The 60,948-nt window shown below is 36.7% G+C and overlaps 6 protein-coding genes and 2 long non-coding RNA genes across 10 annotated transcripts; 2 read left to right on the forward strand and 6 right to left on the reverse strand.

Moving 5' to 3' along the window:
- Positions 1-27,077: 27,077 nt before the first annotated feature.
- LOC106376889 (ribosome production factor 2 homolog) lies at positions 27,078-29,095 on the reverse strand. Its single transcript, XM_013817017.3, has 6 exons — positions 28,895-29,095; positions 28,562-28,765; positions 27,946-28,191; positions 27,614-27,856; positions 27,453-27,518; positions 27,078-27,372 (listed from the first exon to the last, which is right to left on the reverse strand). Exons 1-6 carry the CDS (start codon positions 28,961-28,963, stop codon positions 27,250-27,252), a joined length of 951 nt encoding a protein of 316 aa, XP_013672471.2. The 5' UTR covers positions 28,964-29,095; the 3' UTR covers positions 27,078-27,249.
- A 169-nt stretch (positions 29,096-29,264) lies between these two features.
- Positions 29,265-31,005, forward strand: LOC125580711. The gene is made up of 2 exons (XR_007318450.1): positions 29,265-30,657; positions 30,724-31,005. It is a non-coding gene; the product is annotated as an uncharacterized LOC125580711 (long non-coding RNA).
- A 524-nt stretch (positions 31,006-31,529) lies between these two features.
- On the reverse strand, positions 31,530-34,362 carry LOC106374848 (short-chain dehydrogenase reductase ATA1). The gene is made up of 2 exons (XM_013814785.3): positions 33,940-34,362; positions 31,530-32,072 (listed from the first exon to the last, which is right to left on the reverse strand). Exons 1-2 carry the CDS (start codon positions 34,331-34,333, stop codon positions 31,651-31,653), a joined length of 816 nt encoding a protein of 271 aa, XP_013670239.2. The 5' UTR covers positions 34,334-34,362; the 3' UTR covers positions 31,530-31,650.
- Positions 34,363-34,741: 379 nt separating this feature from the next.
- On the reverse strand, positions 34,742-36,368 carry LOC106376888 (dual specificity protein phosphatase 1). Of its 3 annotated transcripts, none has more exons than XM_048745708.1 (6): positions 36,186-36,368; positions 35,849-35,990; positions 35,653-35,788; positions 35,445-35,565; positions 35,211-35,356; positions 34,742-34,982 (listed from the first exon to the last, which is right to left on the reverse strand). In XM_048745708.1, the coding sequence occupies exons 1-6, from the start codon at positions 36,287-36,289 to the stop codon at positions 34,948-34,950; spliced, it is 684 nt and encodes a 227-aa protein (XP_048601665.1). In that variant the 5' UTR covers positions 36,290-36,368; the 3' UTR covers positions 34,742-34,947. The 3 variants fall into 3 exon arrangements, with proteins under 3 accessions (XP_048601665.1, XP_048601664.1, XP_013672470.2); XM_048745707.1 differs by having other exon boundaries at positions 34,742-35,091; XM_013817016.3 differs by having other exon boundaries at positions 34,742-35,136.
- A 2,674-nt stretch (positions 36,369-39,042) lies between these two features.
- Positions 39,043-40,299, forward strand: LOC106374847. Its single transcript, XR_001275116.3, has 4 exons — positions 39,043-39,422; positions 39,522-39,628; positions 39,747-40,003; positions 40,079-40,299. It is a non-coding gene; the product is annotated as an uncharacterized LOC106374847 (long non-coding RNA).
- Positions 40,300-44,448: 4,149 nt separating this feature from the next.
- LOC125579966 lies at positions 44,449-44,904 on the reverse strand. The gene has a single exon (XM_048743888.1). It carries the CDS (start codon positions 44,902-44,904, stop codon positions 44,449-44,451), a length of 456 nt encoding a protein of 151 aa, XP_048599845.1.
- A 2,858-nt stretch (positions 44,905-47,762) lies between these two features.
- LOC125580712 (plant UBX domain-containing protein 12-like) lies at positions 47,763-48,480 on the reverse strand. The gene has a single exon (XM_048745709.1). The coding sequence runs from the start codon at positions 48,334-48,336 to the stop codon at positions 47,905-47,907; it is 432 nt and encodes a 143-aa protein (XP_048601666.1). The 5' UTR covers positions 48,337-48,480; the 3' UTR covers positions 47,763-47,904.
- Positions 48,481-56,837: 8,357 nt separating this feature from the next.
- LOC125580713 (endo-1,3;1,4-beta-D-glucanase-like) lies at positions 56,838-58,670 on the reverse strand. The gene is made up of 7 exons (XM_048745710.1): positions 58,422-58,670; positions 58,245-58,266; positions 57,880-58,006; positions 57,677-57,767; positions 57,444-57,533; positions 57,257-57,357; positions 56,838-57,189 (listed from the first exon to the last, which is right to left on the reverse strand). The coding sequence occupies exons 1-7, from the start codon at positions 58,567-58,569 to the stop codon at positions 57,049-57,051; spliced, it is 720 nt and encodes a 239-aa protein (XP_048601667.1). The 5' UTR covers positions 58,570-58,670; the 3' UTR covers positions 56,838-57,048.
- Between the last annotated feature and the right edge of the window lie 2,278 nt (positions 58,671-60,948).

Below are 60,948 nucleotides of genomic sequence, written 5' to 3' on the forward strand. Positions count from 1 at the left end.
CGGTCGCTACGTAGCGACCGAGCGGGACGATCGCTCGGTCGCTACGTAGCGACCGAGCTTCGGCTCGAGCTAGGTCGCTACGTAGCGACCGAGCTTGGCCGAGCTCGGTCGCTACGTAGCGACCGAACGGGATGATCGCTCGGTCGCTACGTAGCGACCGAGCGGGACGAGCGCTTGGTCGCTACGTAGCGACCGAGCTTTGGCTCGAGCTCGGTCGCTTCGTAGCGACCGAGCTTTGGCTCGGACTTGGTTGCTACGCAGCGACCGGACAGCGTGTATGCGTGGTAATTACGCAACGGTCGAGCTTGGTTAGTTTGGTTTGAATCTTCAAGGATACTTCTTCGTAAAAACTTCATGTTTGGTTATATTTTACGAAAGTTACATCTTCCTTTTTACTATCCGAGGATTTTCGGGTGGTAATTCCGTCGTAACCGTTTTGGACCCCAACAGTTAGCCCCCCAGCCTGTTAGGATCATGCATCGTAGGATCCTAGCGTGCGGTTAGGCATGTTCGGCAAGTTAGGCGTGATGGATGGAATTAATATCCGAAAGTCCGAGCTTAAACAGTAAATCCTCATGCTTATAAGAAGGGAGGTAACTTGTTTCATAATTTTTTCACTTTCTTGTCTTTCTCTAAGATCTTTCTTAAGAAAAAAAATTTCTTTCTTTCTCTCCACCTTTTTCCTCTATTTTCTTAGGAGAAGTTTAAAGATGTCGAGCAAGAAAAAGATTGCGAAAAAAGGGTCTTCATCCGCGAGTGCTTACGAAGAGCTCATTGTTCCGAAGATGGAGTTCGTGCCTCACTCGGTACATCCTGCCGAGAACGAGGCATGGTGGGTTGCTCATTATGGCTCGTTGACCCCTCCCAAGGAGAAGTCGTTCCCGGTCCTGACCCATCGTGGAGTCGAGAAAGGGGATGCAAGCAGGAGTACCGACGAGTTTCTCGCGATCATGCGATCGTTCTACCATATCCCGGATGCTGTGGAGTTCCGGGTTCCTCGCCGTGGGGAATGTGCTAACAGCCCCCCAGAGGGTTACTTCACTTGCTACGAGGCGTTCGTAGTGCGTTGTCGCCTATGGTTCCCAATACCCGAAATTCTCGTCCGAGTGTTGGACCGTTTCGAAGTTGCGATAAGCCAGTTGACTCCCCTTGCCATTCAGCATCTTATTGGGATCCTGATCCTAAGCTACGAGCATGGCCTTTCCCTTTCCGTCGATCATTATGAAGCGCTTTTGAGGCTTCAACTTGTCACAGATACGGATAAGCATAGGTTGGTCCCTCGGAAATTTATGTCAGTGGTTAAGAAGTTCATTTCGAACTTCAACTCGTGGAAGAAGTTCTTTTTCTTTGTTCGTATAGACGCTGCGTCCGTCGAAGAGAGTTGCATTCCACTGTTCCGGAGGTTGCCGAATGATCGTCCCTTCATCAACCCTCTTGCTCCGTTCCCTGAGGACATCATTGCGGTGAGGGATCTTCTCAGGAACGGTCCCTTCTTCTGGACTTCTTTTACGCCGAAGAGGGTTCGGAAGGCACTGAGATTCGTGCAACCCGGTCCTGCTTTGGCTGCGGACACGGGAAGCGACTCCGAATCTGACGACCAGAATCCCGTCGAAGCTCCAACAGCTGTGCCGGAGTCGAGCTCTCGGAAGGGAAAAGATGTCGATCTTGGCGACATAGAATTTTCGATGGATGACTCTATGCTTCCAGGATGGGATCCGAACCTTGCTTACGGCGATGGGAGTGGTTCGAGCGAGGTCCCTATTCCGGATTTCGATGATTTCTTTGCTGATCTGCCACCGGGTTTCGATGCTCCTCCTCCTACGAAAGAATCGGCGAGGCCGAGAGTCGTTGCGGAAGGATCTCGCATCATCAATGGGGTTAGTTTTTTGAGAATTTTTTGGTGATTGTCCTATGTATATATATATTTATAACATGTCAATCGATTTTGCAGGGCCTGAGCTTGCTGGGCTCGGCCATTGAGGCGGGCCATAGAGAAGCCATGGTCTACCGCTTCAAAGCGGAGAAAGCGGAGCGGGATCTCGCTCGCGTGCAAGGCGAGATGTTGGAGCGAGAGGCGCAACTTACTCGTGATCATGCGCGGGCCATCCGCAAAGCGGAAAGGAAAGGCAAGAGGGAAATCGTCGAGGTGATGAAGACTCGTGCCTCTCAATTCCAGGTTGAGTATGGGAACCTCAAGAATGCCTTTACCTTGGTGGGTGACTTTCGTGAGTGCCGCGGTTCGGTCGGAAGTCTTTGGAGGACGCGAGCCGATGACTATGCGTTTGAGGAGGAAATGAGCTTGATGAAGAGTGGGATGAATGAACGTGCCCACGCTGAGGCGCTTATCCCTCCGATCGACGAGCGGATTCAAGGGTTCTGGGATTCCATCCTGGTTTCCCCTGATACCGAGGAGGTTTCGACTGGGTTTCCCGATGATGGCGAGGAAGTGGATCGTCCCGCGGATGCGTTCGGTGCTTCGTTGTCCGGGGACTTTGACTTTGGATTATGAGAGGTGGAATAGTTATCGAAAGAGAGATGCTCGTCTTTCTGTTCATGTTTATGGCCGATTGTGGCCAAGAGATTTGTACGGGCCTGTTTTGGCCTTTTTATCGTTTATCGGGATTGGCCGTTGGTGGCTTTGAATCCCCTTACAGCTTTACGCGGTTATTTATATGATGAATGTTTTCGTTTTCGAGTTTTCCTGAGTGGGTTTGAAGTAAATATGAGTTGTCGTCTCATATTTAATTCCGACGAGACGTTCAATCTGTTGGTTCGTTCGTGATTTTCGTAAAAATTATTTATCTTTACGATTTTCGAGAACATTGAGATACGAACGGAGAGACATGGTTTAGGATCTCGTATCTTTTAGATATCATGCCTTGAGATGTTTGAGACCAGAGCGTTGGGTTTAGGGCAAGACCTAGGTTTACTTTCGGTTAAGGTTTATGCGGTGACTAGCCGGCTATCGTTTTTCCTGTTGCGATTTCTTCCTGATTCGCACCGATTTAAAGTCCGCGATATGTTCTCGGCTTATATGACTTGTATGGTACGAATCGAGCATCTTCTCAGAATTAACTGGAAGTGCTAAACCAAAATTTCGGATTTTTGTTGTAGCGCGCTTTTGTCCTTGTGCTGGACGTTTTTAAAGATCAAAAGAGTGATCGAATTGCGTTTGTTTAAGACGGCTGGCGTGTTCGTCGGGGCCAATCGACGAACGGGGTGTAAGGTTTTGGTGGTCGCGTTTGGACAATTTGTTCGTATTATCTTCGAATTTTAACTTTGCGACGTCTCGCAGTTGTTTCGAGGATTATACGTGTATCTTTGTGCGTTTGAAGGATGATGATTTTTTTACGATTTTTGGGCCGGATGAGGCTGCAGACAAGAGTCTTAATGTTTCCAGGCGTGTCCTGAAAAATTTTTGTGTTTAACTGAAGCGTAAACGTTTTCCGATAAAAAGGACAACGTATATTGTAGTAAAAGTTTTTGAAGTTTCTTAAAAACTCGATTACAATAATGGCGATTTTTTAAGTGGGAGTATACGAGTATACGCACCCACTCCCCCCCCCTTTTTAGAGAGGGGGATAGCTGAACTCGTCTTTTGACGAGCTGCCTACGTACCCCTTTCGAGGATCAAGCCATCTCGTAGTTCTGTTTCATGCCGCGAGTGTTCTTACTCGGCGGTAGATGTCGCGATGTCCGCCTTGACCTTGTCGATCGTGGCTGGGTCAACGCTATTTTCCGGATGTTCCGGTTGAGTTGTAGCGTGGGCTTCAGACTTGTGTCGAGCTTCGACGTCTGATGCGTTTGCGTTGGTAGATGTTTTTATTTCGTTTTTTCCCGGGGTGCTTTTGGCCGAAGATTGGTCTATCTTCGTGCGCTTGCCGTTTACAGCTGCAGAAGTCGTGATTTGCCTTAACTTGTGCTCTGCGAGGAAGCATAGCCGCGACTGTTTTTGGCACCCCCAGATGGCCGCGACTCCGCTTGGGGTTGGGAATTTGAGACCCAGGTGGAAGGTTGACGGAACTGCCTGCATGGCGTTGAGCCATGGGGTTCCCATGATCACGTTGTAGATAGCGGGATGATCGACCACCGCGAACTCGACGATTTTCGTGATCTCCTTGGCCATGACTGGCAATTGGATCGATCCAAGAGTCATCGATACTTCGCCTGAAAAACCCGTGAGTGGTTTTGGCGTCGGAATTACTTCTCCGAGTTTGATGCTCATCCGTTTGAGAGTGTCGCGGAAGATTACGTTGACCGTGCTTCCCGTGTCGACGAGTACCCTTCCGACTTCTAAGTCTCGTATAACGAGATCTATGACGAGCGGGTCGCAGTGAGGTTGATCGATGCCGCCGGCCTCTTCCTTTGTGAAGGTGATCGAGCAATTTTGGCCATCTCGGGGAGGAGACCATGTAGACCAATTTGCGCTCGACTCCGCCTTCCGTTGGTAAGCCTTGATGGCCGACACAGTGTCGCCGCAGTATTGTGATCCTCCGATGATCATATTGACTCTGCGGCGATTGTTATCGTTCCCTTTGTCGTCTGGCCTCCTGCCGCGTTTATCCCCAGGCTGGTTTTGTTGAGGGGATTTTTCAGCGGACGGATTTCTGTCCGTCTTTGGAGGGCGATCAGAATCGAGGATCAGATCCTTGACGCTAGTTACTTCCGAGAGCTCTCCAGCGAGTAGCTTCGCGGCCAGTCTTGCTCCCAAGACTTTGCAGTTGGTTGTGGAATGTCCTCGGGATTGGTGGAACTCGCAGAAGGTGTTTTCGTCATACCCTTGATTGCGAGTCCATGTGTTGCCCGTGGTCCGACCCTGATCCGAGTTGATCGCATAGTTATGCGCCCCCTGGAGATCTTCCCCCTCGTGATGGACGTACTTGCCGTTACGAGAGTTCTTCTTTTTCCCTTTCGGGTCCACGTCTTTCGAGGATGGTCTTACCGCCTTATGTTTTTGCGATAAGACTTTAGTTTCCTCCTCTACTATGATGTAGTCCGTTGCTTTGTGGAGGGCGTCCTGGATCGTTCGTGGTTTGTCGAGAGTTATCCACTTTCTGAATTTCGACTTGTACCAGAGCGTCTTTCTCAGCGCGTCGATGGCCACTTTGTCGCTTATCCCACTGACCCTTGACATTATCAGCTTGAACCGACTGATAAACTCGCGGAGGGGTTCGTCTTCCCTCTGGGAGAGACTCCAGAGGTCAACATCGGAAGTTTCTCTGTCTATGAATACAGAGTATTGCTTGAGAAATTCCGATGCGAGCTGTCGGAAACTCCCGATGGTGTTACGACGAAGGCGTGCGAACCATTCAAGTGCTGCTCCTTCCAGGTTTTCAACGAACAGGCGGCAGTAGCCGGCATCCTTTTCGCCGTCCTTCAGTCTAGCTCTTCCCATCGCGATGTGGAAAGCCTGAAGGTGCGCTTTTGGATCGGCCGTACCATCGTACTTCGGTACTTTGATTTTTCCCGGATCGGACACCCTCATGTCCGAAATGCGATTGGTAAAAGGGGTCTTCCGGGCTCCTTCCAACAGTCGATCGATTTCGGGGGCAGCACTAGTAGCATGATGGATCTGAGACTTTACGGCCCTCACTTCTGCCGCAGTCTTGGTGATGTAGTCGCGAAGATCGCGGATATCCGATGTCTCGTCAGTAGATTTCTGAGCCTGTCGGCGTTTACTGCGAGTGAGCTCGGTTTGTCTTTCAGCCAGCTCCTCCTGTTCGTTCCAATAGGCGATTTCTTCCTCTTCCGTCATTGGTTTTTCGAAAGGGGAGCCTTCCCGAGCAGATCGGCTTCTGGTCCTTCTCGGATGTCTGTCGACGTCCTCGTCGGTGTCGTTGGAAACATCGCTAGGATCCAGGTCAATGTGTTCGGCTTTGTTATCCTCTGAGTCCTTTGCAGGGGGCGGAAGACTTTCAGGGTTCCTCTTTTCGATGGGAGATTTCTCGCTAGGGTTTTGACCGGAAGGTCGTTCCCGCGCGACTCCTGATCTGTCAAGTGGGGTAGCGAAGTCGAGTCTTTTCCCGCGGATTTTGGTGGTTCCGCGGGGGCGGATTGCTTGGGTCCTTGCCGTTAAGGTTTCAACCTGTTGGGTCAAGGTATTCACGAGCTTATCCTGTTCTTCCGACCTTTTCTCATAGGTGGCGAACATCTTTTTAAACTCCTCGAGCGTCGCGGCGTTGGCCGCGGATACGTCCGCTACTGGAGTGTGGAGATCGGTGCCGCTGCCTCCGTTAAGAGGAGTTTGCACGTTATCTGCGTCGTTAGTTGACATGTCTGATCGAGAGTGATGTCGCTTTTGCGGGTTAGATTGATCCGTACCCCCCCTCCTTCTAGCGCCAAACTGTGGGAACCGAAATTCGCACTGTCGATTTCCGTTTAAATAAGGAAACTAGGAAAACCCTAATTTCCCAGAGGACCCGGATATCTGCTAATTACCACACGTCAAGCAATCAGAACACGAGAATAACAATGATAAGAATAAGAAATCGAAAAAGAGAGCAAAGTAGATCTTATTCCGAATCTGCGTATGAGCGTTTACAACAAGGTATAAGCCTGGGCTCGAGAGCTGTCGGCGAGATTCCTAGTTCTAGCAACCCTAAGACGGCTAAACCTAATTGAGTCGCAGCTCGAAATAACAAAAACGGAAAATTGCCTAAATTGCTCTAAGTTCTAAGTTTGCTCTGGAAAAAATCCTCCCCCCATGCTCCTCGCCTAGGACTCCTTATATACTAGCTCCAAGGTCGGTTTTAGTCTTCTACCCTTAAGCCGTCATAGCATAAAAATGGAGATATTCCATTTTTCCCGATCTTCCAATTATCTTCAAAACTTCCGTATTTATCCGCGGAAACTTGACATTTATCCTTCCTTGTGGACCAAGCGTAAACCGTGCTGCGGTTTACGGGCTTTTGGTTAAGAAATCGTAGGATGGGCCTCGAGTCGTGTTTTAGATCCCTTTGGGCCGTCTTCCGACTCGACACGTTTACTACGAATTCTTTTTGATAAAGAATGAACTTTCCGCGGTTTCTAATCCGCGAAGTTCGATTGATGGATTTGAATAGCGGAAAACATGGACTGAGCTTGCTACGGTCTTCGGGAGATAGCATTCGAAGGTTTGACGAGAATGCATGGATTGATGTCGTATCGATGTTCGGAAGGGTTTGATCGCTACACAGCGACTGAACTTCGGCTCGAGCCCGGTTGCTGAGCTCGGTCGCTACGTAGCGACCGAGCGGGACGATCGCTCGGTCGCTACGTAGCGATCGAGCGGGACGAGCGCTCGGTCGATGCGTAGCAACCGAGCTTCGGCTCGAGCTCGGTCGCTACGTAGCGACCGAGCGGGGCGATCGCTCGGTCGCTACGTAGCGACCGAGCGGGGCGATCGCTCGGTCGCTACGTAGCGACCAAGCGTGGCCGAGCTCGGTCGCTACGTAACGACCGAGTGGGACGAGCGCTCGGTCGCTACGTAGCAACCGAGCTTTGGCTCGAGCTCGGTCGCTTCGTAGCGACCGAGCTTTGGCTCGGACTTGGTTGCTACGCAGCGACCGGACAGCGTGTATGCGTGGTAATTACGCAACAGTCGAGCTTGGTTAGTTTGGTTTGAATCTTCAAGGCTACTTCTTCGTAAAAACTTCGTGTTTGGTTATATTTTACGAAAGTTACATCTTCCTTTTTACTATCTCTTTCGGAAATACGATCTCCGAGGATTTTCGGGTGGTAATTCCGTCGTAGCCGTTTTTGACCCCAACAAGTTTCATCTCCACGCCACAAGTTTCATATCATTTAAATCGAATTTGAATCTCTAGGTATTTTAGTTACTTGCGTCACCATTGATTTTAAAACCCCACTTGTTTCCTAGCTAAATATTGAACTCATAATACTAAAGAGTAAACTGGTCCTCTGGATTGAATCTCAAATATTACAATTACCACTGTTAAATTGACAGTAGCAAGGACCTATTCTGAGCCCATCAGTCGCCGAGCTTTGTTATTGCCTTGTCGTGTATGCCTAGGCGGTCTAAGCTCTATCGACTGTCCTCTTTTCAATCAAGCTCTATCAGTGTTTTGGTGTCCTTCTTGCCCTCCGTAAGTTTGACTTCCTTTGAGTCGTTTGACTCGTGGGCTCATCCTTTTTCCTTTCCGTTGGCACCGGAAAGGGTTTCTCACGGTCACTATTTCTGATCTGTGCTTCAGTTCTCAGAGACAGGCTTATGGCGTGGAAATGACGTTTTCAGGTTGTTCTCTGGTTACACGGTTTCTCGGTCATTCGTTAGGATATCACATCCATGTACCGACGTTGGTCTCTTAACTATGTTGGTAGCGGTTTCCTTTTCAGTTGTGCAGGTTTTAAGAGTCTCAAGGATTCCAAAGCAGCTTTCGTCTCAAACCCGTCTTTATTAGTAGCTCAGTGCTCGGAGCGGCATCGTGTACAGGTCGTGTCCGGGCAAAATAAATGCTCGGTCTGGTTGATGCGGGTGTGTGTGGCCTCTCCCTTGCTGTGTGTTCGTGGGCGTAGGTGCTTTGAAGTCCTAGGCAAGCTGTTCTCGGATGGGCCTTTATCTTTTAGAGCAAATCAACGGGGAGCCAAAATTACCGGATTCCGGTTTTCAGTTGAACTTAGTTCATTCTTTTGCAGCAAGCGGTTGGTACTAACTTGGCTGAGCCTCCGGATATCGATTTTGGGTTGTTGTGTTTGCCCCTATTTAGGCTAGATAGAGTTTGTGTTTAGGTTTAGGTTTTTGTTTTCGTTCATCTGCTTCTTGTTTCTTTTGTAATTCTGTCAAAAATATGAAAACCTGGTAATAATATCTTTATATTTTTATCCAGAAAAAAAAACAAAAAAAAAATAATTTTTTGATATTGTTAGCATATAAAAAAACGTGCATAAGTAGAAGAGTCCATTGGGATAGGTTTTAAAAAGACATGTTACACTGCAAAATCATCTCATTTTCCTGACGTTGAAACTATTCGTTGATGAAGCCACGAGTGGTTTTGTGAGTTACTCAGACTCTTTATGCTTTTAGGAAGTAGACCTTTCTTCCTCTTTACGCTCTCTCTTCACTCCCTTGGATTATCTGGCAATGGAATCTTTCAAATCTGCACACAAAGATTGAAACAATCAGTTTGGGAATCACATTATGTCTTTTCATGGCTTTTTCTTCTTCTTTACCTCTTGCTCAGGAATTAAAATCCGCCCTGTCTTCCCTCGTACATCATCTTGATCAACATTCTTCAACTGTAGGACGAATACAGTCGTGTCTGAAAATGTTAGAATTTGTATTAAAGTTTGATATCTATGAATAATAATTTTTATTTGTTTAGTAAAAAAAAATTATTTGCGTATAACTTATAAAATTCATTAATTATTTGTGAGATATTAAAAATTAAGTTCATTATTAAAATAATATTATCTTGGAAATTTTAAATTTAATATTATTTCTATACAATTTAGAATTGAGGCAGGTTTATTTTTTAGGGTTAATTGAGAATTGTTATAAATCATTGAGTGGATTGCCATTAATTAGGCCCGGACCGAGACCGGCCCAATATCTAGAGGATGGAGAAATGGCCGAAGCCTAGAGAGAGGAGAGAAAGAGAGCCGACTTCAGGAGAGAGAGAGGCGGCCAAAAAGCTTGGAGAAAATGAAACAATTTCCTTTTCCTAGTAGATGTAATCTTTCCATTATTATTTATATTAGTTTTTCTAATCCTAGTGAGTTTAGGTTTTGGATATTTTCCATTTATCTTCATCTTGTAATCCTTATATAAAGGAACCCCCTTGATCATTAATAACACAGAAATATTCAGTCTCTAAACTCTCTATTTACAACACGTTATCAGCACGATAGACTCCAAAACTCTGAGACAAAACCTAACCCAAAATCCGTCACACAAAAACCCTAAATCAGGCATAACTTAAAATCGATCTATCTCTCAAACCCTGAGGAACCAGACGACGAGCCACATATCATCTTGAAGCTCTTGACGAGACGAATCCATCAACGTAAACCGTTCATCGATACGATCTCAGACGCGCCCACACTCGCAGAAACAATACGCGGCGCCGTCTTGGTATTTTGGAACCCTAATCCCGAAGAACCCTAAATTGTTCTTGCTTGCATTCCGGCTTGCAAACTCCGATCAAGCTCAACTCCGATTCAGCTTCAGACGTTCCCTGTCCGTGATCAACGTCATCAGCCTCAGCTCAGCTTGCGTCCAGCTCAGACCAAATCCCCGACCAGACGCAACCGTCCGCGAGAAGAAACAAGCTCGCGATAGCCCTCGGCAACGCGACCCGATAGGAGCCATCCCGCGTTCGTTCGTCTCAGCTCATCTCTGATCTTTGGAGGTCCGGTTTCTACAATCTGTAAAACAAAGGTAATCCTAATTATGAGAACATGAATCGAACCTGGTTGTTTTGTAAAGATTGAAACCCTAAAAGATAATCTCTAAAACTAAAAGCCATAGGTTAAATAGATCAATCCCCTATGAGTAAATCGAAGCTCTATAAGTTCGATCTAAACCTAAAAATGAGATTGATCCATTGATCAATTAAAATCAGAACCTTAAAGGTTTTTGAATCTCAAATCAAATCTCCTTGATCAAAGATCAAAGTTTTCGAAATCCCCTAAAACCCTAATTTTGGAAAATCGGTTTTTATTTTGATTTGAAACTTGAGTATTTGATTGATCGCCTAGAGCTATGATTAGGATTGTTTTAAAACTTGAATCTGAATCTTGTTTAAACTAAAACTCTAATCTCGAATTTTAAAATTCCTAATGGCCTTGAAACCCCTAATCTTGATTGATATTTCGAAAGGCCTTGAAACCTTAAATCTCTCATTACTTAAAGCTTGAAAGATTGATTTAAAGAATTTACATATTGAATGAGAGTTAGATTATTTAATTCTAAAACCTAATAGATATGCAACTAAGAAATAAGATTGAATGCATCTAGATCCCGTTTTGTATATGGCTGTGTGGCCTGATACATTGTTCATACTTGCGGCCTTGTGCCCTTGATTAAAAGTCGTGTGGCTTAGTGCATATCAAAGTGATCATGTGGCCTAGTATCCGGATGGTTATATAAACCGGATTGCATCATGATCCGACCCTTAAGATCGTTGTATCTTATAATGGCCGTGAGGTATAAGCATCACAATGCAAAGCCGTATGGCCTAAGCATTATAGAGAGACTTATGAAATCATGTGCACTGATTATTTAAATTGGTTGCAAGAATTCTAAATCAATGAATTGATTGATAATATGATTTCAGATGCCGAGATTTGAACCCATGGATTATGCCATTCTAAATCTCTCTGAAGATAATTATCTAGAATGGGCAATGAACACTTCAGTTACCCTGAAATCAAGAGGATTCGGAAGGAGTATCATTCAGGGTGATTATGTAACTAGAAGTGAAAAGTTAAGAGCCATTACAATAATGAGCCATCATCTCACTAAGGAACTGAGAAATCAGTATATACATATAAAGAATCCTCGTGACCTTTGGACAGAATTAAAGTCCAGATACACTATTGTGTTATTACCAAATGTCAGACACGATTGGATGAGTCTCAGATACCAAGACTTTAGGTCTGTGGCCGAGTACCATTTTTCTTTGACCAAAATTGTGTATCAACTGAGATTATGTGGAGAAGAGGTAACAGATAATGATTGTCTATTCAAGACATACTCCACATTCCATCCAGAAGATTTGTTGTCAAAACATATCTACACAGAAAGAGGTTCTACCACTTACAATGACCTGAGCTCTTGCCTAACGGTGATTGAGAGGAGCAGTGAGATGAGATATCCTGATACAAATAAAACTGATATGGATCAGGATGAATCCAAGGGAGCCGTGTCCAATATAACTCAAGGAGTGGCCGGCATGTCTATTGACTTAGGGGATCTCGACATTTTATTTTTAAGTCTTTGATTTTGTGATTTACTTTTAAACATATTTGATGGCATTCACGATTTTTATATATATATATAAAAGAGTTTGTTTTGATTATGTCTTGTCTGATCTTACTTGAACATATGAATGATTCTATTTTTGCCTAAAGGGCATAATACCAAGTAAGAAATCATAAAAGGGGTATAGTAAGCCTAGTAAAGAAACTATGGCTAAGGCATTTCCTATAAGGCATTATACACACCCAATAATATGTGACCCATTGAGTTATGATAATATGGTTTCTAAATAGAAACAATGGGAAAACAAAAGGAAACAAGTTCCTTCAGATTTTGAAAGAAAAATCGCCTAAGATCTTATAAGAAAATAGTCAAAACTATACCTTATGATCTCTACTGATTTTAAACTATGCTATAAGATCAGTATGATAAGAGGCAAGAGAAGTGGTGACTATACTGATATATCCCACACAATTTTACACTATATGGCATGATATGATTAGCCATCCTAAAGTCTAAACTTGATGCAAAGATTGAAAAGGCACAGAGTTATCCCGTAAAAGATCTCACGTTGTGAAACATGTACACAAAGGGAAACTCATTAGGCTTAATTGTCCCAAGCACCACGACCTTATAGTATGGTCATGAGGGGGAGAGAGGATAAACCCATGATCAATACTACAAGTTCGTGTACCACTATGGTCTAAGACCATGTTATATGGCTCGGTCATTACTCAGCCATAAAGGACCATTCCTCGGCCGTAGAGGCCATGATAGAAATGGCCAAACCAAAGAGGCCATTACCCGGCTGAAGAGACCATGAGAATAAACGGCTCGACCGTGACTTGGCCGTGACTTGGCCGCATAGTGCAGGCTTGGCCGCACACAATCCTTTACCTATAAAGTTTCGGCCAAGTAAGTCATTACCTATAAAAGGTTCGGCCATGTAAGCCATTATCTATAAGACTAAGATTCTAAAGTCTATAAGCTTGGGGACATTATGAATTTACATGTGTAGAATGATAATATGCATCAGGCCATATAAGTGAGCATAGATATTCTCATTTCTGATTGAATACGGGTCATAAAACCAGACATACACCATCTTAAGAGATTTTGAATAAACCACCACATACATACATGTGCTGTCTAAAGATGGAACCTCAGAAGAGGATTGGGAATATATAAGAATAGGATTTTCTCCACGAAATCAAAAGGATCGAGAGCCAAAACATGGGTGATCAAATAGTGGCAAGGTACGGATTGCATGAAACAAATGAATCCGAATATTAAAGGAGAAAGATTATAAGCTGGTATAAAGAGCAAAGAAAGAATTATAAAAGAATGATAAGAATGGTTTTAACCATCATTGTCTTGGCAAAGATCCTCGGACTAGAGATTATAATTTAAGACGTCCAAAGAAAGATTATATAAAGCTAGCTAATTGAGAAGCTAATAGAAATGCCAGACACTGACCCGAGAAATGACTAACCAGCTTAGCACCAAATGAATGTCCTAGAAGAGACATAATCAAGTTGCTATAGAGTCTATACAAGATACACCAAATGTTCCATAAGATAAAGGAATCTCGGATAGAAAAATGGTGCATAGAATACAGATCCGAGATTATAAGAGAAGCCATACCAGACATTGAGAAAAAGCTGCGCAGCTACACATCTAAGGTACCAAACCATGTAGTCTTGGGACGCCAAGCTACTAGGTAACAAAGGTCCTGGATAATGAAATCTCAAAGTGATCAGATCATGTCTGGAACATAATAGAACCACATGAAAGTGTCGACACACACACACATTTGTATAAAGATACATAAGAGAATAGCACTTGAACATAAAAAGATAAGCGAGGATCATGAACCCACGAAAGAATACTCATAAAAGATCATAAAGAATAATAATTAGATAAACGTAGAGGTTCAAAGTATCTAAAAGAGAGATGGCCATATTGGCCATATACATATACAAAAACACCATCTGATAAACCAGTGAAATAGATGGATCTTGTGAGATAAAGAAACCGTGAGAAAAAGGCACATGATCACGAGGTCTAGAGTGTTCATGTTTTCCTACTAACAGCATTAGATTATAGCTTGTTACACAAGGTACTCACAGAGATCAAAGGAACAGATTATAAGGAGATAAACTCATATGTGGTGGATGCTGCTACAGATTTTCGAAATTGAAAATGGTCTGGTCATAATGATGCAGTAAGCAGCATATGGATCACTCGATAAGATGAAAGAACAACTTCGTTCTTAAGCTGATTCATGGACTGAAACATAAAGCAGCTGCATACAGTATGTAAAAGAAATTGATCACGCATGATCATTGATCTTGGAGTTGTATAAAAGACAATCCAATACAGTCCATATATTTGAAATTCCTTGTGATTATACTAAACCTAAAAGAGGTTAGTAGGCATAGAATAAATCTATGTGGGTGTCCGACCAAAAGCGTCCGGCCCCGGCCCTTCAAACTAAAGATGTCCGACTCTGTCCGTCAAAAGGCATCCGGCTCTTCAGCAAAGAACGTCTGGCTCTTCAACTAGATGCGTCCAGCTTTTAAGACTAAAAGGCGTCTGGCCCTTCTTCTTGATCACGGGCTAGTAGAGACAAAAGATCAACCGGATACAAATGTATTGTAGTCCATAAGCTTGTGAAAGACGAGATCTATGACCTAATAATATATATTTCAGTGTGTGATATAATCCACAGCAACAGAGGTCATGAGACACCATCAAGAGATGGATAAAGGACTACAATGTCCGAGGTAGATATGGTACTGCTTAAAAAGATCGATGTCCACATGTGAGCTACATGAGAGTGTTCGGCCACAAAGCCATAATGAGAGATTATAAAACTCACAGCAATGATCATTGATCTTGAACACTCATGACACAAGTAATGGACATGTATAGACAAGGTCTATGATCTGAACATGGATCGGTCAGATTGATACATGGTCGAATGGTAACCATAAATTGCCGAAGTAAAGAGTTTGGCAGTAGACGATCACGTCTAGACTATGGACACATGCAAACATGATTTGCAAAGACCCAATAGTGATCCCCGAGAACAATATGGTTCACATTGTTTAGCACACATACTTTACCGGGACACTCAATGTCAAAGGACATGAGAAACGACCTAAGAAGTCGAAGTGGTCTAATTACGTTTCAGTAATGAAACTGGCCGATTACTCCCATCCTATACATACAGGAAAGATCACGCACCAGATGCGTAGAATGTAGAAACCTACACTGAGGTTCACATCAGGGGTAGTAGTGCGTGTTGTACTCTTTTTCCTTCATCATGGTTTTGTCCCACTGGGTTTTCCTGATAAGGTTTTAATGAGGCAACATGAAGCGTACTACAAATCCTGTATGGTTATGGCATCCAAGGGGGAGTGTTATAAATCATTGAGTGGATTGCCATTAACCTGGCCCGGACCGAGACCGGCCCAATACCTAGAGGATGGAGAAATGGCCGAAGCCTAGAGAAAGGAGAGAGAGAGAGCCGACTTCAGGAGAGAGAGAGGCGGCCACAAAGCTTGGAGAAAAGAAAACCATTTCCTTTTCCTAGTAGATGTAATCTTTCCATTATTATTTATATTAATTTTTCTAATCCTAGTGAGTTTAGGTTTTGGATACTTTCCATTTATCTTCATCTTGTAATCCTTATATAAAGGAACCCCCTTGATCATTAATAACACAGAAATATTCAGTCTCTAAACTCTCTATTTACAACAAGAATGAATAATATAGTGATTTTGATTTTAAATCTAATTTTTTTATAGCTATGAATATCAAAATTTATTATTTTATTTTATTAATATAGCTTTATAAATATATGGGTGTATATATACACTCCCAAAAAATATATGTATCTAATTTTGAAAAAGTCGCTTCTATATTTCTATATATAATTTTACTCTTTCTAATTAATCCATTTCTAATTTCACACCACTTAATTCTTTTAAAAGTAAGAATCTGAGAGATGTTAATCAAAAAGAATCTGAGAGATGTTAGATTATAGTTAACATATGCGCGTGTTGTCGTTGACTTCGAAATTTTATTTTTATTTAACAAAATTCGGTGTATATTTAAAATTTTGGTCAATAGAGATATACAGGTCAATTTGCTTTCAAGTGACCACCGATCGTGTACAAGGGTACGGTGCATGTATTGCTGGGTTCGCGTATCAACCCGCGGCGTTGATTCAAAAACTCGACCCACGTAATCCGCGAAAAACTTTTATATCCGCCAAAACCCGTGGATAAATAATAATTATTTTAATTATATAATAATTATTTTAAAAATATTTTAAAAATATATTTATACTAAAATTATATAAATATTTATGCTATTTTATATATTTTTACGAAAAGATTTTATTTTAAATAAAAAAACTTCTTTTTTACTTACGGGTTGGCGGGTATCCACGACTCAAATTCGACTGACTCACACTCGTCCGCTTAAAATATTTTCAATCCACACCCGCATCCATGATTCAAAATTTTCAAATTGTTTGACCCGCATCCGTCCCGCAGCGGATCAAACAGAATGGGACCCGCGGGCAGTGATTAAAATTCCCAACTCTACGTGCATGCATACCGAAATTTGTAATACAAATAGATTGTCGTTCTAAGCGTATAGAGAGGAATTTAGCAATGTCTCAAACAACTTAATAAATAAATATATTAGGGATTTTTTTTTAACATTAAAATATAAGGGATTTGAGAAGGTTTTGTTTTGGTAAAAGATTTGAGAAGATTTGTCCCAACTCCCAGTATTAGTTCATTACTATATATTATATGATAGTAACAGAAAATGTATATTATTAATTTTTTTTGTAAAAAACTATGTATATTAATTAATGACGAACATCTTAACTCCTTCATTGTCGTTAGGGATTATTTTTTTATTTAAAAGAATAAGTTAAACTAGATGACTTTCTACGATATCGTGGGATAATATCATATAAATATTTGGTACTTAAATTTTGTATATGTTTAAAATTTATGATAATTTTGATAAGTTAAATTTGTTGATAAAAAATCGATAGAGAACTTGTCATTGGTTGATAACGGAAGAACAACATTAAATTTTATTACATTATATTAATCATCTTAACATATGCATTTCATAATTATAAAAAATATTAAGAAAGAAAAACTACACTATATGAGTTGTGATATATTTGTAGTATCTATGTCAAAATTCAGAAAATAATAAGTTTGAAAAGATTATACTATATTAAATATTGGATCAAGTAAAATATATAGAATTCTATCCTTCTCATTGTTTTTACTTATTTAATAAAATTCAAATAATATTATAGATTTATATTGATGACTCATTAATCAAAATCTTATGAACATGACAAATAATCAAAATTATCTAAAATCATGGAAAACATGACATATAAGCAAATTTACTTCAATCAAAATCATATGAACATGACAAATAAACAAAATTATCTAAATTTATGGAGAAGATGACAAATAATCAAATTTACTTCTTAAATAATAGTATAGAGAACTAAGCATATCTGTTTGTTTGTGTGCACAAAATTATTTGATGAGCCTTATTCTCAAAAGAGTTTTTCAATATTATAAAATCAAAACCAATAGATAAGGAAGAGAAAAGGAAGAGAAGAAGAGAGAATTGGTGAACCAAAACAGAAAAACAAAATTAAATTTTTAGAGAGAATGTAGAGTGAAATAGGAAGAGAAATAATGGGACTTTGGTTATTTTCTTATTTGTTTTGTTTTTTTTTTGTTGGTTATAGGGTGCAATTTCCCAGTGAAAAAAATAAGAATATCATTTGAAAAACTTAAGAAAACCATAAACATTTAGAACTCTTCTACTGGTTCAGTTTTTATTTGAAAATAAAATAAAAATAAAACTATATATTGGAATACTAATATTTTTGAGAATATTAGAAAGTTATTTCATGGATTGATATGCTCTTGATCAGCATAATTGCATTGCTCTATATCTTTTTGCTGTACTTTTTCGTTTGGTTTCAATGGTACAAAACATATAAAACTGAAAAAGAGTCCATAGGGGTAGGTTTAAATTACAGATAAGGTATAAGCATAATGTGGAAGGTAGAGACAGCTAACTGAATAAAAGCTTAGTTAAATTCTAAACTCAAATATGGATCAGTCAATATCATTTAAAAGTTGGTAGGTAAAAAAAAAGTATACCAAATAATCATCATTTTTGTTATAAATCAATTCATGGATGTCCATAACCGGTCCGGTACATAACCGGCCTATACGCTTAGAGAGAAATACGGCCCAACCCTAAAGAGAGAGAGGCGGCCGCGAGACTTAGAGAGAGAGAGAGAGACGGCTACATGGTTTAGGAGAAAAGGAAACTCAATTTTCTTTTCCTTGTATGATTAGGATTTCTCTTTTCCTTTATGTTTATGATTTGTAATATTTCATTTTATCTATCTTGTAATCCCCTATATAAAGGGAACACTTTATGATTAATAAATTACAGAAACTTACAGCTCTAAATCCTAAGTTTCACAACACGTTATCAGCCCGAAACTCTTAAACACCCTGAGCCTAAAACCAAATCGACAAAACCCCAAAAACCCTAACCCTAACCCTAATCCGACGAACCCATCAAACCCTAAACTCGATCGCGTCTTGCATCCAGTCTCAGCCTCAGCTTGCGTCCGTCTCAGCCTCAGCTCGTGATCCCGACTGAAAGCGTACCGTTCGAGACCCAATAGCGATCAGCTCGCGTGACTTCAGGCTCAACCCGTTCGTGCTTCCGTTCGCGACAACTCTCAGCTCGCGACTCGATCAGCACAGAGCCAGCTCGCATCCGATCCAGCTCGCGATCCGATAGGAGCTAGTTCATGTCCAGGTCGAGGTTCATTCTTGGTGGTCCGGTTTCTACAATCAGCAAACCTAAAGGTATTTCAAACTCTAAGAATATGAGAATCGAATTTGGATTGATTGTAAAGAATAAAACCCTAAAACCTAATCTCTAAGATGAAAGTCATAGGATAATAGATCTACCCCTAAAGAGTAAATCGAAGCTCGAATAAGTTCGATCCCTAAATCCTAAAATCGAGATTGATCTATTGATCAATTAAAATCGAAACCCTTGAAGGTTTTGAATCTCAAATCAAATTCCTTTGATCTAAGATCAAATTTTCGAAAATCCCTAAACCCTAATTCGAAAACTGATTAATTAAATCTGCTTGAATGATTGAAATTTAATTTAATCACCCTGAAATTATAATTGCTTGTTAATTGAAATCGAAACCCTAAAACCCTAAATTTTGAAAATCGATTTTGTTTGAATGATTTGATCACCCAGAACTATGGTTAAGATTGTTTAAACTTGAATCTGAATAAATTGAGATTGTTTGACTTGTTTAAACTGAAACCCTAGTCTAGATTATTTTTGAAATCGAACCTGAATTGTGGCCGTGTGGCCTTGTTGCATTCTAGGTTAATAATTCTAGACCTGATCATACTTGTGGCTGTGTGGCCTTATTGCATTCATATTCGAATCTGATCACAATTGTTTGATTACAAATTGCACTTAGAACTTTAGGAATGATATTAAATCAAAATCAAGCAGCCATGTGGTTTGTTATTTGCTTGGCCGAATTTTGTTTGTAATGATTGCATCATATAGAAATCATATAGAAACATTGAATGTTAGGATTGCAATTACATGACAAACTATATGCATAATATCGAACTGATTGCATACTTGGCCGTGCGGCTTTCTGATTGGCCGTGAGGCATAGATCTAGGCCGTTAGGCTTGATTGATTGATTGTTTAAACTTAAAACCGTATTCGTTTAAACCCTATTCCTAAAAGATCTAAAGATATTAATCTATGATTTCAGATGTCAAAAATCAACAACCTGGATTTTGCTGCCCTAAATCTCTCTGGAGATAATTACCTTCAATGGGCGCTTGATGCCAAGATCATCTTGAAATCCAAGGGTCTCGGTGAATGTATCACCGAGAACAGTAATCCTAATGAGAAGGATCGTTACAGAGCCATCATGATCATTAGTCATCATCTAGCTGAGAGTCTCAAGGATCAATATCTAATCATTGAGAATCCACTAGATCTTTGGACTGAATTGAAATCGAGATATGATCACCAGAGAACGGTGATCTTACCAAAAGCTCGGTTTGATTGGAGAGATCTTAGGATCCAAGATTATAAGTCTGTGGACGAGTATAACTCTGCACTGTTTAAGATCATTTCTAAAATGAAACTGTGTGGTGAAAGTATTACGGATCAGGATATGCTTGAGAAAACTTTTTCCACTTTCCACACAAGCAATGTATTGTTACAACAACAGTACCGTGAGAAAGGTTTCAAAACCTATGCTGATCTTATTTCTTGTCTCTTGCTCGCTGATTACTAATGAGAAACAGTCAGATGAGATCTCTTGGATCGGCTCCACTACCTGAAGCACACACGACAGAGGACAATAAAGAATCCCATCACGTCCAAGGAAATGGCCATAATGGTCGTGGTCGAGGAAAATGGAACGGACGTGGACGTGGCCGAAGTTCCTTTGGCCGCGGAGGAGGGAATCATAATGGACGAGATCATGGGCGTGACCGTGGCTCATTTGGAAGAGGTCATGGACGCAGCCGTGGATCTTCGTTCAAACCTCAACACTCGACCAACTCAAGTAAATCAGTGTGCCATAGATGTGGTATGGGCAATTATTAGGCTAAGACTTGTAGGACTCCCAAACATCTAGGTGACATTTATCAAGAGAGTTTGAAAGGGAAGAATCTTGAAGCCCACATGACCTATCAAGGCAATGAAAAAGACTTCGATCATGAGAAGGACGATCTTATGGATTATGAAACTTCAGATTGTCTTAAAGACTGAAGTATGATTTCGACATTATAATCTAAAATTCTGTGTTCTGTGTTTTGGTGTTTTTAATTTCTATGTTGTCTTTTATTTTGAATTTGTTTTAAAGACCTATAATAAAATAAAAGTTTCCTTTATATATGAAGTCTCTAAGTAGCATCCTTTTGAATCTTGTTTTAGAAATGAACGAGAACAAGGATGTACTCGTTGTGGACAGTGGATCAAGCCACACGATCTTAAAAGATAAGAGGTACTTCATAAACCTAACTCTGAAAAACACCACCATCTCCACCATTGCGGGTATTGCTAGTCTCATAGAGGGGCACGGCCATGCCAATATCTTGTTGCCTATGGGTACACATCTTGAGATATCAGATGCCTTGTATTCACCCAACTCTAAGAGAAGTCTATTAAGCTTTAAAGACATTCAATTGAATGGCTATCATATTGAAACCAAGGGCGAAGAAGACAAAGAGTTCCTCCAGATCATTGATCTCGCCCAAGGTCATAAGAAAGTCTTAGAATCCATACCCGCACTATCTACTGGTCTTTACCATACTAAAGTCAGTATGAACGAGGCCAATGCCACTTTTAACAAAGAGGCAATCGACAACTTCACTTTATGGCACGACCGGCTTGGCCATCCCGGTTCGTCCATGATGCGTAAACTGATCCTGAACTCAAACGGTCATTCCCTTAAAGAGAAACGAATCATCCCTAAGAACTTAACTTGTTTTGCTTATTCCCAAGGGAAACTCATTTCTAGGCCATCATCAGTTCAAGTCACTAAGGAGATTATAAACTTTCTGGAAAGGATTCAAGGAGACATCTGTGGACCAATTCACCTACCTTAAGGGACATTTTGATATTTCATGGTCATCATTGATGCGTCCACTAGATGGTTGTATGTCTGTCTCCTATCATCCCGAAACCAAGCATTTGCTAGGTTGCTTGCTCAGATAATTCGATTACGAGCCCATTTTCCAGATTTTCCTTTAAAGACTATACGTCTAGACAATGCTGGTGAGTTCACTTCCCAAGCGTTTAATGATTATTGTATGTCCATGGGGGTAAGTGTGGAACACTCCGTGGCACATGTACATACACAGAACGGCTTGGCCGAATCATTTATAAAACGCATACAGCTCATAGCTCGACCATTACTCATGAGGTCGAGACTTCCGGTCTCAGCGTGGGGACATGCCGTCCTACACGCGGCCGATCTCATACGCATCAGGCCATCTAGTGAACACAAATATTCCCCATCACAATTACTCACGGGTCACGTGCCAGACATTTTCCATCTTAAGACTTTTGGCTGTGCCGTTTATGTTCCAATAGCTCCACCACAGAGAACAAAGATGAGACCTCAAAGGAGGATGGGAATATATGTTGGATTTGATTCCCCCACGATTTTAAAGTATCTTGAGCCAACTACGGGTGATTTGTTTAAGGCCAGATACGCGGATTGTCATTTCAATGAATCCGAACTTCCAACATTAGGGAGAGATAGCAGTAAAATGGTAAAAGAAATCTCATGGAATCAAACATCCATATCTTGGCAAGATCCATGAACTCAAGAATGTGATCTAGAAGTTCAAAAGATCATTCATTTACAAAAGCTAGCTAATTAATTGCCAGATTCCTTTGCTGACCCGAAAAGTGTGATTAAGTCATACATACCAGCTGCTAGTGCACCAATAAGAATTGATGTTCAACAAGGACACAATCAAGTTGCTACAGAGTCTAGACAACATGTGAAACGTGGTAGACCAACAGGTTCCAAAGATAAGAACCCTCAGAAAACAAAGAAAGGTGCAGAAAATGAAACCGAGGTTCATAAGACACCAGACATGGCCGCGGCCGATCCAGCCCGTGATGTGGCCGCGTCCAACCCTACGGCTTTAGACATGGCCAGACCTGATGCCACTGATGTGGCCGGCCCTGATGTGCCAAACAATGATTCTTGGGACACCAAGATTCATGGTACTGATGGTGCAGATAATAATGAGATCTCAATAAACTATGTCTTGTCTGGAAAACAATGGAACAGAAAACATGTCGACATGGATGATATATTTGCTTATGAAGTAGCACTTGAACTTATGGATGATGAGGATCATGAACCCACGTCTATATATGAATGCATGCAACGACCAGATTGGCTTAAATGGAAAGAAGCCATAAACGTGGAGTTAGAATCATTGAGAAAAAGAGGTGTATTTGGCCAAATAATCCGGACACCTCATGATATCAAACCAGTTGGATACAAATGGGTCTTTGTGAGGAAAAGAAATGAGAATGGTGAAGTCGTGAGGTATAAAGCCCGACTTGTTGCACAAGGATTCTCACAGAGACCAGGAATAGACTATGAGGAGACATACTCCCCTGTGGTGGATGCTACGACCTTCAGATTTTTAATAAGTCTGGCCGTGAGAGAAGGTCTAGATTTACGGTTAATGGATGTTGTAACCGCCTACCTATATGGTCCACTGGATAATGAAATTTACATGAAAGTCCCAAAAGGTATCGAATTGAAAAACAAAGAGAGTTCTCGAGTCAATGTCAAAAAAAAAAGAGAGTTCTCGAGAACAACATTGTATTAAGTTGAATAAATCTCTTTATGGACTGAAACAATTCGGACAGATGTGGTACAATAGACTAAGTGAGTACCTAGTGAAAGAGGGATATAGAAATGACCCTATCAGTCCATGTATTTTCATTAAGAAATTCGAAAATAAAGGATTCGTGATCATAGCAGTGTATGTTGATGATCTGAATATCATGAGAACCTCTTGAGAGATTTCCCAAACGGTTGAATACCTTAAGAAAAAATTCGAGATGAAAGATCTCGGGGAAACAAAATTATGTTTGAGATTACAACTTGAGTACAGAAATGATGGTATCCTTGTGCATCAAATGGCATATACAGAAAAGGTACTCAAGAGGTTTAATATGGCTGATTGCCATCCTCTGACCAGTCCCATGGTCGTGAGATCTCTCGGTTTGGACACTGATCCATTTCGTTAGGCCTGGGCATTCGGATCTTTGGGTCGGGTTCGGGTCGGTTCCTTTCGGGTCCGGGTCTTTTGGGTCTAGAAAATTTATACCCAATAGGTACTTGAGAGGATTTCGGTTTGGGTTCGGGTCGGTTCCTACCGGGTCCGGGTCGGTTCGGGTCTAACAATAAAAAACCTGGAAAAAGAACCTGTTATTTTCGGATCACATCCGGTTCCGGTTCGGATACAGGTTTTTCGGGTTTTTCGGTTCGGTTCCATGAGTTTCAGGTATTTTTCAGTAGTTCTCGTAACATTTAACCTGAAACCCGAAATCTTTACCCATGTAAACCTGTTTACGAAGCATTGAAAACCAAATATCCATAATTTCATATCAAACTTATATGTTTTTGCAAACAATTCAACCACACAAAAGTACTAAATAACATAAATCTTATGAAGTTTCAATCCAAAAACAAAAGAAAATAGAAAACAACAACTTCATCACGTCTTCTCCAAATTTCTTTGCTTCCAGCCGACCATAACTCGTCTCCATTTCACATGCCTATTAACATAATTACAAATTTACAATCAAGCCGATAATCAAAACAAGCCAAAAAAAGTACTAGTCGAAATCACTAACTTCATATTTCATAACTTCATACTATCAAGATCAACTCAAAGTCATTAACTTCATACAAACAAGTAGAAAACACTAGCTTCATAGTTCATACTAACACAAGTTCATATTCAGACCAAGTCACTAAGGCACTAACCTCATTTGTTCTTTGGAAGTTTGTATTCAGGGACCTTGGCCTTGGATGTTAAACGCTGGTTCAAATTCTACAATACATATAAGTGAAGGTTATCAGTCATTCAAAAATAAGTAACATAAGCTTTAAACTTAAAGCCGAAGGGTTAAAATTACCTCTCATAAGTGCATCTTCTTCTTCTATCTCCCTAAGTAGTTGTTCTTTCCTTACAACTCCTTTTCCCTTAATTTTAATCTCACATTTCAACTATTGTTCAGTGCACATTAGCACTTCAATCATGTAATGGGTTAAGCAACTTCTACTTGGATCTACTTCAATTATATGATTCAAAATCAAGTTGAACAATGAACAAAAGTCAAATCACAAAACAACAAAACAAAACTCAAAAATCAAAAGAATCAAACAAACGTAACTTAGTCATCAAGTGAATCATCGAGCAAGACAAAAACGAAACGAAACCATTATCAAAAATAAAAAAGTGGAGACTACCACAGAATTTAGAAACTTGGGTTTAGATTAAGAAATTACAACAAAATTATTTTGAGAAGTCTCAGAAAGTGGAGAATAAGAAATTAGATGAGTATGATTTAGGTCTTCCAGTTTGATTGATAAGTTTTTTGTCGGTTTTGTTCAAGATTGAAGGCTGTTTGGGGGAGTGGAAACGACTGCAGGAGCCGAGGAGATACCGAGGTTTGAGACAAAACATTAAGTGACGTGTTGTAACTTGAAGTCTTCAAGCACGCCTGTTTGTGTTTTTTCGGTTCCATTAATACCCGTTCGGGTATTGGGTCTTACCCGGATCCGAACCTGTACCCACGGGTCTATGAATAAAATATCCAACAGGTTAATTTACACATACTTGTACCTGCACCTGGACCTGTGATTTCGGGTCGGTTCCAGTCCGGGTTTTCGAGTCCAGGTTAAAATGCCAAGGCCTACATTTCGTCCCAAAATGGACGATGAAGATGTCCTAGGTCACGAAATGTCATATCTCAGTGTCATAGGAGCTTTAATGTACTTGGCAACTCACACACGGCCTGATATAACATTTGCCGTGAACCTACTATCTAGGTTTAGCTCCTGTTCGACCCAAAGGCACTGGAACGGGATAAAACATGTTCTTCGTTACCTGCAAGGAACGAAAGACTTGGGTCTATATTATACTAACCATAACAAAGATGGTTTAGTTGGCTTTGCTGATGCAGGATATCTATCAGATCCACATCATGTTCGATCACAGACAGGATATGTCTTTACACATGGAGGTACAACCATTTCATGGTGTTCAATGAAACAAACCATCACGGCCACATCATCTAATCACTCAGAAATCTTGGCCATTCATGAGGCCAGCCGCGAGTGTGTTTGGTTGAGGTCGATGACCCAACATGCATGTCCGAGCTGATTGCGGGATGTCTTAGGACAAAGAGCCAACCGTGATGTATGAGAACAATGCTGCATGCATTGCTCAGCTCAAGGACGGCTACATCAAAGGAGACAGGACGAAGCACATATTACCTAAGTTCTTTTTCACGCACGAGCTTCAGAAAGCCGGCGAAGTCCTGGTCGTCCAAGTAAGGTCCAGCGACAATTTAGCTGACCTATTCACTATGTCACTCCCGACTTGCACGTTCAGGAAACTCACGCATCAGATTGGGATGCGTAAGCTGAAAGACCTCCACTGAGGTTCACATCAGGGGGAGTAGTACGTGTTGTACTCTTTTTCCTTCATCATGGTTTTGTCCCACTGAGTTTTCCTGATAAGGTTTTAATGAGACAACATTAAGCGTATTACAATCTCTGTATGGTTATGGCATCCAATGGGGAGTGTTATAAATCAATTGATGGATGTCCATAATCGGTCCAGTCCATAACCGGCCCATACCCTTAGAGAGAGACGGTCCAACCCTAGAGAGAGAGAGGCGGCCGCGAGACTTAGAGAGAGAGAGAGGCGGCTACATGGTTTAGGAGAAAAAGAAACTCAATTTTTTTTTCCTTGTATGATTAGAATTTCTCTTTTCTTTTATGTTTATGATTTGTAATATTTCCTTTTATCTATCTTGTAATCCTTTATATAAATGAAACACTTTATGATTAATAAAACACGGAAACATACCGTTCTAAACCCTAAGTTTCATTGCAATTTTAACATTTTGGGCTATTCTCCTACTCTGTTATAACTTAAAAACTAATTCTTTTTGCCTAAATGTGGAGTGATAATTACAAGAAATAAGAATATTAACCCTAAAAGTGAGGAAGGGACGTGTTCTTATCCGCCATTGTTTTTACTTCAATTATTTTACAACTTTTTTTTTTGAAACTAATTATTGTACAACTTTCACGTATGAAAATAATGCAATTTCATCTTTTTTAATTCAAATTTTAAACGACAGTTAAACATCAAATATGATGCTTTATCGAGATACGAGACAAAAATGTGTCTTCGTATCTTAATACTCTTTCTCTAAGATTCTTTTTGCTGCAGGAAAATTAACAAAACAAAACTATCTCGATAAATATTAGCGTATAAAAAACATTCATGAGTAGAAAGAGTCCACTGGGATGAGCCCTTTAAAAAAAACGACAAGTTACATTGCAAAAACATCTCATCTTCTTGACGTCGAAACTGTCGTTTGATGAAGCCCACAAGCGGTTTAGTGAGTTACTCGGACTTTTTATGCTTTTTGGAAGCAGACCCTTCTTCCTTATTCTTCTTCTTCAGCTTACCCTCTCTTCGCTCTCTCTTCACTCCCTTCGATTTATCCGGCAATGGAGTTTTTCCAACCTGCAAACAAATAGATTGAAACAATCAGTTTGTGTATCTGCAATGCACATTATGTGTTTTCATGTGCTTTCTTTCTTTACCTCTTGCTCAGGAATAAAAATCCTCCCTCTCTTCCCTAGTACATCATCTTGATCCACATTCTTCACCTGTACAAGAAACAAAGATTGTTTCACTTGGTTGTTCGTTTCTACCAAATTTTAAGGGAACGTGACAGCAAAAGCTACGGCAATGTTAATTGTACCTTCTTCTTGGGCTTATCTTTAGATGATTTCATAGCTTCTTTCCTTAGGCCTTCGTTGGGAAGACGATTACGACGGATAACCAGGTCCATGGAAGGACCTACTTCAACAAGCTCTATTCTAGGCACGATGGTCCCTGACTTTTTTAGCTTAATCGCGCAGTGAGTAAGGAAAACCTTAGTTGGTGATACCGCTGAGCATATGTAAGCACGGTCTAATCCAGTAAGGTTTAGATTATCAACGACCTGCAGACAAAACAATTCAACTTCTTTCAGGTTATGTGATAAGCAACAGCATATATGTATTTAAGATTGGGAAAAAAAAAATAGTTCACCTCGCCACGGAAGAGATCAGTGAGGACTTCTTTAAGCTGCTTCAGCTCTGGTACATTCTCAAAACCTTCTCCGGTAAAGCAAATGAAAGGCTTTGATCCTTCATGAGGTGCTATCTTCTTGTCGTAGGAAAACGATAGCAGAGATTTAAAGTTCTCAATCCCAACTTCTATAAGATCATAGACATGGTGATCGTACATTCTTCCGAGCACAAGATTGTCAGGTCGTTTCTTTGTGTGAGAGCCATACTGCAACATAGCATAGCATCCACCAAACCAATGGTAAGACTCACCAAATCAAACTAAGTTTGCAATTCATACGTAGACAAGATGACCCTCTAAGGTAATTACAGAATCAAAATCTAACGCAGAGACATGTCAATTGCAATTGCCGCAGCACAATAACAGAACAAGCTTATCTTGTGCTAATTTACACCATAAGAAACGTTCATAAAGACTAACAAGACAGCAGCAGGATGCCTTAAAATGAACCAAGAAGACAGGATAGAACATCTTAATAACAACTTTATGTACAATAATCAAGAAACAATATTAAATGTTGAATATAATTCAATAGTTACCGCCACAAAACCAATCTGAAAGAGCTGAAACAGCTTACCGCGAAAATACTACAATCAGTTTTTTGAGAGAAGAACTCCAAAGAGGTTTCACCACCACTCTCAAAGGGTCTAATGTTCTCATTCCTCCTCGAGTACTTGATGGCACCTCCCTTCTTCAAACGGTACAGCTCCATCAGCACAGAGCTAAGTGTAGCGCTCGTCTTCGTCCCATGAAGTATCAGTGTCCTCTTCCCATTTTCTACCTGCACAACCAACCACATACAAAGTTTATAACTTTCAATCGATTCTTCACAAATTCTCATAGATACCAATACAAGAACCAAAACCCATGATTCAATTCTCTTTGTGTAATGAGATTGAACAAGACTTACCAGCTTCGGAGCTCGCTTTTCGAGTACACGTTTGGCTTTGTGGGTCTTCGGAGTTCGTATTTCCATCATGACTGGTAATTTTCCGGCGACTTGCAACAAAGCGACGGCACCGAGAAGTAGAGAGGAAGGAAGACGAGGAAAAGGTTTATCGATGAGAGAGAGAGACTAGGGTTTTAAGTTCAAGCAACTTATATAGAATTTTAATCTAGCCCCTATGTTATTATGTTTATTTCAATTCACTCCAATTACTTTGTGTTTATATGATGAGACCCAAAAGTTTCATTAGGTCGACGATGGGTTCAAATAAAGAATTGACGGCCCAGGAGACTTTTAGGCAATTAAAATTTGGACATAGCTTATGAAAACACTACAGATTTCTTTTTTTAACACACGGATTTACAAAAAAAAAACACTCATGAGAGTCTAGGCGTAGACATATAAACGGAAAACTAAAAACCTAAAACCGAATTGGAACCAACCAAACCTGAATCTGGACCGATGTTCACAAACCGATTCTCACATTTTTGGAACCGTAAATCAAAACCAAAACTATAAAATATTTTTTTTTGTACAAACTATCACTAGTAAAAATTTTCCGCATAGCCACGGTAGTGCCAGTGTAAAATCGTGGCTTATTTGAAAAAGTCATTGTTTAGCCACGATTAGCCACGGTTAGCCACAATTTTTTAAAAAGCCACGATTATTCTTTTCTAGCCACGAATCAGTCACTAAATAATCATGGTTATTTTAGTAGCCACGATTTAGCTACGAAATAACAGTGGCTAATCGTTAGCCACGACTCAGCCACTTTATTTTTGTGGCTATTTAGTTTTTATATACCCTAAACCCTAAACTTCAAAATTAAATTATATATCCTAGATACTAAAACCAAAATACAAATATAACATTTTTTCAAACTTTAAATATAAATGTTAAATTTAAATTCTAAATATAAATTTCTTTAAAATCCATTATAAATCTTAAACCTAAACCCTTATAATCTTAAACTTCACATACAAAAACCATAAATCTAATGTTTTCAAACCACAAACCTTATATCATACATTAAATCACAAATATTTAAATCTAATTAAACCCAAAATTTATATATTTCAAACTCTAAAAATATTTATACTTTCAATTATTTAATCTTAACATTTACATTTAATCCTAACAAGTATACTCAAATCCTATTTCTCAAACTATAAACTCTATATTGTAAACATATATCATTAAACCATGAAGCATTATATCTTAAATTCAAAATATTGAAATTTAAATTGAAAATCTTATCAATTTTCTTTAGGTTATGCACTATAATCATTAGCTAACAACTAAATAATAAAAAGAAAAGAAATACTGAAATCTAATGCTAATTCCTAAACTAACTTCTCATTGGTCAAAAGAAGAAAGGAACGGATTACCCCCTGTTAGATCACAACCATTCATAAAGATCTATCGAACGGCCACAACTACACACGCTTTTTATTTTTATTTTTAATTTATTTTCTTCTTCCTTCTCTTCTCTCGTCTCTGATTGTTTTCTAGATCTAAGTTTCGTTTTCACACAGATCTCTCTACCGCTCACACATCTCTCCATCTCTGCTCACAGAAGAGACATCAATGCCTCTACTCACATATCTATGTTTGTCTCTTATCAGTTGTGTATGTATTTGATTTTGTTTTGATAGATGACAGAGACGGAGGTGGACTGCGACGGTAACGAAGATGGAGAGACATAGAGGGCTGAGGAAGAAGCGGAGGTGATACTGAATCTTTTTCGTATTTGCGTTTTTTAGATTTCGATTAATGTGTTTATTTTGTTTCAGATTTTTAAACTAGGAAGAAGAAGAAGAAGGAGAGAAGACAAAGGAAGAAGAAGAAAAGCCAAGATGAAGCTTCGCTGGCTCCTTCCAGAGCCAATATTGAAGAAGATGAAGGTGGTGAGGTGGTGCGTGTATCACCGGCGACACGGGGGTGGGCTATCACCGGAGGAATGTTGCGCGTGGTTCATGGCCTGGTGCGCGTGGTGCTGTGCGAGGATATACATATATAATAAACATGTAATTTATAAGATTTTATATTTTATTAATAAATTATTTTATTTTTTATTCTTGTTTTTTTTTTTCTTTTTAAATTTTAATAAAGCCACAGTGAGATAGTGGCTAACCGTGGCTATTTGTTGTTATGTTAGCCACGAAAAGCAGCATGGTAAAACCGTGGCTCGTAGCCACGTTTAGCCACAGTTTTTTCTAGCCACGAGGCTATAGCCACGGTAAATTTCCAATCCATAAGCGTGACTTATTTTCTTTGTAGCCACGTTTTTCTCTTCTATAGCCACTGTATTGTAGTGGCTATGCGGTGAATTTTTACTAGTGTATAAAATATCTAAATTGCCTTAACATATATAAAAAGATTAACATATTTTATTAATTTCGTATATTTTTGGATCCTAGGTCGGATTTCTGTCCGTATTCCAAACGCGAAATTCTTAAGTCCCGTTAGGATATTTTTTATAAGACTTCAGATCGAATTTTGGTTTTCTCCGTTTGAGTCAAGGTAGGGACTTCGTTTTGGAATAAAAACGCCCAAGCCTAATCATAACAATCTAGATTATTACTTGGCTCTCATGTCATGAATGCCAATTAGAGACAAAAGTATATCATATAAACTCCTTAGAAAACATTTATTTTATGACAAGAAAACATTTCAGATATACTCAAAAGAAAACAACTGAAAAGAAAGCAGCTTTGAAATTAGTCGTAGATGTATCTCATGGTAGTAGTGCCAGATGTGTACCCACCATCAATAACCAGGTTATGTCCGGTAATGAATCTTGACGATTCTTCACTTGCAAGAAACAAAGCTGCTTGAGCCACATCCTCCACAGTACCAGCTCTTCCGGTCAGTAAACTTCCTTTCTCAGCCACAGTCTTTGTGACTTCAGCCGCATCGATTCTGTCATTGTGAAGATACGTACGATACGCGTTGACCAAGATCTCAGTAGGAACTCCATGCGGAGAGATGCTGTTCACACGGATACCGTGAGAGCCAAGTTCACATGCCGTTGTCTTCACGAGCCCGTTAATGGCTCCTTTTGAAAGCGTATACGCGTGACCTCCAAGTCCTCCCATTACTCCTGATGAACTTGATGTGCATATGATCGACCCTCCTCCTCCTTTTGCGTTTTCAGATGCATCAAAACTAAATTTAGCTGTCTGGTGATAAAAAGAATTGGGCTGCACAATATTGTTTAACCGATCCGAATGATACCGATGTTTTTTTTTTTTTTTTTTTTTTTTTTTTTTTAGTTCCAATTACGTCTCATTATTATTATTGAAAATTCAAAATTTTGGAAAATCTCCTAGACTATATTTGCAAAGTGATTTTGCCACATGTCCCTTCCACAATCAATTTCACAAAACAAATATGACATGACTACTGAAATTGATGACATTGCTTCTAGAAAAATATGACATGGATAATTTCCTTTAATGTTGATTTATATTTTTGGAAAACTTATTAGAATATGGTAATAATTCATATATTACATTTAATATTGATATTTCTTTTTGGTGAACTTTTTTTTTTTAAATATGGTAATAGCTCATACATCAATTATAAAACAAATATATTTATATATAACATTTCAAATTTCGAAATATTATTATTTTTGTATAATTATATAATTTGTATTACTAAAGCTTTCAAAAATTTATACAATTTTTTAAAAAAAAAAATATCTAATCGTAAGATCATTAGTTTCTTATATATCTACAAATTTTATAAATATTGTTTAGGTTACATTTTTGATAATTATACAATTTTATATAATTTTTATTAGTTTTATACAAATTGATTTAATATATATCAAATCTATATTAAATATTAGTAAGAAAATAGTAAAATCTATAATATTTAATAAAATGTATTTTTAAATATAAGTTAAATTTAAAAAAATTCTTACTGCACATGGTGCAGGAAAACACCTAGTAAATTTGTAAATATAATAGAATAGGTTTTTATCCTGTTTATAAATATTCAAATTGGTGAATTACATCTCTATAATATTATAAATTATTAAACAAATTTTCTTTTTATTGAAAAAATAATAAAAAGGACAGTTATTTTTATAGTTTAGCTAGAAGAGGAGATTATATACAAAATTTAACCGGTTCTTTCATTTACTTGGGTCACTAGATATATGCCGGGAGTTTCAGGTTTAATAGAAAACAATAAACATAATTTATAAAACAAAAATAACAATACAAAACAGTAACATCCGGATAACTTGTTTACTAACCGTGTAATCACTATGTGATATTTTTTTTTTTGTTTTAGCCTTACTTAGGTATTGGAATTGACTTCTCTATAGGTTGTTCATTTTTAAATTGTTCAATCTCAAACACATTTGATATTGAATATTTTTGGACAAACAACTAAAAAGCCATTTATTAACATAAGTAACCAAATCAATTTTTAAGTATTCTTTTAAATTGGTCAAATATTTTCTAAGAAGACAAGTCTAATAAGGGTCTAACTGGTGTTGCATGAATGAAATGGAATAATACATTTCTTACCGGGAATTGTTTTTCTTTTTCATTTCTTCTTATTCCTTTTATTCTAGAGGAATATAGGAGAAATTTGTTCCTCACTAAAATTGATAAGGAATAATCTTCATTTTCATTCCCCTAATTTTATTCCTCTGCATTTTGTTCTCTAACCATTCCTAATATTCCTATAATGGTCAGGGTCGGCCCTGAGAATTTGGGGGCCCTATACCATTTAGTAAAGATTTTAAAATTTTTGGGGGCCTAAAATTTTTTTTTTTAAATTTGAGGGCCTATTTACATATAAAATTTTTCAAAAAGTTTGAGGGCCTAAGGCGAATGTTTCATTAGGCTTTGCTCAGGACCGGTCCTAATAATGGTCTAAGTTAGACCCTAAATCAAAACTGAAAATGATTAATGATATTCAGTTTCTACTTAGCTCTTAAGACTTGCTAAATTGCCAAATCTGATTGGACACCAAACTAAAACACTCACCTTTGATCATCGCCTTAGCTGCATGTTTGATGCCAAGCAAGACACCATTCACATTGACTGAAACAACTTTGTTTACCATCTTAATGTCCATCTCCATGATGCTACCTTCGTTCACAGCCATTCCCGCATTATTGAACATTACGTCCAGCCTCCCTTTACGTCTCATGGCCAGCTCCACTGCCGCCTCCACATCAGCCTCCTTTGATACATCGCAATGCACGTAGCACCCACCAATGGATTCGGCCATACGGACGCCTTCTTCATCCAGTATATCCGCGACAATGACATATGCACCATTCTCTGTAAACAGCCTCGCCGTGGCAGCTCCGATCCCTCTTGCTCCTCCGGTTATTATGGCTACCTTCTTATTTAGTCTTTTGTTTGAGTTCGCCATTCTAGGCTTTTTGAGATGTTTGCAGGTCGACTTTGTTCTTATACCACTTTATTTTAAGTTTCTTGTTTTAGACATGCTCTTTAACTTTCCATTCAACTACTTTTATTTCTTTCACTTGTTAGTTCACTCATCTTCTTTGCGTTAAGTCATGTTTGATGAATATTTAAACAAAAACAAAGAGTGAGGAGAACTATTTCGTATGGATTTTGGTTGGTTATATAACGCAACGTTATAATTTATAATATACTCTCTCGAACTTCTGTATTTCCTACTCATTGTACAGTATAGTTTTGTAAGATTAAGAGGTGAGTGTGAATCTCTCTCCAGTTTTCTATATATACGATCTCTTTTCTTAGACAAAGTACATTACGCAGCAGCACTTATACATATCAGTAAATATATATATGATAATATGAAGATGTATATGATTGTGTTATCTTCTGCTTTTAGTTCGCCGTATAGCTATGCTTCCATGAAACAGTGAAACTTCACAGAATCGTTTACATTTTTTTAGTCAAAGTTGTTAAAGGAGAAACAAAAAAAACAAAAACATATGATATGCTTCGTTTGAGATTTACAAGTTTCCTCCAAAAGGTATGATCTTGGTGGGGTCTTCAAACTTGACAGTGGGCAAGTGGTTCTTGCTTCCCTGTTTTAGAGAGAGAGAGGAAGGTGCAAGTAAGAGTTAATTAACATGAACCAGTCTTGTTCCTCCACAACACTTTGCTTTCCGTCCCACGAGTTATGGTATTCATTTACTATTGCCCCAGACAGACAAAGTAAAGAACCTCTAATTTAGAGGTCTAGAGAACCTCGAATTTAGATTCACCAAAGACAGTAATTTTGCATGTGAGATAGAAATACAGAGAAGCGATACCTTGTAAAGACTTTTCAAGGTCCTGCAATTGCCTGATGAAACCGGTGTTAGGATTTGCCACGGGTCTAATGCTCTGAACATGCTGCAATGCTTGGGTTAAAGTCATTCCGTGTTTCTTCATGAGGTAAGCAACAATTACAGTGACACTGCAAGTAAGTATAAAAAGGGGCAAAACATTCAGGGAACAAGGTCAATTAAGTAAAGAACATAAACGGGTGAAAGAATATAAGAAACCTGCGTGACTTTCCAACGAAGCAATGGACAAGAACGCTACCACCTTGCTTTTTGGCTTCATCAATGAAATCAATACACTCATCGAAGTATATTTCCAAATTTGTGTCTTCCTTATCCACAACTATCACATATACAAAGCAAGAGATTCCAGATCTCAAAAGGGCAAGAAAGACATATATTCTGTATAACAAGGTGAAACCTTTAATACCTGGAACAACCTTGTAGACAAAATCGCCAGGGTGGGCAGGTCTCAAGGAGCTAGCTACGGTTAAGATATGTGTAACGTTGCAAGACTTCAATACGTTCTTGTTGGAAGCTGCTGCAAAGGATCCGAGATAGAGACCCTAGAAAAAAGATTAATGAATCAATTGGTCTAGGGATGGATGATTGTTGCGAGGTGGAACCTCTTGGATTAGGGAAGGGACATTGTCTTGTCTATAGACACGAGCAACTTTGATAAGACGAACAAGCTCTTGTATCCGATTCTTCACATAGGTTTCCTTATCCATTGCTGGCGAGGATGATGATCCTTTGTCCCTAGAACTCCTGGAAAGGGAAATGGAATTGAATCATCTTTTAGTTTTAAACTAGCTCAGCGAAATTCGTAATTGGGAGAATTGAATCTAAAATCAAATAGTTGAATCTATGTGTGATCCTTTGAGAAAAACGATTACAACTATGGAGATCGTATCGTATTAACATGAAAAGATGGATTCGATAACATAATTGATGAGACCTTACATTGTAGAAAGAAGGGGGGGGTGGATTAGCCAAAGAGGAGAAGAAAACAAATCTGAGAAAAATGGTGACTGAGAGATTACTAATGGGGAAGTTTGCAACTGCATGGTTCTCTCCAGATTTTTGGACAAGGAGCGGGACGATGCGTCTCAGACGGGATAAAGTGTAAATTATTTGTTCTTCAAGGACTAGTTATATGTAATTTGTTTTTTTTTTATCAAATAATGATTTTTGACTTGAGATATTTTTGTTTACAATACTCACTTCGTTTTAATAAATGACGTTTAAATATTTTTATGTTTCAAAATTATATGACGTTGTTAATTTTTAATGTAACATTTCATAAAAAAATTATTCTATTATTTTTTTTTATATTCTGCAATTTATTCCTTTATTGGTTAAATTCTATTTATATAGATATTTAGTAATGTTTTGTTTAAAATGAATAAAATTAAATATTTTTTAATTTGTATGCACAGAGCCACAAACTTTAAAACCAACTAACACTACAAGAAAACACGAAGATAACACGAGATGGGTTCGACGTAAGCATATACTAGATTTTTACCCCCGCGGAATAATTTTTTGGTAATTTTTTATATAATTGCATTTTCTCTTCTTTTAAAGTAAGCATAGCATAAAATCCATAATCCAAAGTTTATACCAAACTCAAACAAAAAAATCTGATCCGTGCCCATTCCGAAATATAAGAAATTCCAGAATAGGTCTTGTAGCGTGGTAAACCATATATCTAAATTCGAAATGTTATTAGCCGTAGCCGAACCCTAACGGGCAATCCGAAAAACCAAAAAAAAATCCAAAAAATCCAAAAAACCGATCCGAAAGTCCAAATTAATCAAAAATGTAAATATTTGAAACATAAATATGTACTTCAAATATTCAATTCTATATTTATTTTGAAACTATATCTAAAAATAAGTATTTAAATCTTCAATAAGTACCTTAAATATTCAATCCTATATAAATAAGTTTATTTCTTATGTTTTGCTTTTAAATTTTGGATATATTCGAATCAAACCCATATAACCTGAATCAGAACAATATATGGTTACTTTATGGATTTTAGATGTGATACAATTTAGAAGCAAAACCAAAATGTTATATCTGAATCTGATTTGTACTTACAAATTTCCTAACCTGATTTGTACTTACAAATTTATCAGAATGACACCTAAGATGTGATATAAATTAGAACTGAAATTCTAAATACCCAATCCGTATCGCAACGGGTACATGAATGCTCAAACCTAACTTAAAGTATGTTTTATGTTTTGTTCATTGAGTTTTATATTTGATAAATATTATATGTATTGGAATAACCCGTGAAACTATATTCATAAAAAAATATCAATAATAACATGTTCCAACATATTAAACAATAATGACTATTACTATTTATTTTATCATATATAGTTTTAACACTTTATCTATAAGATATATTATTATGTATTTGGTGAGGTTTTAAAAAAAATGTGTTTTACTATTAAATTAAAGTACAGTTGTATATATGAATTAGTAAGTATATATAATTCTTTTTATATTAATAAATAAAATATAATTGATTATTTACTTAAAAGTAGTGTTAATATAAATTGAACTCATTATTCAAAATAATAGATTAGTTATTTAGTTCATTAATTTTAGGTTAGAGTATATATTTAATAATAATTAAGTTAAGTAAAAATAAAAATAATAGAAAATCTAGTTAAATGTAATGGTCCAACATAGAATCTATAATATAATGGGACAGTTGCCTCATTTCTGAGTCGCCACGTCAGCAGCTCCCACGGAGAAATTTTGCGTTTTGTATTTAAGATTCTGATTACGTTTTGCGTGGAAGTTTTAGGGGGTGGTATTCAATCTAGTAATTTAATAGAATTTGAGAGAATTCATAAATAATAATTTTTGCAGTAGTTTAAGAGATTTGCTGATATTTTAATGCATTTACGTAATTCTCATGTTTATTTTTTCTTAAGGATTTTAAAGGAATGCACATGAATTTGATAGATAATCTTGTGTCTTGTAAACCAGCTTTCTATCTATTTTCATGGGATAGTATGATATTGTTGACTAAAGCACCATATATAAATTTGAATTTGGAAGTTTGTTGCGATCCAATTTAAAACAATGAAAATGATATAGACAAACAAGAGAAAAGTTGATAGATTAGTTTCAGACTACGAACAAATGGTAAGATTTTCCATTTATGTCAGGATGTGTTCAACGACAAAGACGTGAAAGAAACTTAACTCCCGAGGGTATGGGTGTCTATGTACAGCGAAGAAAGTAAAGAAGGTGAAGAAGATCCAAAGGTAGCTGTGCTGAAAAGGATCTTGGGATCACTTGGAGTTGAAGTTGAGGCGCTTGACCACATCAGAAAAGAAGCAGACGAAGAGAAGATTAAAAAAAAAATGAAGAAGGGAGAAGAGATAAGAGATGGTTGAGGAAAAGGAACTTTTTAAGTTATTGCATGCTCTTAACTCGAATCTGTTTGGGAAGAAGTATCTGTCGTGTTGGACGATGTCTGAGAGGATAACGAATTCTCTTCGTAAGAGTAAGGAATTGGTTCTTCACATTTTTACATTTCTTTTTCCATTAAATTCTTTCCAAATAACATTGCTACAAAATCTACCAAATATTGAATAACACTAGAATTTAAAAGAATTAGTAAATTGATTACAAATTTGTAATCCAATAACACAAGATTTTGAAAGAATTGATGAAATCCTTAATTGAATAACACTAGAATTTAATGGAAACTATAATTCCTTCAAATTCCATCAAACTTCTAGATCCAATACCCCCAATTTAGTGTGTAATGATTTTTTATATGGGCCGATTATTAACTCTAGCCCAATAGCCCTTACTCTCCAATATCGTCCTCTTCAATATCAAGCATGCTCTTCTCGGAATCAATAGCCCTTTCGGTTTCCATGGAGGAGTAATCTCTACATCTCCCCATCTTAACTCTATGGACCATTAAAGCATCAAAATCATAACACTTCATTTCTTCATTCCTATATATACCATCATGGTAAACACAGAATCCCTTCATCTCTAATACAGTCTCCGCCGTCATAGATTATACCAACTCCTCCAAAGTGTCTGTCTGTGGTGCTCCAGTTCCTGAAGCCGCCGTCCTCCTCCACTCAACGTTGGACTCGCTCAACACCAAAGGGTGAATTTATGGAAATCACTCATCTCTTCTTAGATGAAAAGGTAACTAGATATTTCTTCTATCACCATTGATATGTTGCTTCTCTTCTATAATCGATTGTCTAACTCTGCCTTATATGTCTCTTCTGACTAAATATGCAGGATTCCATGATTCACAGGTTCATTCCCGCTGGTTGTGCCAATCACTACTGTTCTTCATTGATTGCTGGTTCAGATTTGATAAAATTAACTGGATTTTGAAGATTTTGGTGAGGATTTTTTTTTTTGACATTTTTTTTTTTTGGTGAGGATTTTATTTGGGAGTTTTTGATAGTATTTTCTTTTTAAAAAAATCCTTACAAGAGGAGGACGTGTGTTGTATCTCAGTTTCATCCGAGGAAGATATTCTTTTTGAGAAAGAAATATCAGTTGAGATTGGACATGGGAGTGTGCTAATGAAGAATCTACATTCCTTTGCTCGGGAAGAGGTGAATAAAACCAGCTCACTCTCTTCAGTTGAAAACAAGTCATTCATCAGTGAATCAGTGATGCATACTCACATTCCTTGAAGCGTGTTGATATTGGAGCAATAAGAGAGATTCAAAGTATGTTGGAAAAGCAATAAAGCAAGAGCAACTCAAGAGGTAAAATACCCTTAATATATATCTTCAAGACGTTCTGTACATAAACTCAAATGTTTTTTTTTCTATTGTTGACAGGACCAAGACTAAAACTGGAAGAGTGCTTGTCCTTGGGAGCTATAATTCATCACTTTGTAGTATAGACTTCAAGGTGTGTTTTAAACGACTCTGTTAATGTGTTGAATATCTGCATTTACAAGTCTCATATTTAAGAATTTGTGACAATGGCCGTGAAAAATGATACTTCATTGTAGGATGTTATCAGCTTTAACGAGTTCATAGAACAATTCACCGAGGAAGAAAAAGTTCATAAAATTGAAAAAACTCTCAGTGTTATAAAATAACTTATGATTTTATAGTATTGAGAAATTTAAATAAGAGTAAAATTTATACCCGTAGGAGAAGATAACACTGATATAGAGAGAGAGTGTTTCTTATTAAAGGGAAGAGAAGAGTTTTCACTGTGTTTACAAACGAACGCAAACGTTCGTATATATAGAAAGAAATTTAATGTGCAAATAGTACAGCGGACCCCACATCTTTTTATATTTTCAACAAAAGCGGCTCCTCCCTTTTCTTTTTACTTTCGTAACACTCCCCCTTGGAGCCGGTGTCACTATCCGCTCTCGCTTAACGTCTTTGTTGCCTCGTTAAAAACCTTTCCAGGAAAACCCAATGGGAAAAACCATAGTAAGGTAAAAAGAGTACAACTACGTAAGCTCCCCCTCGAATAAGCAGTCATAGATCCTTCTGATGACGCATTCCAATGTTATGGATGTGTTTTCTGAATACCGAGGTAGGGAGTGATTTTGTGAAGAGGTCGGCTGCATTGTCGCATGATTGGACATATCTTACTTCAATCTCTTTCTTCTTCACGAGCTCTTGAGTGTATGAGAAGAACTTCGGATGAATATGCTTCGTTCTATCGTTTTTGATATATCCGTCCTTTGTTTGAGAAACACATGCTGCATTATCTTCATATAAAATAGTTGGTTCTATATTTTCGTCAATTCCACTGCTTGAACAGATGTGTCGGCTTATTGATCTTAGCCATACACATTCTCTACTTGCTTCATGGAGTGCAATGATCTCAGCATGATTTGAAGAAGTAGCCACGAGCGTTTGTTTCTGAGAACGCCAAGATATAGCAGTGCCTCCGATCGTAAAAACGTATTCTGTTTGCGATCGGGCTTTGTGTGGATCTGAAAGATATCCTGCATCTGCAAAACCAACCATTTGACCTTTTGAACTTTTAGGATAAAACAAGCCTAAATCAATGGTCCCTTGGAGATAACGAAAAACATGCTTAATCCCATTCCAATGTCTTCGAGTTGGGGATGAGCTGAATCTTGCCAAAAGATTCACAGCAAATGATATATCAGGCCGTGTACAATTTGCAAGGTACATCAGTGCTCCAATTGCACTTAGATATGGTACTTCCGGACCAAGTATCTCTTTTTTCTCCTCAGGTGGTCGAAATGGATCACTTTCAATATTAAGTGATCTAACGACCATTGGGGTGCTAAGAGAAGTTGATTTATCCATGTTAAATCATTTCAACACTCTTTTAGTGTATGTGGATTGATGCACAAATATATCATTTTGTGAATGTTCTATTTGTAGGCCAAGACAATACTGTGTCTGTCCAAGATCTTTCATCTCAAATTCTCCTTTGAGATAGTCTGATGCCTTTTGTATTTCCTTTTGAGTTCCGATAATATTAAGATCATCAACATAAACCGCGATTATTACAAATCCGGATATTGTTTTCTTGATAAAAACACATGGGCATATAGGATCATTCACGTATCCTTCTTTTATTAGATGATCACTGAGACGATTATACCACATACGTCCAAATTGTTTTAACCCATATAATGATCTTTGCAATTTTATTGCACATAACTCTTTAGGTTTGGAACTTAATGCTTCTGGCATTTTAAATCCATCAGGAACTTTCATGTAGATATCAGTATCTAATGATCCATATAGATAAGCTGTAACAACATCCATGAGACGCATCTCTAGATTTTTATCAGCTGCTAGACTCATCAGGAATCTAAACGTAATTGCATCCATAACTGGAGAATACGTTTCTTCATAATCGATTCCAGGTCTTTGAGAAAAACCTTGAGCCACTAGACGAGCTTTGTATCTCGTAATCTCATTTTTCTCATTTCGCTTTCGAACGAAAACCCATTTGTACCCAACTGGTCTCACATCTGCAGGTGTGAGCACAATAGATCCAAATACTTTTCGTTTATTAAGCGAATCAAGTTCAGCTTGTATTGCATTTTTCCATTGTTCCCAATCATGTCTCTTTTGACATTCATAGACAGATTTTGGTTCTGGATCATCGATTTCTTCATTTATTTCACTTGACACAATATATGAGAAAGCATCATCAAGGTCATTTTGTTCATTTCTATTTCATATCCTTTTATTATGGATGTAATTAATAGAAATCTCATGATTATCTTTCGATTCATGATGCTCTGATTCATGATGCTCTGATTCATCAGAATCCTTATCATTTATTTCTTCCAAAATATTTTCTTCTGTTTTGGGTGCATCATATATTTCAGTTTTCTTCTGTTTCCTAGGATTCTTATCCTTAGAACCAACAGGTCTACCACACTTCAGGCGTGTTTTTGGCTCTCGTGTGTCATCCTCCTTTTCTTGTTCATTTGACATTTTGATACGAGCAGGAGCATTTGCAGCTGGTATATGAGATTTAGTTACCGTCTTGGTATCTACAAATGCATCAGGTAGCTGATTAGCTATACTCTGTAAATGTATAATTCGTCGAACTTCTAGTTCTGACTCTTTAGTGGGAGGATCAAGATATAATAATGAAGGTACACTCCATTTGATGTCATTTTCTACATTTTTGTTTTCTCCCCCTAGAACTGAGAATACTTTCTCATCAAAATGACAATCGGCGAAACGTGCCGTAAAAACGTCACCAGTCTGTGGTTCTAGATATCGTATAATTGATGGAGAATCACAACCAACATATATTCCCAATCTTCTTTGTGGTCCCATCTTTGTACGTTGTGGTGATGCTACAGGCACATATACCGCACAACCAAAGATTCTAAAGTGGGAAATATTTGGTTCTCGACCAAACGCTAACTGTAGTGGGGAATAGTTATGGTATGCACTCGGTCTGATCCGAATGAGTGCTTCTGCATGCAAAATGGCATGTCCCCATACAGAGGTTGGAAGTTTTGATCTCATGATCAATGGTCTTGCAATCAATTGCAGACGCTTGATTAAAGATTCAGCCAAACCATTTTGCGTATGAACATGAGCAACCGAATGTTCAACTTCAATTCCCATTACTATACAATAGTCATTGAATGCTTGGGATGTGAATTCACCAGCGTTGTCTAGTCTAACTCTTTTAATAGTATAATCAGGAAACTGTGCTCGCAATTTGATTATCTGAGTTAGGAATCTCGAAAATGCCACATTTCGAGATGATAATAGACAAACGTGTGACCATCTACTGGATGCGTCAATTAATACCATAAAATAGTGGAATGGTCCACAAGGTGGATGTATAGGTCCACATATATCACCTTGAATCCTTTCAAGGAACTTTGGTGATTCTTTATCGATTTTGGTTGGCGATGGCCTTACGATCAATTTTCCTAGAGAACATGCAACACATGTCATTTTATTCCCTTGAGAAATCTCCTGGATTTTCAGTGAATGACCATGTGAACTTTCTATGATTTTACGCATCATTGTAGTGCCTGGATGGCCAAGGCGATCATGCCATAATGTGAACTCTTCTGGGTTTCGTTTTACTACAAGATTTGATTCGATCTCATCGATATAAGTATGATGTATTCCTGAAGGAAGTTCTGGAAACTTTTCCAATATGTGTTTTCTGCCACATTTCTCAGAAGTTACATACATGTATTTCTTTTCATCCTCAGTTGCAGACTGAGTATCATATCCGTGAAGATATATGTCTTTGAAACTCAACAAATTCCTTTTAGAACTTGGAGAATATAGAGCATTATTTATGGAAAATTTTGTTCCATTTGGTAACGTAAAGTTTGCTTTACCAGTTCCTTCAATCATGTCTGCAGGACCTGATATTGTATTGACGACAATTCTTGTCGGTTTTATATCAGAGAAATATCTCTTTTGTCTCAGAATAGTGTGCGTCGTTCCACTATTTGGTATGCATATTTCACGAATCCGTTTCTTAGATTTTTGCTCCATTTGCATTCTGATCCATTTATGAAATTGTCATAAATATAAAAAGAAACATAAAATTCATTCATATAAGGAAAAACACAATAATTATACATTAAGGTGATGTTAAAACATCATTATTTGTTTAAAACAGGAAATGTAATAATTATACATGACAATATTGAAAACTATTCAATAGTCTTATTATAAGCATTTCGGCTCTCTTCAGGAGTAATCTAGTCCAGCTCATTAGCGAAGTCGGAGGCATCGAGGTACGATGTCCCTTCAAAGTTTTCAGTGAGGTTCACTTCTTTAGTTTTGCCTTTCGTGGACTCTTGATATAACTTACATAGATGTGAAGGAGTACGACAGGTACGGGACCAATGTCCTTTACAACCACATCTGTAACACACTGTCTCACGCTTCTGGGTGGTATCCTCTTGAGTTTCTTTACCCTTGGAAACTTGCCCGGGTCTAACCCACTTGTTAGATCCCCTCCATTTGGGATTGTAAGTTTTTCCACGTTTGTTGTTGAAACGGCGGCCATGACCTCGATTGGCCTGGTTTCTCCTTTCCGAATTTTCTATCGCCGTGGCATTCACTTCAGGGAATGCTTTGGCTCCCGTAGGTCGGGAATTGTGGTTTTTGATCAAGAGCTCATTGTTCTTTTCAGCTAACATGAGCGCAACCATCAGTTCAGAAAATCTCGTGTACCCGCATTTTCTGTAAATTTTGGGCAAGAAGTGAAGCTGTTTGTGGAAAGTGATATATGTTTTATTCATCATTTCTGCCTCAGAGACAGGATTACGACAATACTTCAGGAGTGCAACTATCCTCAGGACAGCGGAATTGTAATCCTCAACCTTTTGAAAATCTTGGAACCTCAGATTTTTCCACTCTTCTAGAGCGTGAGTGAGGTTGATTTGTCTCTGGTTATGGAACCTTTCTTTTAAAGTTTGTCACAGTTCAGCTGGGTCCTCAACGTTTGCATAGTCGTGCGTTAGATTTTCATCTAAATGCTTCTTCAGGAAGATTATCGCTTCGGCTATATGTTCGGGTGGTGATTTGTTACCGATTACAATTGTTTCGGTTATCTTTTTCATCACCAGATATGGTTTCACGTTTGTGACCCACCCGACGTAATTTTCGCCAGTTATTTTCAGGGCCGGGAACTGGAGTTTCTCGATGTTTGCCATTTGTATTTCTAAAAAACACAAAATAAAATATTTTATTAGAATTTCGTAATTTTAAAACGAACCATTTATATTGATAATACACGCAATTACAAGGAGAAGCGATGTAAAGAAAATTAAACCGATATTCATCTTAAATTCACTCTGAGTAAATTCTCCAACGAATAAACCATAAATATAAACACAAATAAAAATGGCACATAAAAACAAAAGTGCGCGAATCATCTTTCTTGAAATGAAATAGAGTGAAAATGAGTTGTATTTATAGATGAAAATTATTGTTCATGGCCGTTGGATTGTGACCGTTGGGGTTAAATCGAATGCACTAAAATCAGTCTGAAAATATCGTATTAAACAGTCAATCAATTCTATAAAATTTCATAAAAGTAAAAATTATGGCAATGAAATATTTATGTTATGACAACAAATCATGCGACGGCTCAGCCGATCAATGCAGAGTAATAAATAAATTATACGGCGGTTCGGCCGACCAATTAATAACAAACAGAATATAAGGTGGCTCGGCCGACCAATAAATAATAAACAGAATATAAGGCGGCTCGGCCGACCAATAAATAAATTAAATTACTAGTAAATAATATAGGCGGTATTCCGGCCATTATAGCATGATATAAATAATAGTAGAGGCGGTATACCGACCATTATAACATGGTATAAATGATACAAATAAATTTTACCGAATCGCAGAGTGATCGTGCTGATAACGTGTTATAAAATAATTTATGATTTTATAGTATTGAGAAATTTAAATAAGAGTAAAATTTATACCCGTAGGAGAAGATAACACTGATATAGAGAGAGAGTGTTTTTTATTAAAGGGAAGAGAAAAATTTTCAGTGTGTATACAAACGAACAAATTTGTGCAAATAGTACAGCGGAACCTACGTCTTTTTATATTTTCAACAGAAACGGCTCCTCCCTTTTCTTTTCTTTCGTAACACTCTGTTCTTTTTTTATATATAAATATAATACCAAATGCATTTCCGAGCTCAAGAAACTGTTTGTTGAGCTTATCTCTATGTATCTTTTCACGACCGTTTGAATATTCCGGCAAGAAACTGACTCTTTCTTCACTTCCACCATTTTCTAAGGCCTGAAAAAAAAATAGCAACTGAAAACAACGAAAAAGCTTGAAACTAATACATTTTCAAAGCCTCAAAACCTGATATAAGAAGAAGAATGAGGATTCATCAGATAAGGGGAACTCAGAAGAAGTTTTGAGCTTCTTGGTTTACTCCATTGCAAATTAATAAACTATCTTCCTGAATAAAAAGGATATTTTAAGAGAGCAAAGATAAGTTGGTTTCTTCTTCTTCTTCTTGGTGACTATATAAAAACCGCGGTGACAATGGTTGTGAACGCCGCCGAGTCAAATCAATAACTTGCTTAATAATACTAAAATCAATAATAATACAGAACCTAATGCAAAACAGCTTACCCCTCCCTGCCAAGGACTTAAAATACTAAAACATATTATGATTTCAAACATGTTGATGATGGTTCATGTGTATGGTTAAGTTAAACTCATTTAGTATGATGAGGGACTTTAAACTACTGAGCTCAGGTACACTCTAGAACCTCAACGATGTCCGCATATAGTTAATCAATTCAAAAAACACAACATAACACATCATCATCTTCAGATTCTTATATAGATCAACGATAATGCCAATGACCCCGGGCTTGCGCAGGGCTATGCCCATAGTATTTATAAGTGGATAAAAAATAGAACTCTAAATTAATATATTAGATATATACAATAATTGATGAACAAGTAATTTCTAAGTACAAGTATAATATTTTATAAGATTTATCTTTTATAATGTTCATCTATATCTAACATTTTTGGAAGGCTTGTTCATGCTAATACAAACTTTTAAATAATTTAAAGAAATTACGAAAATAATTAAAACTTATTTATTAATCCATCTGATAATTTCTTATTTCCTTTTGTCAAATGAGATTTCTTATTACGGGCGGCTACAAAAAGACTGAGAAGAACATAAAACCAAAGATATAAACAATAATGCCAAGACGGCCTTACATCTCAATTACATTAAGGCTAAGCAATGACACCTTGGATAACAAAGAACACAATCCGTGATCGGTACCACAACTAGTCCGGAAATGCTGAGCCTTTAAAGTGTACGGAGAGCAAATCATTTGTAAAGCAACACTTTTAATCCAAATAAGAGCTTCATGCGAGAGAAGGCATGATATGGTTAGAGACTGCGATAAAGAGCAAGATAACGGCAAGAGATGTCTCTCGCATCAAAGATTGGCAAGAGACTGATCCGAACGTCAAGATAGCAGAAAACAAAGACAAGAAAGATATCTTAAAGGAGAAGATAGACTTTAAAAATGAAATTGACTTGTAACCAATGTTATGCGAAGACGATTTGATCGGATACTTAACCCTATAAACTGTTCAAATCATAGAGAAACTAAAAACCAGATAATCAAAAGTAAGTAAGTTATTCACACCCAAATCACAGAGATCAACGAGTTAGCAAGCCCAGAGTCTTCAAAACTCGTCTCAGATCCGTAATAAAGACTCTTGTACTCCCCAGGAACCGCCTGAATCAGCTTGAAAGATCTCTCCCTCCTCTCCGATTCATCCATCAACGAATAGCAAAACGACCAGAGAAGCTGAACAGACTCTGATCTGAGGAAGTTCCTCTGCACTTTTCTCCCGTCCGGTAACCGAACGCACAGCCTGCACAGAACGCTCCGATCCGAGTCGCTTTTCGGCTCTTCCGTCAATTCCGGGAACCCGATCACCGAGTTCGGAGATGGACATGTTGGACTCTCGCCGTCGGGGAAGTTCTTTGGGCGTTTGGGATCCACGAAGGGAGATAGGTTCTCTAGTAATGATTGGCACTCGAGCACCGCGAATAATCTTTTCGCCATCGATCGCCAAAGAAAACCTAATTTTATCTTTCTCAGGTGCTCAGCCGAAGAAGCAGGAGCGTTCTTGATTTTGCGATTGCAGCTTTATATACAGAGGCGTGGAGATAGAGAACGCCGTTACCCTTTTTTTTCCTTGTAAATAAATTTTCAGATTTTTTTAGTCAACAAAATGAATTTATGGATATTCGACTTTTTTTATTTTATTTTCCCTTTTGTTGTGTAAGTACCTTTTTCTTTAATGAGAAATTTGGCCGTATAACCATCAAAAAATTTATAATTCAATCTATATTTAATTCCACAAACTATAAAAAAATTACTAAAATTTATATTGCTTGTAAATTGAGCTTTGGTTCTCCAAAAATGTTAACTTGTGTAGGAGTCTTTCTTAGCTCTACAACGTTTTTTTTAATGTTTTTTATTTCTTCTGTTGAAGTTTATTCATTATAAAATACAAGGAAGATTATAAGATAAGATTTAATGATGGAATATAAAGAGTCCGAAGATCCAAACATCCGAAAACAAAGTCCTAAACACAGGGAAAACATAGCCCTAACCAAGGGTAAACTTTAAGTTACAAAAAAGAAGAAGATCAATCCAATTCTGAGAGAGACGTTCAGCAAATGAAGAACTCATAACAAACCCCAAAACGCAAGGATAAATGGTTTTATTTACTGGAAGTAAAATATAATACTAGCTTATCGGTTGTTTTCTTTTACAAATTTATAATTGCGAAAACAGCTACAGGTTCATGATAAATAAATTAAATTTGAAAATATAAGGAACTGATAGGATTTATATAGTTTTTTTTTTAAAATATTCACTCTATAAGTAGTTGATAATCAAGCTTCGCGGATTTTTGTTTTCATTTATTTTTATATAAATATTTTGTTTTCAATTCTAAATTGGTATATATTATAATATATATGTGTCTATCAATTTTTAAAACATGTAAGTCGTCTAGGTTAAAAGTCAATTGCAAAACTACCCTAAATGGACGACTTCCTAGAAGTCTACAGACGAGCTCGGTGGATGTCGTCTGCGTTAATGTTTAATAAAATTTCATTCTCTCTAAGACTATAAAGACGTTTTAACATTTTATAATTAATTCATGTATATTAGTCGACATTTGAGCTCTTGAATGAAATTCATAACTAAATTGGTTCTACGTTAGTTTTTATAAATTTTTTAAGTAATTTTAAAATATGTTTATATAAATTTCAAAAGTGTTAAGTAAGTTCAAGAATATCAAGTAACATTGTTTAATGTGTTTTTTTAGATCATAAGATACACTTTTTACCTTTCTTGAAATTTGAAATTTGCCGCTTATATTTCAATTTTCCGCTTTAAATTTAAGTCTTACGAGAAGACTTCTCATAAGACTTCTATTGAAATTGTTATATATTTGAACTTATGTAATGGTTTATCTTTTCTGAATTTGACTAAGCATTCTTGAGAATTCTTCTCTCTTAGTTGTAATAAATTTGATTAATTTTTTTGTGTTATTGTGTTTTGCTATTGAAATTGTATCAATAATTTCAATTATGTCAAGTAAGTAATTTTGGCAAGATAATATTGTGGAAAATGAACATATTTACCGGTTCTTTTCTTTAACTTTTCTTCAAATTTACAAAAAAAAAAAATCACAACTAAAGGATTACACATGCAAATCACAAACCAGACCACAAACAAAACTATTATAGATCATTCCTCTACAAAGACAAGCTTGGACTCCACTTGATATGGAAGAAGACTCCGTCAGAAGACTTCCAGATCTAAAAAACATGCATATAAAAAAACCGTTAAAATGGCTTAAAAACAAAGAAAATGAGTGGAATATTAGATATATATATATACTTTTATAGAACACACAACGTACATATCCAAGTGGAATATGAGAACCATCTAATTAAAACCTTGCAGCAAAAAGATAGATTAGTGAGAAAGACATGAGACAAAAATGAAAAATTCATATAAAGTTTGGTGATTTCAAGTAAGATTACAGTGGGTTTGGAAAGTTTTTGTTTGGGAAAAAGATAAGAACTTCATGCAACAGGAGGTTACCCAATGAAGAAAAATCTGACATAAAAACTTACTAAAACGCTCAGATCTGTTATGAAATGGAGACATGGGAGAAGACTCCGTGAGAAGAAAACTTCTAGCCCAATATATTTTAGAAGACTTCCGAGAAAACTTTCCCGAAGTCTTCCAGATCTGAAAAACATGCATATCCAAATCCAGTTGAAAAACCTGAATATCCAAAAACTTTCAAATGGATTAAAAACAGAGAAAATGAGTGGAAAATTAGATTGATCTATCTTTATAGAACACACAAAAATACACTAAAATTAATAAGTGATATCATTTTCTCCCTCTATAAAATTGTGTTTTCGTTCTCATTTTTATTTCATTGATATGAGTTTTGTTTCTTTGTTTAACTTCTTTTATGAATTTGTTGAATTACATAAGTGTCAATTTAAAAAGATCGACATCTGTAAAAATTAGTTCAACTCCATATACATATCTAAGAGTCAAATGTTTGAAGAAAATCAGCAAACTCTATTCAGATGTTAGTGTTCAAATCTAATATATCAAGCTGTTATAGAATATAAGTGCATACTCGAACTATAAATGTTTGTCTAGTATATATTCACCAGTTTGGTCTAAAAATCATCTAATTCTAACAAATTACTTATTTTTATTAGGGTTTTTTTGCAGAATTGACCTACAACTTAAAGTCAAACACAAAACTAATCTCCTTTTTTTTTGGAAATTGGTTTTGCCCTATTCACCCCACAAGTTCATATAATTCACGAAAATGCCATCAATTTTTTTTCTTTTTTTCGAAAATGACATTTTTACTCTCTCACCCTCATCATCTTCAAGTAATTACAAGATTGCCATTGTCATCAATACCCCAACCACCATGAACAACCAATTTGAAGCTCTTAATGCTCCCAAAATCGAGTTACCCTTCTTCTTTTTCCATTCTTGTGAACTAAACACAACATATCTCTCACTTTCTCTCCACAATGAGCTAAAAAAACTCAAGATTTTGATTCTACACTTTTTAGGGTTCATAGAGTCATAGAAGCTAACGATTCTGGGTGGGTCACTTTCGTTTGAGATTCTGTGTGCTTGGAGAAGCCTTATGTGTGCTAAGGAAGTTATCTCACCAATTTAAGGTATGAAATCGAGTTTTTTTTCAGATCTGTTCGTCAGACGACTTACATGGGAAGTCGTCTGGCTGTAGACGACTTACCTGGAAGTCGTCTGGTCAACGCATAGGTTATTTTTGCAATTGACTTTGAAATCAGTTTTCTGAGACGACAGAAAGTTAAGTCGTCTGATTTTGTTTGGTTACAAAAAAATCTACAAAGAACCTAGACTACTTACATTTCAGTCGTCATAGGTTAGTTTAGCATTTGACTGGATTATTTCAGAAGTTTGACTTTCCCGGACGACTTACATTTCAGTCGTCTGGTGAAAATTGAAATATCAATATTTAATTAACACTAGACGACTTACAACTAAGTCGTGATAGGTTAGTTTTGCAATTGAAAAAAAAGACTTCAATATTTAATCATACCCAGACGACTTACAATTCAGTCATCCACCCGACGACTTACATGTAAGTCGTCCAGGATTTTATTCCGAGATTCTGGTCAAACCTCGTAAATCGTGGACGACTTACATGTAAGTCGTCTGACGGACGACTGAATTGTAAGTCGTCTATATATAATTAAATATTAAAGTTTTTTTTTCAATTGCAAAATAACCTATGACAACTTAATTATAAGTTGTCTAGTTTTAAAAAAATATTATTATTTTAATTTTCACGGGACAACTGAAATGTAAGTCATCCAGGAAAGTCAAACTTCTGAAATAATCCAGTCAAATGCAAAACTAACCTATGACGACTGAAATGTAAGTCGTCTAGCTTTTTCGGAGTTTTTTTTTAACCAAACAAAAGTAGAGACATATTTTTCAGTCGTCTGAAATAACAGATTTCAAAGTCAATTACAAAAATAACCTATGCGTTGACTAGACGACGTATAGTTTAGTCGTCAGGAGTACTTAGATTGAAGTCATCCGCTTCGATCTATAATAAACTTTCGTTTTCTTTGTTCTAAGTTTGATAATGTGTTATATTTTGACTTTTTTAGATGATGCGTCAGTTACATGCAGTGTATGGAGAATGGTTGTTGAAAGATGGATGTTGGAATTGTGTGGTTGATCATTTCAAAGGAGCGAGAATGTTATTTTTGAGTGAAGGTTCGACACATGATGATCTTGTTGCAATGGCTCAAGAAGATTATAACCTGGACATGAACACATAGTCTGTGGAGTTAACCTACTCATTACAACAGATGGCTCCAGACCTTCCTCCTATTCATGTTACAAGTGATAGACATGTTTGGCATGACACTTGATTACACCACTTCATACAGAGCATTGTTATATGCGCAAGAAATGGTGAGAGGATCAGCGGAAGACGGGATACTGAAGTTTATTATTTCATTGATTTGTTTATTATTGATTAAAAAGGCTACTGAAGTTTATTATTTCATTGATTTGTAAATGTGTAAACACATTGTTAGCACATGTATTACATTTTGGGAAACATTATTACTGATTTTACAAAAAATTCACAGCTAAAAGAGTAGACATGCAATTCACAAAACAGACCACAAACAAAACTATTATAGATCATTCCTCTACAAAGACAAGCTTGGACTCCACTTGATATGGAAGAAGAATTTGTCAGAAGACTTCCAGGAAGTCCAGACGACTTTCAGGAAGTCTAGACGACTGAAATGGAAGTCGTCTGGAAGACTTCCTGGAAGTCGTCTGGAAGACTTCCTGGAAGTCGTCTAGTGCATTATATTTTAGACGACTAACATGTAAGTCGTCTCAGAAGTCTTCCAAATCTGAAAATCCTGCATATCAAATCCAGATCTGAAAAACCTGCATATCCAAAAACGTTCAAATGACTTAAAAATAGAAAAAATGAATGGAAGATTAGATAAATCTACCTTTATAGAACACACAAAAATACATATCTAAAATTAATAGATCTACCTTTAAATGAGTGGAAGATGAGTATCATCTGATTAAAAACCTGCAAAAAGATAGATTAGTAAGAAAAACATGAGACAAAACTGAAAAATTCATATAAAGTTTGGTGTTTTCAAGTCAAAGAGATTAGAATGAGTTTAGAGAGTTTTAGTTTGGGAAAAAAGTAAGAACTTTATACAACAAGAAGTTACCAAATGAAGAAAAATCAGACATAAAAACTTACCAAAACGCTCAGATCTGTTACGAAAGGGAGACTTCGTCAGAAGACTTCCATGAAGTCCAGACGACTTCCAAGAAGTCCAGACGACTGAAATGGAAGTCGTCTGAAAGACTTCCTGGAAGTCGTCTAGTGCATTATATTTTAGACGACTAACATGTAAGTCGTCCCAGAAGTCTTCCAAATCTGAAAATCCTGCATATCAATTCCAGATCTGAAAAACCTGCATATCCAAAAACGTTCAAATGACTTAAAAACAGAGAAAATGAGTGGAAGATTAGATAAATATACCTTTATAGAACACACAAAAATACATATTTAAAATTAATAGATCTACCTTTAAATGAGTGGAAGATGAGTACCATCTGATTAAAAACCTGCAAAAAAAGATAGATCAGTAAGAAAGACATGAGACAAAACTGAAAAATTCATGTAAAGTTTGGTGTTTTCAAGTCAAAGAGATTAGATAGAGGTTGAAGAGTTTTAAAGTGATGAACATTACATTTTTGTTGCAGCCATTTGAGAGGAGGAGAGAGAATGTGTAAATTTTTCTTTATATAAAGAGACAAAAACTCTAATTAGGTTAAATATTTTTGATTCAGACAACTTCCTAGACGACTTACTTGTAAGTCGTCCAGAACACTTTAATATTTTTAGCGGGAAATTAAAATATTTTTAGTGGGAAACTAAACTAGAAGACTTCCCAGACGATTTACAAGTAAGTCGTATGGTTTAAATTATTTAAGCGGGAAAATAATTTTTTTAAAAATTTTAGGCGGGAATATTTGGACGACTTACATGTAAGTCGTCTGTTTTAATTTCTTCACCAGACGACCGAAATGTAAGTCGTCTAGACCCTAAACTTAATTAACTAACTAAACACTTCATAAAATCAAATTAAACTTCAAAGGTGTTTACTATACACAAAAATAAACATGTATATAAAAATTAATTTTTCAAAAAAACATTCAAGCTTTCCAAAATCTAACCCTAAGTATACATACAATACTACAACATATGTTGCCAAACCCTAGACCAAAGAATATCATGATTCACTACCTACACTCATCTATGTTGAAAACAATTCAATTTTGTTATATTTTAATTTATATCACTTAAAACTGTTTATAATTACATGATTTTAATTTTTCGCTTATCAAAATATTTTTTTTTTAAAATTTAAAAATTATTTTTAAGATCAGCTACACCAGAATACTTACTTTGAAGTCGTCCAGACGACTTCCAACTTCTCAGACGACTCAGACGACTTACTAGGGCTATATTCGTAAAAATGACTTCTGTTTTTTTGTTTGGTCACATGGGGCTGAGCTGTAATTTCACAAGGCTTTTAGGTTAGTTTTGCATTTGATTCAAGTTTGAGTATAGGTTTGGGGTTAAAATCAAGTTGTGGGTTAGTTTTGGCAAATTCCCCTTTTTATTAACCTATGATTTTGAGGTTTATTTACTTAAGAGTATACATGTATAAATATACGTAATACTTTACAATTCTAGTATATGTAAACTATGTATAAACTAAGAACTGTTTGATTAATTAAATGTTAAACCATAAAAATTATAATAAATAGTTCAAATCTCTCATTCTTATAATTATAATAAAAAGATAGAGTATTAATGAGAAACAAATATTAGACGAATGACCAAATCTCTCACTGTTCCAACAAAATCAAAAGGAGATGATTTGAATTTTGTCATGATGTTTCATTAAAAGCTTTTTAGGAATAAAAATCAAGACTAAAATATTTAATCTGAATGAAATAATTTATCTAAAGTGCTTCCAATATTAAAAATAACTTCGGTTCGAAGAAGAGTATTTCTGGATTTTTCAAGATCAAATAACATATTAGAAACCATCTATTTAGAAAATATTTTGTATACATAAAAGTATATACATTAAAGTAAGCACATAAATCAAAACCAATATCTTTTGTTTATTTAATCACATAAATAAAAACCAATACCTTTTATTTATTTACATTATTTTTTTGGTAAATAAATAAAAACAATCATTTTATTTATTTTATATGGTATATAATTAAACTTTAGTGATATTTACATAAATATATATAGTATATTTTAGTATAAATATTTATTATTGACACTTCCTACTCATATGATTTTATTAACATTTTTATATTTTATGTAACAAAAATTTAAACCGTTAATCACAAAACTTTTAATGTAAGATTTATCAATACAAATTTCAAAATTATAATATTAAGATCTCAATAATTTTTCAATGCAAATTTTGAAATTAACATATTTTTATATAGTATATAATTTAATTTTAATGATATTAATATATATATTATATTTATATATATATATATATATATATATATATATATATATAATATGAGTATCTATTAATGAGACTTCATATTCATACGATTTATGATCATTTATATCTTGCTTGAACAAAAAAATAGTTAAACCATTGATCATAAAAATTTCAATGTGGGACTTTTACCATTTTTAGTATTTTATAGTCGATTTTAAAATTTTAAAATATAACATATAAGAAAAAATCTAATTTTTTTTATTATATGTTTAATGTGATTGTTTATTTTTTAATAATATAAAAATAAACAAAAGAGAGAATACAAAAATTGTTATCAAATATGTATTATTCGTAATCTTTAATTGTCATATATAAGTTAATAATATTAGGTAATTCCGTATCTTTTATTTACGGAAATAACTGAGATTATTCATTTGCACACTACTAATCAATTTGATAATTAGTTTAATAAAAAAATATAATATATATTTGTATGGATCAACTTATATTTCTAAAGATTCTAAGAATCATCTTAGCGATAACGCGTGGCTACGAAAACATGTTGTAATGCTCCAAGATTAACATATAGGGGAAAATTTATTACTCTTATTATTAAATTGAATAACTCTATAATGGAATTAAATTTCACTATAATTGTATTCTGTTTTGAAGTTAAAATGAAGTAATGGACAAAAAATAAATGCATTACTTCATATATAGAGTGAATTTATTTTTACTCCACTAAAGAGTGGAAAACAAAGTAGTGAATGATCATTTTTTAACTTTAAATTCTGTTTCAGAGTAAAAAGTAGAATATGGTTAGAGATAGTCTGAGTTAAGAAGACAGTGATATCTGTTGCCATATGTACAAAGATGATGAGAAAGGGTAAAGTTTTTGCAATGATAAAATATTGATAAACAAAAGGCATCACAGGCCAAACTCACAAACATAGCAACAACATACTTATTTTTTTATTCAACATACCTATAGACAAGAACAGAGAGTGGAGAGACACACACAACCCAAGAGTTTTATTATACTTATTACTTCTCTCCTTATTCGCTATTCAACAAACAGTAGCAAATGTGAACACTTAAGAGATAGCCTTTTCTCAATCATTCATTTGACGTAAGTCACAAACCAATCAAGCATCTCCTTGTGAGCTTCTTCAGCAGCTTTAACCGCCTCTGGATCATTGATGTCATACCGAGTTGTCCAACCGTGTGAAACATTGGGGAAAATCTTCACATAACTACCCACCTACACATTCTCAATAAAAGTTAGTTAAAAAGGCACTGTTGAGTTGCAGAAGAAGCAGAGTCTCTACCTCGGGTTTAGAAGCAAGAATCTCCTCAAATTGCTTCACGAGTGCTGGTGGGGTCAAAAAGTCATCCTCAGCTCCTAGTATAGCTATTGGAACCTTCACATCTGCATGGAACCGTGAAATCGATAAGGCATAAACCATGGAACCAGACCAATCACAGTTGTTTTTAAAGCACCAAAAGTCACTTTACCCTTGATATCATCGACAGTGACATAAGTAGGATGAAGCAAAACAGCTGCTTGGATCAGCTCTTCTTCAGACAATTCCACAACCACTTTTCCTGAAAATCATTATTTATTTAACACAAAATAGAGAGAATACAGTAATATGCATCAGACATTTCCAAAAGAGAGTGTATTTAATACAACATAGGTGATAAATGCGTAATAAGGAGAGTATATCAAAAAAGACATAAAAACTCACCACCCCAGCACATCCCTGCAGCTCCAATGGCAATTATGCCTTTGTTCTTTATGGCTTCAAGTACTGGCTTTGTGTCTTCAAACCCTTTATCCTAAAGAAAAGAGAACATGAACTGGTTCAGATGGAATCTTTGAAAAGAACAGAACAAGATGACATAAAAATCTAGGGGAACAACTGAAAAAAAAAGGGGATAAGGAACGAACAGGGCCATGGTCTTTGATCCAGACAGGGACGGGTCTGTCTTGATGAGAGGGATCATAAGGATCTCCGTAGAAGAAATCAGGAACCACAACATAGAATCCTGAAGCTGCAACCTTGTCCGCAAGCGCCCTTAAAAAACATAACAATTAATAAATTCTAAACATTCATTTGTGGTTGTGGCGAAAACAACAAAGTAGATGCAGAGAATGCAATTAAACAATAACTCAAAGCTTATTAAAAAAAACCAGTAACACATTCACATCTTATCTACTGATATATACTTCAGCTTGTTCAAATTCAAAACCAAACCAAAACTATTTCAAACACAAATTCAATATTGATGAAGAGAGGAGACGTTATATAATACCTCAAGTTTGGAGCTTCATAGCCTGAAGAAGAAAACACAAAGCTGAAGTCAGAACACAGATATGAGAAAGGATCAAACCAACAGATGGGTCTAAATAAAAAGTTTCCCTTTTTTATTGTCTCGAAATTAAACACACGACTTTCAATTAGATCAAAGACAAAAAAAAGTAATGTTTACCATAAATATCCGAGACGAGGAGGACGCACTTGTTGGAATCTGGAGAGCCAGAGACGTATACATCTAGGCCACCCAGCTTCTCCACATGACCCGACCCGGAGAGCGGGTTAAGAACCGGCGGGTTTTCGCAGCACTGAGGTCCCAACATTATTGTTCCTCAGAGTTGTTGAGACAAAAATGGCGACCAAACTTAGCATATGCTTGCTTGTTGTGGTCTATTATTATTAAATAAGAGTTGGTTACGGTTTAAGACACTTTAACAGACTTTTATTTCACTTTTAGACATTTTGCTTATGATCTAACGGTCAAAAACTTTTATTTTATTTTACACACTTTTTTTGACACTTACAGTCAAGAAACAACTAAAACGGTCTAGAATAATGATTTTTCTCTCAAAGTCTCTAGAAAAAGAATTTCTTACAGAGACATTTATTGCAAAGATTTGCAACAGAAGCAAATAAAGTCACTTGAGTAAATAAGTTATTGCTTAGACATCTTTGTCTCTCTGGACCTAAAGGGATCAATTGAGGACTGAATGTTTTAGATGGCAAGGCTGTCGCAAAAATATCTTGGCTCTCTTATCTGAGGTAGAAGGATCACTTTGGGTAGTATTTATGTGATTTACAGATTTATTTTTTTTTTGTCTTAAAATCATTTCGAATGTAAAATTCCATTTAAAAAAAAATGGAGTAAAAATAAATATGAAATAAAAATGATGCAACCCTACTTCCATTTCCATTCCTTAATAGAATAATGAACAAATAAAAAACATATTATTCTATTTATGGAGTAAATCCCATTATGAAGTGAGAAATAAAGTGGATTAAGAGTATTTTTTACTCCATACTTTTACTCTATTTTGGAAAAAAAAGGTGTTGGGTTGGAGATGCCCTAATAGAGTAATGAACAAATAAAAAATAGATTACTCCATTTAAGGAGTAAATTCCATTATGGAGTGAGAAATAGAGTGGGGTATGATTATATTTTACTCCATATTTTTACTCTATTTTGGAGAAAAAAATGGTGTTGAGTTGAAAATGCCCTAATAGAAACAAATTGTTTAGATTTGATGAACATGATCGCAAACCCAGTCGATTGGCCAACCTTTACCTCTGAGCTAGTTTCATTTTGATGCCTACAAAAAGGCTTCTTAAATTTTGGTATCTCAGCATATCCCCAGGGCCAGGGATCAATGTGCAGACTCTCTTATAAAGGAGGCGAGAAACAGCAGTATTTGTTTTTTCATGTAAATCAAATCCGGTCTTGATTTCGAGTACGGCTTGATCTAACTATATGGATGTCTGACAAAAAAAAAACACTTTTGCTTATATCATTAACAGAAGAGAGATGATTGAGAGTAAGAACCAAAATGGGTTTACATATTTTAAAGCATTCCTTTAGCTAAACTGAGGGAAAGAACCTCTCACAACTTCATCATCTTCAAGTATTTACAAGATTGTCATTGCCATCAATACACCAACCACCATGAACCACCAATTTGAAGCTCTTAATGCACCTAAATCGATTTACACTCATTCTTTCTCAATTCTTATGAATTAAAAACAACATCTCTTTCACTTTCTCTCCATATTCATCCAAAAAACTCAAGATTTTGATTCTAAAATTTTTATGGTACATAGAGCCATTAAAGCTTGCGATTCTTGGTGGGTCACTTTTATTTGAGATTTTGGGTTCTTGGAGAAGACTTATGTGTGCTAAACAAGTTATCTCACTGGTTGAAACTATGAAATCATATATATTTTTTCAGATATGTTAGCCCAGACGACTTCCGGGTAAGTCTTCTGGCTGTAGACGACTTACACGGAAGTCTTCTGGTCAATGCAGAGGTTAGTTTGCAATTGATTTTTAAATGTGTTTTTAGAGACGACTTACATGGAAGTCGTCCATCTTTGTTTGTTAAAAAAAATTCGAGACGACTTCCATGTAAGTCGTCTAGGGTAAACGAGTTCGTTTTGCATTTGACCGGATTGTGTCAGAAATTTGACTTTTCCTGCACGACTTACACATAAGTTGTCCAGTAGAAAATTAAAAATTTAATATTTTGCTATACCTAGACGACTTCCATGTAAGTCGTTTCAGATTAGTTTTGCAATTGAAAAATAAAACTTAAAAATTTATTTTTTTCTAGACGACTTACATGGAAGTCGTCCGTTAGATGACTTACACGAAAGTCGTCCATGATTTTATTCCGAGATTCTGGTTAAAATTTTCTTATCTTGGACGACTTCTGTATCAGTCGTTGGACGGACGACTTCCGTGTAAGTCGTCTAGAAAAAAATAAATTTTTAAGTTTTATTTTTGAATTGCAAAATTAACCTGAAATGAGTTACATGGAAGTCGTCTAGGTATAACAAAATATTGTTTTTTTAAATTTTCTATTGGACGACTTATGTGTAAGTCATGCAGGAAAAGTCAAATTTCCGACACAATCCGGTCAAATGCAAAACTAATCCCTTTACCCTAGACGACTTACATGGAAGTCGTCTCGAGATTTTTTTTTAACAAA

Source organism: Brassica napus, chromosome C1, assembly GCF_020379485.1.
Source record: "Brassica napus cultivar Da-Ae chromosome C1, Da-Ae, whole genome shotgun sequence".
NCBI lineage: Eukaryota > Viridiplantae > Streptophyta > Magnoliopsida > Brassicales > Brassicaceae > Brassica > Brassica napus.

Bases quoted from the DNA above. Each gene is read 5' to 3' on its own strand.
- LOC106376888 (XM_048745707.1), bottom strand. From the start codon at position 36,289: ATGCAGTTGCAAACTTCCCCATTAGTAATCTCTCAGTCACCATTTTTC. The intron at 35,789-35,848 runs GTTCCACCTCGC...TCTTTTTTCTAG, and splicing joins TCCCTTCCCTAATCCAAGAG to GGTCTCTATCTCGGATCCTT. The intron at 35,566-35,652 runs GTATTAAAGGTT...TATATGTGATAG, and splicing joins TGTCTACAAGGTTGTTCCAG to TTGTGGATAAGGAAGACACA.
- LOC125579966 (XM_048743888.1), bottom strand. From the start codon at position 44,904: ATGGTTGCGCTCATGTTAGCTGAAAAGAACAATGAGCTCTTGATCAAA.
- LOC125580712 (XM_048745709.1), bottom strand. From the start codon at position 48,336: ATGGCGAAAAGATTATTCGCGGTGCTCGAGTGCCAATCATTACTAGAG.
- LOC106374848 (XM_013814785.3), bottom strand. From the start codon at position 34,333: ATGGCGAACTCAAACAAAAGACTAAATAAGAAGGTAGCCATAATAACC. The intron at 32,073-33,939 runs GTGAGTGTTTTA...AAAACGCAAAAG, and splicing joins AGCTAAGGCGATGATCAAAG to GAGGAGGAGGGTCGATCATA.
- LOC106376889 (XM_013817017.3), bottom strand. From the start codon at position 28,963: ATGATGGAAATACGAACTCCGAAGACCCACAAAGCCAAACGTGTACTC. The intron at 28,766-28,894 runs GTAAGTCTTGTT...TTGGTTGTGCAG, and splicing joins AAAAGCGAGCTCCGAAGCTG to GTAGAAAATGGGAAGAGGAC. The intron at 27,857-27,945 runs GTGAACTATTTT...TTTTGTCTGCAG, and splicing joins CTGATCTCTTCCGTGGCGAG to GTCGTTGATAATCTAAACCT.
- LOC125580713 (XM_048745710.1), bottom strand. From the start codon at position 58,569: ATGTTGGGACCTCAGTGCTGCGAAAACCCGCCGGTTCTTAACCCGCTC. The intron at 58,267-58,421 runs GTAAACATTACT...TTTCTTCTTCAG, and splicing joins CCTCGTCTCGGATATTTATG to GCTATGAAGCTCCAAACTTG. The intron at 58,007-58,244 runs GTATTATATAAC...ATGTTTTTTAAG, and splicing joins TATGAAGCTCCAAACTTGAG to GGCGCTTGCGGACAAGGTTG.